This window comes from Nelusetta ayraudi, unplaced genomic scaffold (genome assembly GCF_046127955.1).
Source record: "Nelusetta ayraudi isolate G7.1 ecotype Tasmania unplaced genomic scaffold, CSIRO-AGI_Nayr_v1 ptg000040l, whole genome shotgun sequence".
NCBI lineage: Eukaryota > Metazoa > Chordata > Actinopteri > Tetraodontiformes > Monacanthidae > Nelusetta > Nelusetta ayraudi.
In genome coordinates this window covers 1-60,000 of record NW_027466090.1, presented here as the reverse complement: position 1 = coordinate 60,000, position 60,000 = coordinate 1, and the positions used below count along the sequence as shown (strand labels likewise).

The following is a 60,000-nucleotide window of genomic DNA, read 5'->3' as shown; positions in this document are numbered from 1 at the left end:
ACATTGTAAGCAAAAGATTTCAAGTGAACGTTTGAAAAAACAGGAGATAATTTGTCTATTGGGAGCATTTCTATCAGCTGGTGCAGAGCCAGTGAGCTGGGTTGGGAAGCCGTCGGCAGATAGATGTAAGGTGAGGTGACGAGGTGACACCAAAACAGAGACCACTGTTTATTTGTCAGATCCTCATGAATTATGGTGTTCTTCAGTTTCTTGAGTTATTACACAACAGTGATCTTTCCCTCTTGCTCAACACATTCCTGAGTGCCAGATATGCTTTTTATTATTGTATTTTTTTTGGGGGTGGGGAGGTAAAAGAGCACATTCTTCTTGCACTTCTCCATTTGGGGGCAGATGCAACTGATAAGAGTTCAGCCCCTCAGAGATTAAGCCTCTTAATATTTCTCAACTACAGCAAATAGTCACAGAGGGTCAAAGATGTTCTGTTGTGAAATCGCAGGCTCTTGCTGGCCAGTTTTCTCATCCATCCATCCACACTTCTACTCTGTATCAAGGCATATGTAAAAGTCAGGGTTGTCCGACCCTCAACAGATCACCAGTTTATCGCATACTTAACACAGTGAGAGGCGGACATTCAGACGGAAAACATTCAAACTCCTCAACTGGAATGGAACCCACAACCTTCCCTCTGTTAGGTGACAGTGTTGTCCTAGTATCTGTATGGCCTTTAAAGCTCTTGCTAAGAGCTAATGGTTTGGATTGAGCCCTCCAAAGACATACAAGGTCGAAGACATTCAACTGCCAACAGACCACCATCCCCTCAACCACCTTCTCACTTCAGAAGACTCCCACCCTCATCCTGGCTTTCTCCCCGTTCTATAAGCTGCAAAGAGGTGCGAGGAGACCCCGACTCTCCGCCAAACAATGTCACCTCCATAATCCAAAGGTCCAGGCCTGATGGGGGAGGGGATTACTGGGCCGGACCGTCTGCAGTGCGGTCTGCTGTCTGTCTGCAACCTCCGGAGTTGAGCCGAGCGGAGAGTCAAGGCCCCAGTGGCCGCTGCTAATCTGGAAAGGAGCCGTCTGAGCCGGGCCTTGAGGGCCAGACGGCCCCGTGTGCGCCTGTGTCGGAGATATGTTTTACATTTCTGAGGGCGGCACGGCTCCTTCTGGACACAGCAGATAGGAGCCGGAATGTATTAATGCATTACGGCTGATAAATTAATGTTGCGGAGGCCATTTCATTCTGTCGGCGGACAGAGAAGAGGAGGTGGGGAGGTGGGGGGGGCCTTAATGACTTGTTGGCTTTTAACAGAGACTTTACAATTAGGAAATTAACGGGGGACAACATGGGCCTTGGGCGCTGGCGCAACACTCTGCGCAGAGATCATCTCCCGGCTTTGAGGGATTTAATCTGATACTTCAATTAATTGGTTTGTTAGACTTCTGCTCCTGGCTTTGAAGGGAAATTAAAGCAATGCCAGAGCGGAGCTGGAAACTTGCCCAGCGTGGCTCAGAGCGCAACCGACTCCCGTTATCGCCCATCCCATTTATCCCATTGGCTTCACATTTTCTACTCGATGTTTCCTGCTTTTTTGTTCAAATGCATTTTATATTTTATGATATTTCCATTGATTCGTGTCAGACTCAGCCACCCACAGTATACAATGGGTAGCAAAGCTCGGCCTAGTTGCGTGTGTAGTTGTTACTTCACAGAAAGCTCAAAATCCTGTGTGCGCAAGGAGGAAGAACACGTTCAATCGATTCATCAGCCGCGACAATGGGCAGCCGCGACAATGGGCAGCCGCCAACGTTATTTCTCCCACTGTGATTGAAATTGAATTTTGAATGCAGGAAAATCAGGCTGCATAGCAACACCAGTGCCGTGCGACAGCCGCACATGCTACACACAGTGAACGCTGTGTCACTGGCTCGAAGAATATAGATGCAATATGTCTCTCTCTTGCTCTCTTATTTATATATATGTATGTGTGTGTGTGTGTGTGTGTGTGTGTGTGTGTGTGTGTGTGTGGTCTCTGCACTACTACTAACAGCTTGTGGTAATAGTTTATGATGGCAGCCCCTTTAAAATTGATTCTCGCTACCAATAATCAGCTCTGGAAGAAGTTTAATTTTTTTTCACAAGAAGCGTGCGAACGAGGGCCTCATCTGAATGAACTCGTCCTTGATAACCCCCCCGCCCCTCTCCCTCACACACACACACACACACACACACACACACACACACACACACACACACACACACACACACACACACACACACACACACACACACACACACACACACACACACCCTCCACCTCTCCTGTTGCCTCTTGGAAAGCATCAAGGTCCTGATTTGTCATGGGCCCTATTGAGGAGAATTCCTTCTGTTGCCATGGTATCTGGGGGAGCGCTGTCACTCATTGTCACCAGGATGATGGCTTGCTCGACTTTTTTTTTTTTTTTTTCTGTCGCGACGACTGTATTTGCTCAACTCAGGGGGAAAAGTTGGCGCACTGACTCCTCCAGATGAAAATATGTCAGGCTGGTAAACAAGAGTGTTAATTCATTAATTTGGACGAATAATTTGCCCCGGATCTGTCTCATCGCCAAACTGTGATTTTATTCATTTTAACCACGCTGTCCGTTGCCTCTCTATCCAAGCCGACTGTGAGGCAACTTCTTCGTTCTCTCTATGTCGTGAACACCAGCTGGTTGCGGCGCCGCAGAGCCGCGCAACTCTTCACTCTCGCAGCTACGCTGCACCTCGGCAGAGCTCAGCTGTCGGCACATGACACATATAGAAACTCTCTATTACACCAACCATGCCAGCTTCTGGAACACATGCCAGGTAACGAGGTGCACGATCAAGATGCTCCCGCTGTCCCGAGGGTTCCAACTGCAGGATTGTTCCAGGGAATTTCACTGTATCCGTCGTCTCCGGAGAGACAGACAGAGAGAAGGTGGGAAGAGATCTGCATATGTGGGTTAGCGGTTTTAAATCTGCAGGGCTGACGCTGTCACGTAATTCTGGGCTAAACACTTATATTTTAAGCGTGCGAGTCTGTTCACACCGCAGAGTGTGACAGGGTGGCGTGCACGTTGCCGCTGCACTCGTTTGAAATGGTTGAGCAGAGGAAGCTTCACCCAGCCCGGTCTCTTCCAATTGTTTAAGCAGCCTTTTATACAGAGTCCTTAAATAGTTTGAAAATAGCTACTTTTTTGAAGAGCGTTAATTATCTCTCATCCATCAACCGATATTGAGTTGTTTTCATGCCTCGAGGAGGTAATGAGAATTCTAAAAACCCTGGTTTAATGAACTCTAACCTGCAATTCATATTTTGTTTTTAAATAATGCAACTAGGTTGGTGCTTCAGTGGACATAAATGGTGGAGCAACCTTGTGCAGCTGTAAAAAAAAAAAAAAAAAAAAATTAGAAAGAAAAGAAAAAAGACTGAAGCTATTTTGACTGAGGGTGTATTCACACCAGTCCAAAAGGTCCGCAAAATGGACTTTTTTGGTTTAGTTTGAACCAAACAGGGCAGGTGTGAATACGCCCTAAAACAACCTTTTCAAATGTTATCTTCCTGTTTTATTAATCACCACTCTGTTCTCTATCCTTGCAGAGTGCTTAACCTTGGAGGCCCCGTTGCAGTAGGGGCCTGTCGCTGCTGTACATCAGCGCTGCATGGCGCTACTATAAGTGGCTTCTCAGTGTGGCAACAAGTGCAGCGCCGGATATTCCAGGCTAAACGTTCAAAACATACGTTCCAATGCAAAACAGTTTACCAAAAATGTTTATAACGTAATAATATATATTACATAATAAATCCTAAAGGCCCCATATGCTGTTATTTTTATCCCGACTCCAGTTGAACAGCTTTGCTTGATAAATAATAATAATAAAAAAAAAATCCCTGGTTTACAGCCTCCTGCAGAAACACTTGGATTCTTAGTTTAAGTTTCTTAATGTAATACACACACACACACACACACACACACACGCGCGCACACACACTCGCACGCTTTCGCTAATGTATGTCAGCCAACATTTAGAGCGAGAGGACATTATCGCTCCTCCAGCCACTTATTACCTCCATGCAGTGAAACAACTTTGCGCTCCTCCGCGGTTACCGATCAGTGACCCGTGCCTCAGAGGACTCGCCAAGGATCTCTATATCAGGAGAGACAAGGCGGGCTAATCCAATTATTTCTGCAGCCGGAGAGTCACTGTTATCATTGTGATGACCCGATTGTGTTCGTGGAAAAGTCAGCATGTGGCCACTTTGGTTGGGACTCTTGATATCTTGACTCTGCAACACTTTTGTCCGATTTTCTTACTTTACCAGGGTCTTCGTTTGATGTTTGGGCAACATTAGCAGTCTGATTCGTGTCAATTAAGTTCGTTTCAGACTTGCGTAATACGGCCACTAACATACAGGAATTTGCCAAGAATAAAATTATTAAGATAAACAATGCAGCGGACTTAACAAAAATCATTTGTCTGTCCGTCCCTTTGCACAAGGCTTTAAACTGCAGGTGATTGGCTGAATGATGAAGGGGCGTCAACATTCTGCAGGCAGAGATGGCAGGAAGTCAGCAGCGACTCTGTGACTGGCAGCCGCGGAGGGAAACATCAAGCCTCGGCACGCAGGAGGGCCAACTTTCTATGCATTGGCTCCATTGGCGATACAAAGAGGGCGCAGAGTTCCAGAAGACGGAGGTGCCGCTGACGTCTTTAATCTCCTGCCGGCACCGGCAGCGCGCGTGTTTTCTTTCTCTTTTGGAAAGCAAAATGCAAGATAATGGCCCCTTATTAAAGACAAAACATCTTCTCTTCGCCGAGTCCCGCTGCACGGCAGCGAAAACCATTTTCCAGGAGTAGCGGTTTACTTACTTATCTGCCATTTCGCAAATTCTTTCCCCCGTGTTTTCCTATTCTCTTACATTTCCCTCGGGGCAACATATTTTTCTCCGCTTGTTCTCCGACCGCAGGGTAAACAGGCCGTTCCCTGCAGCGCCGGGATGCGATCCTTTGGCGGGTGCCCCCCCCCCCCCCCCCCTCCCCCTTCTCAGTGCGGTGTGTTGAACTGAATCAGGGCTGCGTGCCCAAGTGTGTGTGTGTTTATGTGTGAAACGTCCACATGGACGAGAAGAGAAAATTCCACATTAATCAGAAACAAATCAGGGGGAAACCGCAGGTGTCAGCTTTTAAAGGTGGCGCAGAAGAGCGCCAAAGAATCCAACATTCAAGAGGAACTTCCCTCCACAAGCTCTCTTCTTCTTCTTCTAATAAAATTGTGGTTGTAAAAATCAGGAAATCTTTTTCGTCTTCTCCTCCTCCTCCTCTTCCTCCTGCTGCCGCCGCTGCACATAATGAAGAGGCTGACATGGAGCTCAATATCTGGCCTACATTGTGAGAGGCTGGTCTGAAGCAATTAATCTTGGCCAAAGCCTCTTAAGACAAGAGGCGAGAAGAGCTACACAACCACCACCACCAATTTTCCTCATTTAAATTGAAGACGGTTTAACGGCTGACACGACTGGTCCGCCGCCCTCCCACTGACTCCTCGCGCTCCCCGCCAATTTATGCCAGTGTCCCGCAAACAGGGGTTTCTTGCACGTGCACGGTCATCGGAAGGTGCAGAACGTCGTGCGCGAATTCTAGATTTCCTCAATTCAACTAATAATCAGAATTGAAAAATTATCTGCATTCTCACATGTGAAACACATTTTTCTTTAAAAGGTTTCAAAAAATTAAAGTGCATCTTAATTTGCTAGTTTGTCACTATGCCTCTGCTTGGAAACTGCAAATTGCAGAAAATTCTGCAAGTTAATTATCAAATTCCAATTCCTGATTGTAGATATTTGAAGACAGACACATTTGCCAAACCAAATCAAAAAGTGTCAGCAATGGCCACCTTCTCATCTCCCTGCAAACATCATGCTTTGATTGTGAGACCCCTAGAGGCTACAAGGTGAATGACATGACATGACAACTTCTGCAAGTGTGCATCCCCGCTACATGAATTGACTTCAACTTTGCAGCAGGATCGGACTTTCCCACAGCTTCCGCACCCATGCGCTCCTGAGTGGATCTGAGAGCGAGACACAACGTGCAAGTTTATGGTTCGGCAAACGAGCTCACTCTTGTTTTAAACGGCCGAGGACGCGGCGACAAACATTTACGCGAGGGCCTCGCGCTTCCACTCCCAAGCTCCGTCGGCAAAGCGGCTGCCTGATGAATGTGGGTTTTTTTTAATCGGCGGCTTGCACAGGGGAGTTCGCCGGGCGATCCAATAAGCGTTGACTTTTACAACCAGGCGGGATTTACGAGGCTTGCCGTGCGGTGGGAAATGGCGAGCGGCGGTGACTTACGGCTCCGTCCTTGGCGCTGCTCTCCCGCCGCTCGCTGAGAAATCGATGCACCTTTTTCCGTTTGGTTGTTTTGTTTTTTTTCCCCCTCCGAGTTTGATTTAGGTGACGCAGGCGGGAGAGAAACGAGGTTCCCGCAGTGGCGCCACGTCGTTCTTTATGAGCGCCAGCTCATTTACTGTTGCTGCGGCGGCATATTTCAAAAACCGCCTCCGACGCGGTGAAGACGGCGTCTTTTCCTGTTGACAAATCTGTCGCCGTTGATGATGGTGATATGCCGCCTTCGGAGGCCGATCTGAGTCGGCGGCTGGCCCGGGCCGACCCGGAGCTTCCTCTGTGATGCAACCTCAGTTTGCTGATGTTTTGAGGTACGACTGGTCGCTTGTGGGGCGGTGTGGAGCTGTCGAAAAGGCTTCCTGACAACCCTGGCAGCTGCAGACGGTGGAGGCTCGTCACCCTGTCGGAGGTGCCAAAGGTGCCGCGAACCCTCTCATCTGCGGGTTTTACACCCGTCACACAGGAAGATTTCAGCAACAACGTCGCCGTCGGGACGCTAGTGTGTCATTTTTCATTCAGCGAAATAAGGAGAGGAGGCGTCACGGGCGCACGACGGCCGACTTGTTTTTCACAACAGATGAAACAGTAGGGGGGTGGAAGGGGGAGGGGTGAGGAGGTCACTCACTTTTATAAAGAATCAAGGCACTGCTTGAGAGAGGAAGTCAGGTTTGTCTCCGGCCGAGCGTGCAGCCGTGTGAAAAGCCCTGCTGAGAGGAAGGACGTGCGTCAGTGTGTAAAGCCTCAGAACGCACTAAAAGAGACCTCCTGACATGAGGGTGGGAGGGCTGGGGCCAGGAGGAAACGGGGGGGGCACAGAGGGGTCAAAATTCAGCTTCCGTGGCCAATCATCAAAAGGCGCGCATTTGCAGGTTGATGAGGTAAACCGGCTCTTTTTGCAACAGCGCGAGGCCTCGCACAGTATCTACGGAATGCACCTTTAGAAGAACGAGCAGCAGATTTTCTCCATTTTAGGATTTTTTTTATCTGCTCGACTCAGTCAGTTTGCTTCTGACTTGACAGTTTCTAGTTCGTGTCACCCTGACGCAGAGATGAAGCAACGTTCCACTCACGGAAAAAAACACATCAGTGGGATGCGCTGGTTTCGTGACTGCTGAGAGACGTTTTGGATTTGAGGCGGTCTCGGCCATCTGTTCTTCTGCATACAGATCAGGTGATCATCAGGTGACTCTATTTTCTTTCTTTGTTGTTCATGTTTTCTTTCTTTGTTGTGACGCATCTTGAGCTGCTTTTTGTATGAAAAGTGCCATACAAAAATAAAGTTGAAGTTGATGTGAAAATGTCTTTTTTTCAAACCCCCCTCCACCGCCCCGCTCCCACCCACCCCTCTCTCCTCCCGCCCTGCGGAAGCAAGTTGTTTCCTCCCTTACACAAGCAAACAGACTCTCTTGGGCAACGGCAGGTGATTTGACCCTTCGACACTCTGCTGCTCTTCCTCCTCGTAAAACACATCACAGCCTCCCGCTAATGAATGCAAACACAGGTCGGCCCTCGCTGTTTGCACTCGGCTCCTCTGACGAGGTAATCATTGGCGGGCACCGGGGCCTCGGCACACCTGCGACTGGTCCGCATTTTGCGAGCGGAGGATTTGTTTGGACTCATTATTCCGTGTGATGAGAGGTGGAGCGGGGTGTTGCCGTCGCAGCGTCAAATATTTGCACTGCGCAGATGTTTAGAGGAACCTATTAACCTCATCCGAGCGGACCGCGTCGAGTGATGCTTCCCCCGCCCTTGACTGGTTCTGTTTATCGCTTCACAATATTTAGACTGACTGAGCACAAGTTCATTCCCTTTGACATCACAAGTTCTGGTGCTGTGGCCTTGACCATCCATAAAGCCTCAGGTGGAACATCTGATTCCTGCTGTGAAACAAAGTAAAGTCTCTCTGCTTTACAGTTATGATGTAGGCTAAAGTCAAGGGAAAGATGTCAATCTTCCTAATAATCTCATGTGAAATATGTGTAGTAGTTTTCAGGGTTCGTACTTGCACCAATTTTACTCATTGTGTGGCCAATGATGACCTTTGCACAAATATCTGTGAGTGCAGACCATTTTTTTTTGTTTCCTTCACTTACAAAAAAAGAATGGGATTGAAGTGGTGTTAACTCTGTCTGACCTGTGGTGCTCCGGAGATAAAGAGGAAGTTAGAAGGAAAAGGCTGCTCCACCCAAACTGAAGACACGACTGATCCTAGCAGTATTGTCAGCAGCATTTTTGAAAGTCACTTCACTGATGTTTTGGTAAAAAAACAAAACGCTACAAGCCTGTCAATGAACTGCAAAAAAAAACACACTCCAAAACTCCAAAATTCTTGAAATCAGCCCCCTGTGATGTCATGGGTTAGGCATAGCTTCGCTTCTGTCCCCTTGCTTTTGGATCCACTTCCAAAAATGTGGAAGTTACAACAAAGCATCAGTTTTAGCAGGCAGCTAAAACATGCAGTTTTTCATGTCAGGCTGTAAACAGAAGGCTAAACCTGCCATTCCCTCCAGAGGCGGTCTCACTACATTTGGGTATAATAACTGGACATTTTAAAGAACTCGCAATTCATGGACAACTGTGTCTTTTCCTCAACCTGTGTGAGTGTTTGCTAAAGGTGTAACTCTAGCCGCACTTCCTGTGGACCCCGGTGGCCACCAGAACCCCAAACCATCAGTCACTGCAGCGACCAGGAAGGCAAACAAAGGCACCCACTCTAAACACCTCCAGATCAGTGGGTCTCTGCTCCCTTATCCTCCCTGAGATCCACGGCAGGGGCCACTGGCTGGGGTCACCGGGGTTGGACTAACACGGCTACTTCAGTTTGACACACATGCACATACACACACACACATACAGGCAACTGCCAGGCAGAAGTCACCTCCCCCTTTCGGGAAACAAGGACGAGTTTCTGATATTAGCCTACAAGCATTAACTGCAGCTCAGGATTCGACTCGACTGAAATCGAGCTCGTCCATCGACAGCGTTTAAATCCGTCTTAAAATCCCCCTTCATGTTTCGTAACCACTCAACTTCCATCACATATTAAAAAAAAAGTGTGAGGCACTGGAAAAGCTGTGTGATGAAAGTGTGAGACACACTCGCTCCAAGCTACACTGTAACGCCACAGAAGAAGACCAGGAAAAAGGAGCTATGCAATGAGGTGCGAACAGCGGTTGCTGCTGAGATGATTAGCAATTAGCAAAACAGAACAGAACAAAAAAGAGACAAACAGCATGAAGGTGATTGGCCACCGCCAATTGGAGATCGTCACCAGACGATCTCATCTTCACCTGCCTGATTGCGCAAGATCTCCGTCAGATTATCCATAACTTTTTTTTTAACCTCATTATGCAAGTGCGAGAATCATGCCTCTTCACTGTTGAAAACGACATATGTTCGAATGAAGCGATAATAATCAGCAGACTCATGGTGTCATTGGAGCTGTTCCCCCGTCCATATTTATGGCAACTGTTTTAATATGCATATAATTAGCAATGAATAATTGATTTATCTTTTCTCCTTCCTTATTTTTAGGGGGAATGAGGGATCTGTGCAGCCACCTCACTTCCTGCTGAAAGAATGCAATATGTACAATTTTTTTAAATGCAGCATGCTAACGAAGGCTCAGGTTTCAAGCTCCGCATCTTGAGTTGAAAATTATTCAAAGTACTTCAGGATTTGCAATCACAGATTGAGATACGTCATCATTTCGGAAACAAATTGATGGATGTTTTAGTGTTTTATCAAGTTTCCTTCAGTCAGAATGTCTGCAGGATTCAAGCCTTACTTTGAAAGCCTTAGTTTAAAAAGTATTGTAGGTGCCTGTAGAAAAACACAGACACATGTCTTGTCATCCTCATGGTGAGTTTTGAGGCTTTTTTTCGGGGGGGAGGAGGTGGGGTGTCAGGAAACGGCAATGCCTGATTCCTCTGCATGGCAGGGGGTCCGGGGCCCGAGCGCCAGCGGCCAGATTTAACAGCGGGGGTCACGGGTCAGAGGTGTCTCCAGGTTCCACATTTGCAACTCCTGCCCAGATCGTGTCCGGGTTGCCGTCAAAGCGGCCAACCAGCCGCACGCTAATGTGTATTAGCAAGACAAAGGCCGGCGGAGAGGGGCGGGCTTTGATTTCTCTCAGATTTATGGCCGTGATGAAATCAGGCCTGAATAAAGTGGGATCGGCCCGTTTTCTCCATCGTTTGGCCACATCTAAAGGGTCCCGGCTTTTGTTTCCGGACACCCGAGATGAAAAGGCAACAAATCTAAAAGAGAATGAAGAGAGGAGGGACAGCAGCCTCGTCTGAAGTCCCTCACGTCTCCCTTTCAGAGAGCCATCAGCTGGCCGGGGCCCATTGTGTCGTCTCCTTCACGACTATTACCGGGCCCGGCCGGAGGAATTCCCAAAACCGGGGACTTATGGAAATGATCTCAACGTGCTCCTGGGATACTGCGAAAGCACGCGGCCTTCCCGGGCCGTCGCTGAGCTGCAGCGCAGCTCCACATGCCAGCGAAACATCCTGGACTTCATCAAGTTGTAGAAACACTCCTGATGAGTGTGTGTGTGTGAGTGTGTGTGTGTGTGTGTGTGCATGCGTGTGTGTGTGTCTTCAGCCGGCCGTAAGCTCAGCAGCCGCCGGATTGGTCACCTCCTCCTCACCCCCACCCGTCCTGCGTGTCCCGCAGTAAATACTAAGTGCCCCCCGGTGACCCGGCCGGTGATAAATAACCCTTAAGGTTAACCACGTTTGAAATGGAGCCGCGAGGCCATTACTGGCCTCCGGAGTTTTCTTGACATGCCCAATATGTTATCTGTGCGAGTGGGAGCAGAGCGGCATTAAGTGGTGTGTCTCCCTTTTGTGTCGTGTGCTGATGAAGTCGGAAGGAACTCCGTCAGCCGCCACAGCCGAGGCTCAAGCTCTTTATGTGTCGCGTCTTTAAAGTAAGACGCGTTAGATTCTAATAAAGCTTGCCATGGTCTCCTAGTTTTCACGTTTTTATTTTACAGTGTTACACACAAAGTCATAATGCAAAAAAATAAGTTTTAAGATGTCTAGAAAACTAATTTCGCCCTGTTTGCATCATCTCACAACGATGATTAGCTTTAGTTTCTGCTTATAAATAAAATATATCATCATTATTATCATTATTATTATTATTATTATGTCTTTGGAGTTTTTCGCACACATTGTTAGACATGTTAGCACGTATTAACATTGGCAAAGCGACATTTGTGTAACATGTAAGCTGAAGCAGAGCGAGTGTGACGAATGAAAAGGCCCGCTGCTTCTTCCTCGGCTAAACCTTGCATTTTCCGAGGAAACGTCGCAAAACTCGCTGCAGCCGAGTTGAAAGTCACGCCTTCCGCGCCGCACGCCCAAAGATTCGGGATCTCAAAGCCACAAACTTTGTCTGTGATGTGGAGTCTCGGGAGACATCTATGAACTGTGTTTGATCAAAGGCAGAATCCTCTTCCAATAATCCACTGTGGTGCCAGCTTCAGAGGGGGGTGGTGGGGGGATTAGCGTCATGTCGGCCCTGTATTGTCAGCTTCAAGTGGCAAACAGACGGGATGAGGTGTTGGATCCCTCGGTCGTGGACCGAACACCAGCAGGGTGACTGGAGTCTGATGAATTCCATTTATGTCAAGGGAAATGAATCGCGAGAAGTAGAGAGACGACGTCTCCCTCTAGTGGACGTGTAACTAATTAACCAAGTAGTAACCCAACAGTTGTTGAATTAAACTGAACAATTGCATGTAAGAAGGATTTTTATTTTAAAACGCTGGACGTAAAGAACCAATTTAAAAACACAAGGCGTTTCGGTGTTCATCCAAACACCTTCATCAGTTGTTGTAGCTCTGGCAGTTACGGACACATAAGGGTCACTTGTCACATGTTGTTCTTTACGTCCAGTGTTTTAAAATAAAATCCCTTCAAGAGCAACTTTCTACATGGATACATGAATCTCCACAGACACTGAACAATCGCATCTGAGGGGGGTTGCTTGCTCACATTAAACCAAAGTCACTACATTTAGATTTATTTGAAGCGTTTCCATCAGTTCATATGCACGCATGTGTTGCTAGGCGGGTTTTTTTTTGTTTGTTTGTTTGTTTGTTTTTAAGTTTGAAGCTTTGCTTTATTTAACATTAAACCCTTCGTTGGTTGTCAATATGAAAACCATACAACTTGAGAGGTTATATCTTTCTTTTTAGACATATAGTTAACTGCAGCCCAGTCACCCACATTCCCTTGTTGTTGTTTTTTTTTGAGCCAGAATTCTCCAAAAGTATTTCCGGCATTAAACAGGTTCGTCATCAAACATTGAAACATTCACGAACACACGCCTTACCTGCCTCAAACTCGACACATACCTTCACTTATTCATGAAGATGTCAATGAATCGTCGTGCTCGCACTATTTCTTCAGCAAGCAGGCGCGGGTAGTGGAGTTCAAAAATGCCAAAACAAACAGGACATCACCCCCGGAAGTAGTACGCGACCCTCAAGTGGACGTTGTTTGGACGACACTCCATGGACCTTCAGGCAACTCCGGACTCTTAGCTCCCTCGTGTGGTCAAATTAAGCTACTACAACGTGTGGCTGTGTGGCGTACACTGGCATTAGTATTTTCCCCCTCTTAGTAAACTATTTAAAAGTGTTTATTTAGAAGAATACTGGCAACAAAAAAACATGAAGTCAAACATATGTTTATACAAAGAAAAGTCATAGTCACAGGATAGGGCACACTTGCAACACAAAGTAAATTGAAACATAGGGTATAATTGAAAAGCACCATTTTTTTTTTCAAGACTAGATTACAAATTGCAAATCCTTTTATTTAGCATATAAAGTACAATGATTTTTTTTGTAAAAACTTCATGGTTATTTTTTTTAAATTGTTTTTCAAGAACACGTTTCTGATATTCTGATATTCTCATTATTTTTCCTTCCACGACACAGAAATTTTAAACTAAGGCACATGTGTGGTTTCAAACACACAAATCAAGACGACGCTTAAGAGAAGTAAAGAAAAAGGAGCTTGAAACTCTGGCAGTTGAAGCAACACATCTTTGGCACAGCTGCATGATTTGTGAGAGACAAAAACTAAAACAGAAAAAAAAAAAAAAAAAAAAAAAAACAAGACAATGTTAACTTGACAACACTATGTACAGAAATGTAATGTAAAAATGTTATAAATATGTCTAAAAACCACAGACACTATGTACATCTTTGTACTGTAGTGAGGCAGGATTTATCTCGTCTTGGCTGTGGCACACAATCGGGTTTGTGGGAGTCGGGTGGCGGCGTGCAACAAAAGCCAACGTGCCGCCGGCTGATTTTTCGTGGGAAAACCCGGCGAGGTAATGAGGTGACACCGCGGCCGGGCCGGGGTGGGTGAAAAAGAAAATCAGCACGTGATGGTTGGATTCCACTGAGAACAAAGTGGCGAGCTCGTCTTCGTTTGGCATTTCAAGGAAAGTGGAAGGAGGGGAGGAGGGGTGGGGGGGGGGGAATCGCTGGTGACACGTGCGGTTTTTGTTGCAGCTGCTGGGATGTCAGTCTACGGTCTGTGGGCAGTAGGCACAGTGCGACGCTCTCCTCCAGGGGTCTCTCCTCCACGACCCTCTCCTCGCACCTCCACCACTCATTCCTTCTTCCTCAGGACGATGTAAATGAGGCCGCTGATGAGGCATAGGGGGAACGCCACCCAGGCCACCACGTAGGCGTAGCCGAAATCCGTGCCGTCGTCCGGATTCATCACCGTGTAGATGATGGCGGCGCACATCACGAACACGCCTACGAGGAAAGACGGAAGGAAAGAAAGAGAGAAGGATGGAAGAAAGGCAAGAGATGAGGCAATGATGATTTTGGTGATGTTGTGGTGAGGGGCGTGACCCATCCCTGAAAAACAAATGTGCTGATTGATCAGGTCATACTCACTGGCCAAGACCTGGAAGATGGCGGTGAAGAAGAAGCGGCCGCCCTTGACCAGCCGGAAGAGCTGATAGAGGAAGGCGATGAGGGAGAAGACGCAGAAGAGGATGGAGAGGATCATGAGGGCCTGAACCGCCTGGATCCAGTCTGGATGGAGCAGAGGGACAGGAAGAGTCAGAGTCAGCACACACACACACACACACACACACACACACACACACACACACACACACACAAAGATCCAGAACTTTGGTTCAGGTTAAAGTTTATTCGACTGGTGCAAACCTTCATCGCTGGCCGGCTTGCAGTGATACCCCGCAACGGTTGTCCTGCAGTCGTACCACAGATCTTTGCTTCTTTCCCCACCTACAGACCAGGTCTGGTAACAGCAACAACACACAGCATTTAAAACAATATATATATGAAGAAAAAGTGTATCACTATTGTATTTTCAGCCGTTATTACATATAATCTTCCACATATAATCAGAGAGAAGCTCTAATGAACATTTTTTTCTTTCATTTTTTTTTTTAATCTAAAGAATTGAGGTGAGGCACTCACACTGGCTGCCGTGGCCACGGTGAGCAGGATGAGGATGATGAGGTGCAGGACGAGCACTCCGAGCAGAATGAGCAGCATTTTGTCAAGTAGATCTGCAAAAGACAAGAAGTACAGTTTTGTGTTGTGTTTTTTAAAAATTACCCCCCCCCCTTTTCCCCCCCACCCCCCAAAAAAACTTCCCATCCTCCCGACAAACGCCCAGCCACGTGGCCGCAAGAGGGCGCCACTCTCCCGCTGCGCCGCCAGACCGCAATGTTTACCTCAAAAGTGTAAGTGTCCTGTTACAACCGTTAAGAATGAAGGAACTTCGAACATTCTCTGTCCGCTGCAGGGTTTCAACCGACGACGATGTTGCGCAAATCAAACCTTCTTTCAAACACATTTGACACGCTCGAATGATTGGATAACAAACCGGTTCTGACGCAGGCGCATTAAAAAAAAAAAAAACAATAATAATTAAAAAAAAAAAAAAAAAAAGTTTGCGAAAGAGCCCGAGGTTAAAGAAGGAAAGAGGAAGGATGTTCTTTCTTTCTTTTTCTTTCTTTCTTTCTTCTTTTTTTTAAGTGAAGTGTGTGGCGCAAAAGCAGCCCCAAAAAAGGCTGCCTGGTTCCTGTCTAAAGGGCGCGTGCTGCTGCTGGTGCGCAAACTCAAGTCATCTGCGTCAAAGAAATAACATTCCAGCGTAGCGTCGCCATGCGTGCGCCTCCACCTCCACCCACTGTCTGCACCCTTCCGTTGTCCCCATACAAAGTCGAACTGCTGTGAAACCTTCAAAAACCTGCAACACAGGACGCCTGAAAAGTTATTTATCTCTCTCTCTGTCTCTCTGTCTCTCTGTCTCTCTCTCTGTCTCTCTCTCGCTCTCTCTCGTTTAAAGGAGGAATTAATGAACTCATGCGCTTTAAGGGGGTAAATCCAAGGGAGCCGATTTAAAGTCCAGGATGTAAAGTCCTTGCCGCGCGTCTCGGGGACCACAAAAAAAAAAAAAGAAGAAGAAGAGAGAAATCATTCGAAGCCGCTCAAGCGAAACAAAACAATATCCAACTTACAGGTTGGGGAACGGAGCAGAGTGAAGTGTGTTTCCGTCAGAATGCGGCGCTCGAGTGAAGAGTTGAAGGGGGCAAAAAAAACTTCTCGACTCCGCGTCTCGACTCCTTCCCTGCAGCTCGCCTACTATTCCAGATGTGGCTCTCACACACGCACACACCCCAGTCTGAGTCTTTTTTCCCCGCCCGAGAACACCGCCCTTGCACGCCGTTGCACGTCACCAGGGGCCCGCTCCAAAACTTTTTTCTTTTCCTTTTTTTTCTGTTTTAAACTTAACCCCCGCTTCTCCTTCGTTCTTCCTCTTGTCTTGATTTGATCATCTGGATTCCATGGAGTCTTCAACATTGTTTTAGTCCGACAAAAACAACATTGTTTGAACGAGCACAACACTAATTAAAAAAATAAATAAATAAATAATAATAAAAAAAAAATACATCAGCATGATGTATTATGTACATATTTAAACAAGCTCGTGATGATCATGATTCTAATTTGCTGCTGATATTTACAGCTGGTGGTCATGTGGCCTCTATTAAAGTCCTCACGCCTGCATTCTTTGGTGCGCAAACATTTTGCTCCACATCTCACTTTCTCATTTCTCCTGTTTACTTGGCTGCGTCTGATACTTTGCCTCTGATCTCAAGGTTGAAGGCCCAGAGTGATACAAATGTTGATGCAAACTCCTCAGAAATAGGAAAACTCCTGCCGTCACTTTGAAGGCATGCCGTCGGGCTTTTCATTGCAGATCTAAGCTCTCAGTGATGTCACCAAGGGCACGGATACGTCACAACCCAGGCGCTATTCAAAGTTCAAGTAACAGTATGAGTAAGACTATTTTTTCTGCAGGTTCCACTTTTCTTTCCAAGTTTAGAAATAGACTGTAGGTGATGTCACAAAGGGCTCTTATCCCTCATCCCTGTGTTGTGCAAAATACCAAGGAAATTATACGTCTCTGGCCGCCCTGCATGTCTTTCGTTGCTCCAAAGCAGCTGGCGAGTTCCTAAACAAGTTAGAAATCATCCCCTTGTGATGTCACAAAGGGCACCGTTTCTTCACGTGACACAAGGTCTTTAAAATAACTAGACTTTGAGGACCCAAAGACAAGCGGGGAGGATAAACTGGTGTGACTCCGCTGGTACAAGCAGCATCTTTTCAGCTAGCTAGAAATAAAGTGTCTCCTCTGGCTGGGTGTGTGTGTGTGTGTGTGTGTGTGTGTGTGTGTGTGTGTGTGTGTGTGCGTGCGTGCGCATGCATATGAGCGGTGCCCCTGCAGGGCCCCACAGCTATGCCCAGAATGCGTGCGCGAGGAGCGGGCCCTCCTGGTTTAAGCCACACAGCTGGCAAATTGGCCCAGCAGCTTGGACGTTCACGCTCCCAGACGTGACCGTCTCCGCTCGCCGGTGCCTCCGCGGTCGCAGCGGTGAGGCCAAACACAAACACGAGATCACAGCACAACAGGCACAACATGGCCGCGTTGAGGAAGCCTCCCGGGGCACCAGACGCGACCGGAATCTGCCGGCTGCGTGCAGCCTCCTCAGGGTGGAACTCTGAGCATCACACGTGTGCTGCACAGGAAGCGGCGGCCGCTGAAGCGCTGATGAGGCCGGAGATGTTGGTGACCTGGGGCGATTGGGGGGTTATTATGGAGATGTCATGGCTCTGGTGGTCACAAGGTGGAGGACAACGCCGGGGGGGAGGGGAGAAGTCAAATGCGGTCGGCCGAGCGGCTGGAGCAGGTGTGTGCTGGCAGAAAGAAATGAATATCACAGTGGGAGCAGCGCTGCTCAGTGGCCCAGTGGGGGTCACACTCAGTGGTGTGCGGCGCACACACACACACACACACACAGTCAACAGTGAAAAACAACATAATGTCAGTTATGCATTCTGTTGCCAGCGGCAAAAACCAAGAAATCCTTGTTCTGAGTATTTCATTCCAAGGACCTGACATTGTACACAGTTTCCAATTTCTATTATTCATCTCGGACTCCAGTGGAGAAGCTTTGCAAAAATGTGTCCAAAAAAAACAAAAAAACCCCAAAATCTCATATTTAGCCCTCTGTTTACAACCTCCTTCAAAAACTTTTAACATCCCAAAAAAGCTAAAAGTGATGCGTTTTTAGACCACATGCATGTTTGGCGTGGTGCTGAGTGAGCGAGTGAACAGCGGAAGGAATGTGAAATCCAAATGCACCCAAAGGCATGAATGGGGTAGCAACACCCTTGGTGACATCATAAAGGGCTAATTTCCAGAATCGCTTCAGCACACTCTCTGAAAGAGAGAGGGGAGCAAGGAAAGAAGGTGAAGGATGTTTTCTCACGTCTCAGTTATTATCTGAAATTCGTTAGCCAGGTCACGCCGCTTACTTCTTTTGGCCAACATATGCATATTTCTGCAGCTATTTTTTTATTTTTTTTTCATGGTTTTGCAATAATTGCTCCAGTATGCCACCACGCCCACTTTGTGTGATGACGCCCTGAAAAAGATGTTGCGGGGCGTCTCGCTCTCGGCGCAGCCTGCGCTCGGTGTTGATGATCTGGAAACCATCCCAAACCGTTTTTAACCCTCCAAAAAAAGAAAAAGAAAACGAGCGACACACACAGCTCTTCTTGTTCTTACTTCGTCCGAGGACGTTGAGCGATTGCAAAGCAAACAGGGCCGGAGCTGCTCCCCACACCGGTAACTATAGCCACGGCTATTGTGGCGAGGCCGCGGCCGGCCTGCAATTCAAAACCGTCACGCCCTGTGTAACAGAGAAAGGGAGTGACCTATTTACACCTATTGCCAGGACACAGGCGACACACCGCTGCTATCAGACAGACAGTTAGTTTGCTTCCCCTTCACTTTCCTTCAGTCAACCCTTTTATTTGCTCAAGACTCTGCTTTCCCCCTTTTTTTTTTTTAGTGAAACTAAACTGCAGCCCAACTGCATTTAATTCATCTGTGGTTTCCCGGGCGATCCATCTGTCAAAACACAACCTCAAGTGTGAATAGTCTTAATTATCGGTGCAGTTTCTCCTCCACAGCTGCTCAAGGCTCCACATTCAGGCCTGCCTTCCTGCATTTACCCTGTTGAGCAACACCAGGTGAGACCTGTAGCTTTCGTTTCTCTCTTGTCCTCGCCCCGCCCCCCATTCCCCCCCGCTTTGGCGTCGGTACAAAATGATGTCAGGTTGGCTGCCCAATCGCAATAAAGGTGATGTCAGGGCTCGCATTACAGGAATCGCTCTGCGGTTTGCGACAAACATGAGTCAGAGCCAGCTGAGGCCCAGCCCTGTTGTGCGGCGCTGGGGCTCCACCTGCAGGAGCAGCCAAACGTCTCAGCCACTCGTCCAGCTCCGATAGCGAAACAGGCCTGTCGGGGCAGACAGAGCCAGACAATCGGGGATTTAGATGGATCGGATTCTGGAACGTGACCTCGGCCGGCCTGCCTGAAGCCTCAATCCGAGTGGGAACGTGGAGGAATGGCGGAACGCCTCGGCGCTCCTTCACCTATGGAAGCTTCTGCCAAAACAAGAGGAAACACCAGAGGTGTGAAGTCATCTTGGTCAGATGTCATCAGGAGTGGCTGAGAACGCCTGTCTGCACGGAACAAACACGCGGGTCGCCTCATCGAACTCCGGCCGCTCAAAATCTTTCAGAACCTCAGATTGCAGATGCATCAGTTGTCGTTTGCTGTGTTTGTTTTTCAGGATGTGCAAGGCTTCTTCCTGTGTGCTGCCTGGCCTCCAGACCTTCCCCTGCTGCTTTTTCACCACTTTGTAGCTATCAGATAACACACACACACACACACACACACAGACACACACACACACACACACACACACACACACACACACACACCCCAGGCCCTCCAGACAAAGCTATGCATTTTAAAGGCAGCACACTCTGCAGGCCTGTGTCACCCTGTTTGCCCACACAACTCTTGAAACTCTTCAAATAGAAAAACGGGCCTCAAGAGTTTTGAATATGCAGCGCCTGCAGCTCATCCTTGAGAGGTGGCTGCATCAGAAATTCCCCCCCCCCCCCTGCTGTGTGTGCAAGCAGCTTAATCCGCAGGCCTGTGTTCAAGTGCGCGATCGCATTAGAGAATCTGCAGCATCCTTGCATGCACGTCCCGGTCTCGTCTCTCCTGCTTTCACCCCCTCGAAAAGCTCAAAAATGGACCACGACCCAGATAAAGATCTCAGCTGACGGGGTCGAGATCAGATAAAAAAAAGAGGCTTTAAGGGAGGAGAAGGGAAGATCTCTCGCTTTCCCTTCCTCCGCTGCTGCGATTCGATGAATCAGAGACAGGATGAGCTCCAGATTGCGGCACCCAAGTGATTCTGGAGCATGTGCTAATCATTAGCCGCCGCCTCTCCACGCAGGAGTGGGTGTCATCGGGGCGCACGTCCCAGCAGGGCCGGGAGCTTCGCACATAGGCCGCTGCTCCACCTCGGAGCGGAGGGGTGCTTGTGGAGGGGCGCTTGGAGTGGAGCTGGAAAAGCTCTGAAGGAATTTGGTTCGAATCGGCCCCGCGCGCGCCTCCACACTCACCCTGCAGCTGTCAGCTTTATCTGCCGATGAATATATCAGTCGCATCAGGCACGCTCGGCACGGGTTATTTTTAATTACGACACAATGAGTAAACACTCGTGGTGGTGTGATTCACTCGCTTTCAGATCCCCCCCCCACCACTCCACTCCAAACCTCACTTAAACTCCTGGAGTAGAATTATTATTTTTTGCCGACTCGCTATCAGCGCTATTGCCTCATTCCTCTTGATGTGCTATCTCTTTTCCAAGCGGGGTATCGGCTCTTGCTTTGACAGCGACCGGTGCGGCGCTCTCTTTTCGCACACTGCCAATTTGGATTTTATGCAAAGAGAGGCACGCTGCCAGCGAATACTTTCTTTCCTGACGCCGTGCCAGCACTTGGCAGAATTTGGTAATCTGCTCTGCCGGGAGAACGAGGAGTCAATTCCAGGAAGTTATTAATGCATAATCTAAGGCGTTGATGTGCGCTTGGCTTGCCGGGGGAAGACGTTTCCGGGCGGGGGGGTTAGGGATGGGAAGTTTTTTTCGGGGCGGGGGGGGGATCACGTGTGAACACTTTAGCATCAAGCTTATTTTTTTTGTTCAGAGATTAAATGTGTTTGCACGCTAGCGAAGCGCAACTGCAGTTTTCTGGCCACGGATTCTCGGGTTTGCGTATCAAACAGCTGTGTAGCCGAAGGGGGGGCCAGCGGGCTGCTGCTGTTAGCACGAGATCTTGAAGTATGTTGCCCGGCAAGATGCCCGAGCCAAGTCGTGGCTCACTTCTCCCCAATCCTGTCACGATTCGCACGGCTGCAACCAAGCCTGATAATGGAATCCACAGCGTTCGCGGGTCCTCGCTTCCTTTTTGCTCCAGCAGTGGATTAACTGCTGGTCAGAATCTCGGTTTTCCTTTGGGGTAATGCGGTGATTCGCACACGCACACACACGCACACACACACGTGCCACGGGCCAGCTGAGCCACTGTGCCAGAGCCTCGGCCAGAGGAAGCTGCGGCCGTGCCGTCAAGCCCAGCAGCCCAGCGATTTTGTTGTGTGTGTGTGTGTGTGTGTGTGTGCTTGTCTGTCAGCGCTGCATTGGTTTGCAGCCCAGAGCCGAACCCACTGACAGCTTCTCTCAGCGATGGAGCGGCAGAAGACCCAAAGATGAACCAGTGAGTCCTGGCAGGAGCCGAGATGCACCAGCATCTGGCACAAAATCTGCATGATGTGCATTTGAAAAAAAAGTTAAAAAAATAAAAAAATAAAATAACAACAACAACAAATATTTAAGAGGTTTTGGTCCGGAGCATTTCCTTGAACCTGAAAATCAAACCAAATACAGGCCAGTAATTGTTAGTCCACGTCTTCTGATGACAGATTCTGTTGGTCAGACAGTCGGAAAGTTATGCGAAAGTGAAATATTAATTTCATCGACTCTCCCTAAGACCTCGGCTGATGTTTCCTCAGGCCGCCCAGCTGATGTCGGACCCTCAACTCGAAGGCCTCGCACACAGGAAGTGAGTTAGTAAGTGTTAGATTCTGTTCGAACCGCACAGGACCTCTGGCGCGCTCGCATGCACATTCCTGAGAGTTTGTGTGAGGTCCTGGGCGATATTACTACCCACAATTCAGTGCGACGCAAAGAGCGGAAACCGACTTCAAGGGAGGGCGAAAAAACCAGAGGCCCGATTAAAATGTAGCCGAGTGTGAGGGGCGGACATTGTGATGTGGTCGACGCACAGCGAGACCAACCAACCCACGGAGGGGGGAGGGGCAGCGGGAGAGGGTTAGGGGGGGGGCGGTGGCACAGGAGCAACTTCTCAGAGGCTGAAGTTCCGAGACGTCATTGTGGAAAACAAGGGAGACACGGCGGAAAACTGTGACTTGACAACTGAACAAGACAACAATGTCGTCACTTACCTGGGTGGAGCAGTAGCTTGAAGGTGTTGGCGGATGAATGAATGAACGAACGGGTGAGTGAAGCTCTGGTATCAAAATATGCAGAGCGGCTCAGGGCCTTCATTAAAGTATTGAAGAAAGCAAACAAGCAAACAAGAATAACTTGCAAATGACTTAAAAGCTACTTCTCCTCGCGGTCCTTCAAGTCCCAGCCCTCACCTGCACCTACTTCCCCTAATGACAGGTGCAGCAATGACATCATCAACTCAGAAACCTGACAAAAAGAATAAAATGCCACCTACAGCAGACGTCTGGCAGTGCAGCTTTGATGGAACTTGAGGTTCAGCTTCAGGAACTTCAACAGCGGAAAGAGGCTGAGTAGACCTGAAGGTCTCAGGAGACTGAGAAGTGCAGCTTTCAGTTCCGGCTGAAGAAAAATGAGGGCTCTCCCGTCACCGATGCACCGCTGGGAGATGTTTACGCCGCGGATGGGTGGAACCGGGGCGGCGGAACCGGCAGTTAGCCACCCTGAGGGCACCGCAGGAGGTTAATCAGACGGCAGCGCCGCAGCAGGCTTGCTGCCGTAAACAGTGTTTGGAGTCAAGTGTCGGATTCAAGACTGCTCAGACAACTTGTGATGTGACAGCGTTTGGCATGAAATTGAGAAAGACATTTTCTGTGTGTTTCCTGAGAGTCCCTGTTGCAAAATTGAAATGTGAATCAGAAACACCGGGTATGTGCTTGGTTACAACAAAAAGTTTCAGTCACAAAAAAATGCGATAACCTTCGATTCCGAGCACGCGAGGATCCGAGAGAGAGAGAGAGAGAGAGAGAGAACATGTATCAGAGCGCGGTGACGTTCTTTTGATTGCCAGATCCTATCGCTGAAAGGTGGGAGGTAAACAAAAGCGTCATCTTCGCTTATCGCGAGCCCCCCCCTCGGAAAAAAATGCAGAGATCTGGCAGATTAAGGGAGACAAATTCCAAAGAGCTCCTCCTCCCCCAAGAGCGGAGTGTGAAAATTCTGGAGAGCAGAGCAGGAAGCGGGGATTCATGCGAGCAGACGCCGACTCCCGTCCCCGCCCACACCTCCCCATCCCGGAGCGATGAGTGATGGTGGGATGCATTGTTGTGCTTTATGCATTCCAGATGAGACCCTCGCCTGTCCCCCACCCTTATGAGTTGTTTCAGAAACATGTGTTCTGCTCAGTTCCTCTCCGTAATGAGTTCCACCCTGGCGTGGGTGTGGCAATGTAAAAAAAAAAAAAAAAACTCAGAAAGAGAGAGGGCGGAAAAACACGATACTCTATACGTCTTTAGCACGTCGGCGCTCTCACTGCATTTCCTCTTATTCTTTCCTCTGAGACACAGAGAAATGGCAGAAAACCTCAGACATCCTTTAGGAAAAAAAATCAGCACAAAAGAGGGGGGGGGGTGTCGCATTGAGCAAACGGAAAAATTTTATTAAATCCCATTATTAGCTGCACGGAGCAGGCAGAGTGGTGAGGCCGGCGCAAAAAGGAAAGCGTGGCAGCTTAAATGGGTCTTTATTTTTTTAGCGTGTGTGTGTGTGTGTGTGGGTGTGTGTGTGTGTGAAGTGGGGGCTGGCGGTGAGACGGGCCCTAATTGAAAACAGAGGTTGTTTTTATATTTTTCCATTATAAAAGCTCCCCTTTCAAAACAGTTACCTGGGCTCTGGTTACACCTCGGCGGCGCTGAAAGCGTCTCTCCTGCAGGACTCTGCGTCAATCTTCCGCACTTAATAACTCCCCTTTTAATGGACGCATTGCATTACATGGCACCGCTGGTGGATTCGCGTACAGAAAAAAAGCCAAAGCCAAAGCCCGGGCTCTGGCTCTGGCTCTGGCTCTGGCGATGGAGAGATGCACGCTCATGGAAAAAAAAACAAGAAAAACAAAACACAGTCGCGTATTTGCAAACCGCACGCAAAATCCCTCTCTCGCTCTCTCTCTTTCCCTCTCTCGCTCTCTAAACTACACATGCAATCACGTCGCAGCTGACAAGCTAAACTACCACCTCGGGAGATGTGGGGGTTTTTCCGTCGAGAATATTTAATTCTCTGAGGTCATGGTTGGGTTTGTAGATCTCGCAGAAAGAAAAAACTACACACGTGGTGGTGGGAGGGGAGGAGGGGCCGTGCCGCGCCGAGCAGAGCCGAGCCGAGCTGAGAATCTCCAGACTACAGTGTAATTGATGCACAATGGGCGTCTGGAAACTTCAAGGAAAAGCTGGAAACTCTGCGCTGACAGTGAGACTCTCGATGGCGCATCTAAATACCAGAAAAGTATGCGTCGGCGCGCCGGGTTACGTCCACAAGTTTGACTCCTTGTAGCTTCATTTTTAATGGTGATATAAAGCGGTCAGGGATTGGTTGTTGGTTCACATATCCGCCTGTCAAAGAGCCAGTGAAAAACATTTGGAAAGAGGCAAAAGGTGGAGGGTGACTGGGCAAATATCCCGCCAGTCAATTCATCATTTGTTATACTGTTAGCTTAGCCACATCATTACTGTTAGCAGTTGTCCTATTGGTTCGCGTCAATGTTCTTTTGCCAAATACTGAGCTAAACTCTTACCAAAGACAGAGTCCAGGAAACATGGAAACAACTGGTAGATAGATAGATAGATAGATAGATGGATCTATCGATAGATAGATAGATAGATAGATAGATCTATCGATAGATAGATAGATAGATAGATAGATAGATAGATAGATAGATAGCAGTTTGCCACTTCCTATTGTTTGGTGTGACAACTCAAAGGAGGCGTTTTTTGATAAGGACCAATAAAAAAAATCTTTGTAATGGAGTTTGGCAATGGAGATTGTCTCCTGGATATAAAAAAAAAATGACCTTTGCTCAGTTTTCCCCACGCAATAAAAGCTGCAGCCGACCAGGAAATTCCAAATTCTATCTGCTGTTTTTTCCACTTGGTATCCTTTCCCTTCCATGTGTGTCTGCTTGAGTCACTCTCTGGCTTGGCAGCCGTCCTTTCAGCGAAAAGTGACGGGACAGCTCGCAGACGACAAGCAGCGCTGGCCGGGACCGACCCAAAACACACACGCACACCCATGCACAGAAACAGAAAGAGGCACACTGCAGGCCACCCTGGTCACACCCAAGGCATCCCAGGCACGCAGAGCCAGGCACTCTCTCACACACAGTGGTCTCTAAATATGCCTGTGGCTCTTTTTTTGGGTGACTCACTCCCACTGTGGGAGCGGCTGTGAAAATGGCAGGCGGCGTCCTTGATGTATGCGACTTATACCATAAATTAGCGCTGGAAGGCTGCGTTTTTCTTATTCGAGATTCTTGGGGGGAGAGCGGAGGCAGCCGGGACAGTGTGCCAAAGTGTCCTTTCCCGACTCATCCTCCTCCCATCCCGGGGTCCAGCCAGCGCTATGACCTCACCCCCCCTTCCCCTTCCCCTTCCCCTCCCCCTCTCGCTCCCGTCTCCACCCAGCCCAATCCCACCCCCGCCCGCCAAAATGTTTGCTGGCTGCCTCCCCCCCCCCCTCACTCCCTCCATTCCCCCGAATGTGTTTTTGGCAGTGCACAGCTGGAGTGTGCAGGAGGAAGGATAGTGGAATGAAGACCGGAGGAGAAAAAAACAAAAAACACACACACACTGGGATGACTGGGATGATTACTTAACCATTCGTCCGCCTGTTTGTTCCATCCCTGAGTCTGTGATTCAGTCTTTATCTGAACATTCACACACACACACACACACACACACACACACACACACACACACACACACACACCAAGTCGGTCAAGGACCAACGTCAGCGGACACAAATTCCTCAGCACACGCACACAAACACGGGCAGGTTTTCACTGCCAACATGACTTTTTTTATTATTTTTTTCTTCCGGTAGGTTGGTGAAGGTTGGTAGCAAAGGAGGATATGAGGGGACGTTTTTTTTTGTTTTTTTTTATGTCACGACACAAATCTGACACAACTTTTCTATGGTTGTTTTAGAGCATCTCCTCACCCCTCCCCCCTCCACATCTGAGCTGTCAATCACAGTAAGCAGCAACAGATGGACCGGGGTGGAGGGAGCTTCAGCCGGGCTTTACCCCGGATAGGTGCGCCGCCCGGGGCCAATTGTCTGGCACAACAAAGTCCAGGGGACGACGGGCGGCGTGCTCAGAGGCGGGACACGCCCCCACATCAGACGCCTTTAAATTTCCAGCTTTCGAAATTGTAGCCATGCAGGAAAGTTGCTGGTGGCAGATCTTTGCGGTCGGCGGGTAGATTACGCACTCTGGTCACAGGCTGGATGAGTCTCTTTCTCCAACATTTAGTCACGGCGGGAAAAAATACGGGCCCAACGTGGCTCCGGCGTGAGGCGGCGAGGATATTTTGGGAACGCGCGGCCGCGCTTGAACTCCCACAAGTAAGTTGGTGATCGTTTCGAATCGCCGAGTAACGAGATAAAGTGAAATAAACACGACTCAACGGGCAAAACGCAAAACATCTGTCGGCCCATCCGCCACCGCCTCTGATTGGCTGGCTGAGTCTCGCGGGAGGAGGGGGAGGGCCCAAGGCTGGCTGCTGGGACGGTGACGGGAGCCAGCGGCGGCCGGACTTTTCCCTCTCTGCTCTCCAGCCCGGCCCCCCGAGGGATCCCGGCCGGAGGAGGGGAGCAGGAACGGGGGGATGACGGAGGCGTTCAGAGGACGACCAACACCCCTGCACAACGCGTTTTAAAGCTGCACGAACTCCGGGGACGCTCTTCTCCCTCTCCCCATCCGGAGACACGCCCTGATTTATCGCGCTCGTGAGAGATCGGAGCGCCGCCTCTCGAGCCGCTCGCAACGCTTCCCACCGACTCAGCGCACGGTTCTGGGAAAACAGGAAAGGTGCTGGGCGGCATAGTGGAAAGTGATATTCGCAAGGTGCTCGGCGAACTCACCGCGTTTTGGCCGGTGCGAACAGTGGAAACTGTGCTTTAAAACGGAGGAATGCACCAGAGTCGGAGCAAGAAAGAGAGACCTTCATCAAACTTAATGGTCTTCTTATCTTCTCCAAAATCTTCTTATCCTAGCAAAATTCACTCCAAAATTACCATTGTTTTCTTCTTTGACTTGATCCTATTTTTAGAAGATGTATACTCCTCCAGGTGGTGGTTTACATGGAAGGAATATGTGATTTTATTTTGCTGGAGGTTGTAAACAGAGGGCTAAATATGCTCTTTTCTGGGGTCCTATAGAATGTATTACATAATGAAATGTATGAGACAGCTGCACTGGAAACCAGGTTGAAAATTAAAGATGTGAAGATTAGGAGCCATATCTGATGTGACGTGATACGGGTCCTTTAAACTGAAAGTGGAGAAAACTCGAGATAGCGGGCGCGGACACGGCGACATATAATGGTGACATATGGTGCGCGACTGGAGTCACTGGAATTCGATCATGATGTCAGGGAGAGGAGACAGAGTTGAATAGAGGAGTGTAGGAGGGACGGGGTCAAAGTTTAACACCGGCCTTTGGGAAGTGACCCTCTGTGATCCCTCACTTCCTGGTCAGCCTCGGAGAGGTTCCCCGCACAGTGGGCACACAGTGTCTCCGCCAAACAAGGGGGCTCATTGTGCGGAAGGTACGGGGCCGCAGCTGGGACGGCGCCAAGTCTGCGTTGGCAGGGGGTGTAATCCTCCCGCTGCGCCATCAACATCTGAGGGTCTCTGTTATCAGCGCTAACCCACTTAGAGACGATCGCTGCCAGCGACCACAAACGAAGCGCTCGTCGGCGATGTGAAAACCCACTAATCTGTTTTCGTTTGTCGTTTTTCTCAAAAGGCGAGTATGTGAGAGGGAAGTGGACTTGAGCTGCAACTCCGCAGCAAACCAAACTGTGATTTTTGGACGCTATTAATGGGGATTTTTTTTTTTTTTCCTTTCAAAAAAGCATCTGTTTTGGCTCTTTGAGCTGCACAAGTGAAGTTCCATCAAACTCCGTCATAATAAAGAGAGGGCGGATGTGTAATCAAACTGTTGCTGCAATGAAACCGCCCTTTAAATAATCCAGAGGAACACCCAACGATGATGCAAGTCAGGACTTTGAGTCCAACAACAGCCGGATTTGGTTTAGTAAAAAAAAATATAAAAAAATACAACAGCCCTGGGAGTCGCTCCAAGCTGGGGGCTTGAGAGAGATCCTCTTAGGATGGACTCGAACGACTCTTCACCTCCACGTAAAAAAGTGGGCGGGGTTCAGAGGAGCAGAGAGTCTCGGTGAGCCCCTCCCCCCTTCCTCCTCCTCTAACGTCAATCAGCCGCGGACGGGCCCAAAGACAGGAAGTAGCCGTTGACAGAAGGAGAAGAAGAAGGAGGGAGGAAGAGGGGGTTGGGAACAGCACTGTTAGCCCACCCCCACCCGTCCCATCCTCTGTGGTCATGGCTGAGTGCAGGGCAGGCCAGGCCAGGCAGGGCCAGGCAGGGCCAGACCTCCTGGGGACGCTGTTGGCTGCAGGAGTTCCACCCCCCCCACCACCACCGCCGCCCCCCATCCCCCGCCTCCCCCCAGCAAACACATGGGAGCAGCTCGCAGACAGAGGAGGGAGAGAATGGAAACGTTTGGGGTGGATGAATCATTGTTCCTGCGCTGATGGCAGGAACGAGTCCCTCGTGTTCCGGCTGCAAAAAAAAAGGTGAAAAAAAAAAACTGGGCGGAACATCTGGGGGTTGGGAGGGGGAGGGGGCGTTGCTGCGGAAGCTGGGGGAAACAAAAAAAGTTGAGAAATGTTCAGGCTGTGCAGCCGCAGACTAACTGTTGACAATTCTATGGCGACTGTTCCTCATTTGATAGAGGGTTTAGTTCATTGTGTTAGCAATTTGGGTCTACTATCAAGAAGCTAAAGCTATTTTTACTCTGTTTTTTAGGGGCAGTGAACGTCTCATTCCGAGGTCTCTGGCTTCCATCCATCACCACCTGCGTGTTCTCCTCACTGCTCCTGCAGGTTCCTGATGCACTCTGAAGCACCTGAAAATGTTCATATAAATGTTCTGCTGTGCAAAAAAAAAAAAAAAAAACAGAAGAAAAAAAAATAAACTAGAAAAAAAAACATACATGGATGCCATTTAGAATACCAAACAGCACAAACCAGCTCTGGAATTTATTTTCCAACAGGTTGTGTCGGTTCAAAATCTTGCAGCTGAGGCGTCGGCGTGATGCATTTCTTGCTCTCTTCAGGCTTCCGCTGTGCACACTTGCGATGCCGACGGCACTGCTGTTTTTTTTTTTTTTTTTTTAAATAAATAAAAATAAAACCAGAACACGGGCACGCACGTGAAGCCGTCATGCGTAAAGCAGTTGGATTACATAAAAACCCGCCGTTATCAGCAGTCAGGCTTCAACACCGTGGGCACCTAAGCGCGCCTCTCTGGGAAAACTCCTTCCAAGAAAGGCTTTACCCACGTTTTGACGAATGCGTAAAGGAAAAAAAAGCTGAAATGTAGGAGTTGACGGAGCGCTGGGAGCGTTGGGAGGGACAGCCCTGGGATTTCAACGAAGGCATCTGAAGCTCTTCAAGTCGAGGACACCGGAGAAGCCTCGCCATCCTCCCTCCCCCTCCCACCGCGCGTGTGTGAGTGTGTGTGTGTGGTCTCCTGCGGCTGGCGGGGTTCAGGGGTCACCGGGTCACCGGCGGGTACTGGAATGTTTACGTTTGCCGCTCCTGCTAACGCCAATATCCGCAGCTTCACCTCCGCCGCCTCTCCTGCAGCAACCCAGCCCGATGCAGAGGAGACTTTAAGGGAAAGGAATTCCTAATGATAACAAGTGTCCGTTGAGCTGTCATCCTCTGCGTTTGATTGGTCCGAGTGAAGGCAGATGTTGGGGCGGGGAGGGAAAATAAATGGAGTCGGGGAGGACGCGGAGGCTGCAGCGGGATGACTGATGCTGTTTCTTAGCAGCGAGCTGCGCTTCGCTCTGCTTCGCCTCACACTCGTAACCTGGCACCAAGAATGTTTCCTTTCAATCCTCCGGCTTTATCTCACGCGTGCATCTGGTGAGGAGCCAAAAGGATAGTTTTGAAAAAAGTTGTTTGCAAGGTGATAAATGGGGTGAACCAATCATGTTGGGGATGGGCCAATCAGATTTGAGCGGCTACCCGGGATGCTGAGACTTACTAAACGGGTGGGTGATTAGCTGCCAGTCTCGCTCCAGTACACCCGGACCTCTTTATCCTTACAGGGAGCTGATTGGTCAACCGAACCCCCCCACTGACAGATTAGGACCGGCTGAAGAAACGCGAGGCCGTCAAGACGGACGAGATGCGTCGGCGCTGAAATCTGAGAGACGCAGCTGCTCTGCAAGGTTATCCAGCAGCTCTCGGGGCGGCTGCCTCGTGTCCCATACATCTTCCTGATGGGCGGGGCCACGCCCACCAGCGCTACACCCCCCCCCTCCACCCTCCCCCACCCCTCCGTCCAGATGCTGCACATACATTTGGCCTGATATGTGTCTCCCGCCATGGGAAAAGATGTCTGGACGCCGTCCAGTTTGTCTCGCTTCGGCAAAGCACAAAACGGCACATTTGGGGCTTTCTGGACCATCGGGCTCCCAAACATCTCCACACACACAACACACACACACCACCCCCTCCAGCCCCACCCCTTCTACCCAGAGTTACACAGCAGAACCGGCTGTTTGTTTACGACCCATAAAAAAAGGGGGCGGCGGGTGGGTTGGTGTGGGGGGGTTTGCCCCCCCCAAAAAAGAGAAAAGAAGTACCCCTGCAAACATGAAAGAAAAAATGCTGTATGTGCATGGGGCGTGGTCAGAAGGGGAGTGGTCTCTGGAGTGGAGGCGGCTCCGTCGTGACTGTGGGTGGAGACAAGCAGTCTGTGCACGAAGCGTTTCGCATTCTGCTTCTTTTCTCCCCCACCCCCAACTTTTTTTCAAACTTCCCTCCTTCTCCCTGCACACACACACACACACACACACACACACACACACACACACACACACACACACACACTTCCCCCTCCCCTCCAACCGGCAGGTTGTTTAATAGCTTCCAGATTGCGGCTGGAGGAGCTGCACAGCCTGCTGATGGAATTTGGTCGAAAAAGGCGCCGTGTCGGTTGCAGGAGCCCAGGATCCTGACATAATAAAAATCAAGAAGAAGAATAAGAAAAAACAAAAACAAAAACAACAAAAACCTGAGGGCGGTGAGCGCCTCCCATTGGCGGATCGTGTAACGGAATAAGATTTTTCAAAGTCGAGTTGGGCAGCAAAGGGGAAATGACATGCGACAGCCTTTCAGAGGCGTGTGAGAAAGTATGTTGGAGACAGAGCAACAGCTGCAGGGCAGACTCGGATTACAATGAGTGAGTGTGTGTGTGTGTGTGTGTGTGTGTGTGTGTGTGAAGCCTCCTGAACAAATCTGCCGTCCTCTAGTATCAGGTTTAGGGGTTGGGGGGGGGGGGGGGGCAGGACTATTTAAACAGTTGTGTTCGCAACCTGCCCCCTTAAATCACCCTGATGATTTCAAATGACATCACCATGAGGATTTTTTTTTTTTCACTCTCTCACGCTCTCAATAAAATAAAAAAAAAGCTACTTAGAAAAGTTGTGAATTATGGACAAAATAAAATGGCTCATCAATTAATCAATTACTCTTGGATTTATTGGGCCGCAAGTCAAGTCATCCAATCTAGGGGGAAGGAGACACGCCCATTCGCCAGGGTAGTTCCTCCAACCACCACTAGATGGCAGTGTGTAACAAGATTTTTTTTTTTTGGACCCCTGCTGGTGTGGCTGAGCCGCAGGAGAGGAAGCGCAGTGAGCGGCTCAGTTTGAAAAGAAAGGGATTTAAGGGGAAATAAGAAAGTGGGGGAAAACAAGGAAGGGCTGGCGAGGATTTGTTCCTTCCATCTACACGAGACAGAAACAAGATAAAAAAAGAAAAGAAAAGAAAGAGCCAAACAATTCCTTTAAAAAAAAAAAAGAAAGAGTAATGACTTCATACAGCGTCGAAATCAATACCCCCATGGTTTGTATTGACCATGACAATCAATATAAGTGGCCTGGCTTCTTTTTTTTTTTCTTTTTTTTGCAAGAATAATGACTTCGCTCCAGTCCTGCGGCGGCCGAGCAGCCCGAAGTGGAAGGAGATTTAACATCTCGGGACGTCAGAGGTGAGAAATTGGATTGAGGGAGTCGGAACAGGGGCTGTTCCTGTTGATTTTTTTTTTTTTTTTTTTTTTTTTTTTTTTGGTTTTGTTTGGTATTTTGCGTCGAACTCGGACGTGAACCGCCCAAACGCCCCTAGAGGGCAGCAGAGAGCCTGGAGGAGCCGAAGTGCGGTCGACACAATGACGAGCGGACTGGGCTGCAGAGTCACCACCTCCCTGCATCGCCCTCTCACACACACACACACACACACACACACACACACACACACACACACACACACACACACACACACACACACACACACACACACACACACACACACGAGTCATCAGTTCATTCACAGCGAACACTCCAGTTCAACTCGGCCTCGATTGCTTCCTCCCTTCCTTCCTCCCTTCCTCCCTGCGCTGGGAGATCTAACAGGCGGCAACAGGAAACGGAGGAGGTGCTTGAGGAATTCCTCCGCTAATGCTGCTGATTGAGAACCATCTCGTCAGCCCCCCCACCAAGCACCACTGCCACCACCCCGGGCAACAAAAAAGTGCCACTGAGAGAGTATTCTTTATTTATTATTATTTTTTTTACAAAAAAGAGAGGAAAAAAAAGGAAATGTTCAAGTTTCTTTTATTGAAAAATAGAGGTTATTCTGGAAAATACAAGGAGCAGTGAAGTAGACACCAGTAAGGCAGAACGGACAGTGTGACACATTTAAGGGCACAAGGACACCCGACACCCCCCCCAATTCACAGAGAATTATTAGAAATCACCTGAATATATTATGTAGTGTTTGAATTATTGAAAAGACTTATAAATCTAGTTAATGCAGTTCTATTCTCTCATCTCCTTCCAAGCCTTCCCTCTGTATCATTTTTCTAACCTATAGGAGCCGAGAGTGAAGTCGGCCCCCTGATCAGATCTGACAAACCCTCCCTGAAGTGAACATCACCAACGGCAGCAATGGGTTTTTTTTTTTAACCCTCTCCTTCTTCTTCTCCTTCTTCTCCTCTTTCTTTTTTTTGGCTCTGAAATTATGATTTGGCACGCATGTCAGCTTCAGTTAAGGCAGGGGAATCAATCGGCGCAACTGTGCCTCGGTGCATCGCGGGGCCGCGGCTCTTAATGATGCAAGAGATACAGTGGAGCTGCAACCGCCACGCAACTTGCATTAAAAACAGCTCCCCGCTTCCTTTCTTTAAAGCGAGGCAGAGGCGGCGGTGGCGGCGACGGCAGCGCTGGTGGTGGTGGCGACGGCAGCGCTGGTGGTGGTGGCGACGCCGCCCCGTCGCTGCGGCAGCCTGGCCCACTTTCACCCACAGAGGGAGAAAAAAAAAAAGACACGGCAAATATTTCTCTTAAGATGCCAAGAACAAAAATACAAGAATAAACAGCAATTAGCCGTAGTGTCTGCTCTAATTATGCCTGTCGGTGCGCTGATTTTATTTTCCTCTTCTTTTTTTTTTCCCTTTCCAACGCTACAACATCTCAGTTGGCCTGCAGCGCTGCTCCGTGAGCGCTGGTGCTAATTGTCTTCACGTTACGTACATTAAGGCGGGACTAACGAGAGTCAATACGGTTCAGGCTGCAGCCGCTCACGTCTGCAGAGGAAAACAATGAAGGAAGGAAGGAAGGAAGGAAGAGAGGGAGGGAGGGAGGAAGTGTTTGTTTTTTTTTAAAACGCCTTGCGGCTTCAACGCAGGCGCAGGGACCTAACGGACGCTGTGTGGTGTGCAGCCACTTCCTGCAGCAGCGCAGGGATCCGCTTGAAACAACGAAATAAGACCAGACCAAAAAAAACCACCTGCTGCTGCTGCTGCTGCTGCTGCTGCTGCTGCTGCTCTCGAAAGCTCACGCCGAGAAAATTTAGAAACACAAGAGAGTTTTTGGTTGGAGTTTGGGGGGCGGGGGGTGCATCAGAAGGACCCTGAGTTGCGTAAGGGTGAAAAAATCTACAGCACGGCGGCTGAATGAGGGGAGGTTCAGTCTGAAGCCAAACACAAACTGTGAGAAGAAGCCACAGCAGTGACCCCGGGTTGGGGGAGGGGGTGAGGGAGGGGGGGTGTCGGGGGGCTTATGTCTGCAGTTCAGTCCAACTAGAAAAAAAAAAAAAGAAAAGAAAAGAGGCCAATCAGACGAGAAGAAAAGAGCTCATGTGACACATCAGGCGAGAGAAAGCGTGAAGCAGGATTTTAGTGATGGAAAGTGTTTTTTTTTTTTCTTTTTCGTCCCCCCCCTGCCCCATCACCCCCCCCCCCCATCACCACCACCAACTTCTGGAATGTCCCATGTCTCTTTTTTCGCCCCCTCAAAAACAATAAAAAAAGCGGCCGCCTGTCCGTGTCGGCGTCGCTTCAAACCGGACGAGACTGGATTTGACGGCTGGAGTGGCAGCGAGGCAGCGGGAGGACAAGGCTCCGCCGACAACACGGAGGTTCGGGCCGCCGTCGCCGCCGCCTTCCATTGTCAGAGTCAAAGTCGCTCACACTTCAAGTGCACATCCGTCCGGGGACTCACTCCTCTCACTCCTTTCTTCCCACCCGCCAACCCTCCCTCATCCATCCCTCACTCCCTCCCTCCAACTTTAGCACTTATTTATTCACTTATTAATTCTCATCTCATCAAATCTCACACGCGGATCTCGTCGTCTTCGTCCTCCAGGAAGGAGGAGAAGTGGCTCTCCTCCTCCTCCTCCTCCTGCTGCTGCTGCTCCTCCTCCCTCTCCTCCTCCTCCTCCTCCGGCGGCGGTGCGCTGAAGGTGGCGCTGTCCGTGTCGCCGACGTATGTCTGGCCGCCCGCCAGCTTGTCATCCGGCGGCGGCGGTGCCGAGCCGCAGCTGGAGACGGAGCAGCTGTCGTCCAGGAGCTGCGGGCGCCGGGCGGGCCCGAGCTCCTCTTCCTCTTCCTCCTCTTCCTCCTCGCGGCCCGGCTGGGCGGGGGTGGCGGGGGGACGGGCCGAGCCGCCCCGCAACTGCAGCTCAGCCATTTTCGCAGCCCCTTCCTCTTCTTCTTCTTCCTCCTTCTCCTCTTCCTCCTCCTCGGCGTGGCCCTCGCTGCTCTTGCCCTCCTCGTAGCCCAGGTCGTCGTCCTCCTTCTCCATCACCCCCAGGATGTCGCCCAGCATGGACGGGCCCAGGTCCACGTGGAAGGACATGACCGACTCGGCGTGCTTCATTCCGCCGCCGTGGTGGTGGACGTGGTTGGAGCTCTCGGGCAGCTCTGTCAGCTCGCCGAAGCTCCTCTCCTGCAGCTCCAGGAAGCGGGCGCCGCCACCGCCGCCGTCCAGCTCGTCCAGCTCGTGCGTCTTACAGGGGCTGGAGGTCAGGCTGGCGGTTAGCGAGGCAGCGGCAGCGTCCCCGTCGCCCAGGAAGGGCAGCGACATGGCGTTCTTCACGTAGGGGGCGGAGCCGGAGGGCGTCAGCAGCTGCTGGTCCACCCGGGTCACCGACTGCGAGCGCTTGCTGCTCCGGAAGGTGCGCGACAGCAGGCTGGGCCGTGGCGAGCTGGGGTAGGAGGCGCTCTCGGGCGGCTCCCCCGAGCGCGTGGCCAGGAAGGAGGTGTCGCCGAAGGCGTCGCCGCTGCGGCCCACGTGCATGGTGTGGCGGAAGTCGCCCAGCGGGGCGCTGATCATCTCCCGGGTCAGGTCCATGCGGGAGCGGCGCTTGGCGTTAGCGCCGGACACCAGCTGCTTGAGGATGGGCATGGCGGCCGAGCGAGTGACTGACTGGGCTGGGGTTTGTTTTTTTTTTTTTGAACGCACAAAGACGGAGTTCAAAGTAGAAGGAGGCTATAAGGGAAAAAAGGAGCCTCCAGATCTGGGCTGTCTCGGAGTGGAAGGCTGGCGCTCCTCAAAGGCACTCAGTCAGCCTGGGAACCTGGAAAAAAAAGCAAGAAGAAGATGGTTTTAAATGGCAGGAACGTTTGAACTCGACTTGGATTTCTTTTTTTCAAATGCGGTCTTTTAATTAAATACGGCATTTTAAGTCAACAAATCTGCCCCGAGATGATGAACAGCAAAATAAAACTGACTTGAAACTACATATGAACCCCCGAACATGCCCTCTGTGGCCCCTCTTCGCCAATTAGCCGCGTTAAAAACAGACAAATCCAATAAGAGCGGCCCGTAGCCATCCGACTGCCTTCCAGCAGGCTGCGCTCACGTTCGGCTTTGTTAATCCCCCCTCAAATAACAACACTGTGGAACTTCAGACGTTGCGCTAATTGCCCGAGCTATCAATTATGCAGCACCATAACGAGCACCGGCACTTCAGCCGCATCTCAGCCGGGGAAGTCGGAGCGGCGCGGACGGACGGATGGACGGCTGGCGTCAACACTGCACTGTAATTAAACTGAAAACATTGTGTTGTTGATGCGTTTGTGGCGACTGGACCTTTTCAAAGGACCCAAAAACAGCCGAACAGAATCATCGGCGTAACACTCCAGTCGGACCACATGAGAAAACTTCCTCCTTTACTTCAGTTGCTCAGCGCCCCTTTCGAGAATGTGCATGCTCAAACACTCTGTTCTGTCAATCAGCCCTTTGTGATGTCACATACACCACTGGAGCCTGACCCGCTTCAGTGACAACACTTCCAGCCACGTGTGTTTGTCTCCTACTTTTTTGTTGGCCGTCTACCAAACATGTGGAAGGTCCAACACGGCATCGGTTTGAAAAGGAAGCCACAATTGGGTGTTTTTGTTTGGTGGCTGTAAACACGGGGCTAAATACGTTCTGCAGCGCTTCAGCTTCTTTGGGATCGTGAAGCATGCAAGACTGGAGTCCAAGATGAATAAATTAATTAATTCATTAATTAATAAACCACAATTGAGTGTTTTTGCTGGGCAGCTATAAACACAGGGTTAAATATACTATTCTCTGTAGCTCTTCAGCTTCTTTGGTATCGTGAAGCATGCTCAGCTGGAGTCCATATTGAATGCATAAATAAACAAACAAACAAATAAATAAATAAATGGTATTTTTATTCATTTGAAATTCATTTCAAATGAGTGCTGAGCAGATTTTTTTTTTTCCCACAGCTCTTTTTTTTTCTCCTTCTCCTTAGAAGTCAGAGCTGCTCCTGTAACGGCGGTTTGAAACGGTGAGTGGCAGCTGACAGCAAATATGCAGAACTGAAACGCAGCGTCTCGACAGAGGAAACCTCACTGCTGGCTGCCAGCTGGTCCCTGCTGCTGCTGCTGCCGCCGCCGCCGCCACCTCAGGTCCTCTCATTAGTGGCAGATCTCTCCGTATGAACACACGCACGCACGCACGCACACATGAAAAAAAAAAGGGGGGGAGTGGGGGTTTGGTTGAGGGCGAACAGTCGGGGTGGTCTGCGGAATGAAGTGTGGGCGCTTTTCTGCAACACGTGCACCTCCGTGACTCCAAGGCGGGAAAATCCTGCGGTGGGGTGTTTACACACACACACACACACACACACACACACACACACACACACACACACACACACACACACACACACACACACACACACACACACACACACACACGCACACACGGGACTCTGTGACACCAGGTGCCTCGCCGCCCTGTTTAAACTCTGCAGACTTCCGAGTGCAGTGACCTTGTTCTTTGCGCCGTCTTCAACCAGCTGAGTCTCTTCCGCTCCTTCCTGTCGTGCCCTCACCTGCTTCCGTTGCCGTGGAAACGGGCGCCGCCACGACGTCGAAGCAACAGCGCTTCTCCGTCTGGGGCCTGCGGGGAGGCTCGGCGGTCTCACACCAACACCAGCACCAGCACCAGCACCAGCACAGCCTCCCAAGGAACGCTGCTCTATCGGAGCCTCCTTCTTAGTTTACGCCGACTCCGGCTTACGTTAACAGAGGAGGAGAACAACAGAATGTGTGTAGCAGCGGAGCAGCTCTGGCTGAAGTTCTGACACGGCGTGAAAACTTTCCTTGAACTCCACATTTTTCTTTTGTATTTTTCTTTTTTTCGGTTCCTAAATAAACCAGAAGGCGAAAGTTCTTCTTTTGCAGAAACATGTATTATTGATTCGCCGCGCATTTTTTTGTTTTGTTTTCTGGGAAATAACGATGGAAAAATAACTGGCGCCCGGGCAGAAAAACAACGTTTTGTGTGAGTTTTGCTTTGTTTTTTTGTCCGAGCGCTCGCTTCTGGGTGGCGCAGAGAAAACAGGCGAGGGAGGAGGGAGGAGGGGGGAAAAAACAACTAGCGGAAGAAACAAAAGGGAGTGGGGGGTGGGGGGGGGGGATGGGGTGTAACGGTGGAGGGTCTCTGCCACCCTCAGGCCAGGATCAATGTGAAGGAGCTCCACGGCCGGCCGGTGCCAGGACACATCAGCTGCATCTAAATTGGCCCTAGAAGTTTTGTGCCTTCAGGAGGAGGAGGAGGAGGAGGAGGAGGAGCACAAAACCAGGCCTCCACATCTTCAGCCTTCCGCCCATCTTTGCACGGGTGGGCGTACACGTGATGCTGAGAGGAGGTGGGAGGGGGGTGACAGTGCAGGGGGCGGGTGATGGGGGCCTGAGAAGGACACAGTAAGCGTGGGAACGACGGGGTCACGGCGCTGGGATTGACTTTATAAACAGACTTTCACAACACTTGGGGTCTGGCTGCGGCCGTAGAGAGAGAGAGAGAGAGAGAGAGAGAGAGAGAGAGAGAGAGAGTGAGAGAGAGAGGAGAAATCCCGGTGGAGATGCAGAATTTGGGACGGACGCAGACTGGAATGGGGGGTCACATGTGCGGCGTTTCAGTTTGACGGAGGAGGAAGAAAAAAAGAGAAAAGAAAGCAGCCCGAACTCGACTGGAGCGAAGTGAAGTGGACACGCCGGCGACCTACAGGCCCGATGACTCGGCCCAGCGTGGAATTTCTCAGCTGACAGCAGCCTTGAACCCGAGCGCACTGGGAAGTCTTCCAAAGCTGCGTCTTCCTGACACACCGGATCATTCCAGTCATGGGAACGCCGCTCCGCTCCGCGACGCACCGGCAAACTACTCAGTACCTTCACTCAGCCATTCACAGCCTAAAACACTTGAAGGAGGTTCCTCAATCAGAGCCGTGACTTTGGAGGCGGGCTGATAAACACGACCTTCATCTTCTACTACTTCTTCCTCCTCAGCAGGAAAAGTTTCGATGCAATGCGGTAGAAAACAAAACACACAAAGCAAAACAAAAAAAAAAAAATGGCTGCACTAAATCAGGTGCAACCCGGGAGTAAACACACCCAGGAGTGTTTTCCAGTTCCTCAGTCATTTCTCAGCGCTGCGGTGGAGGAAAATGAGCTGGAGCGACCTGTTAAATCACTGCAGTTTTACAGCAAAAGAGAAAAAAAAACTAGAGGGGGAGGGGCCAAACATCAGAGGGGTGAATTTACACACTCGTATAAGCCATCGTTAAACATTAGACGGAAATGAAATGTTTGCCTCACCTCCCTCCAGTCTGTGTGTGTGTGTGTGTGTGTGTGTGTGTGTGTGTGTGTGTGTGTGTGTGTGTGTGCGTCTGTGTGTGTTCAGGGCTGCAGTAAATTCTCGCTTCCTGTCGATTCTCTGGCGCAAACGTCACCAGGCGCATTTCTCAGGCATGAGTGATGAGCCGTTCCCCTAATTGAGTATTGATGCGTCTTATTTGTGCCCAATTTGTCCAGCTTGCCTGCGTGTGTGTGTGTGGGGGGGGAGGGAGAATGGTGCAGTCAGTGGCGGCGGTGTCGGGGAAGGTTTTGTGTCCGCCTCATTAGAAGCCACTGACCTGGATGGGGGATCACATGACCCCGGGGTGGGAAGACACGAACCAAAAAAAAAAAATCTGTGCGCAGAAATAAAACTCAGGGTCGCGAGTCTTTTGAGAAAACCGATGGTTTGACCGTTTGGAGAAGAGTTAAAAACCATTCCCGCCACTCTTTTTTTTCCCCCCAGGGGTGCAGGGGCGGACCCACTTCATGCGTGCATGTTGCAGTAATTAAGCAGACAAATGGACCCCCGCCGACGATAACTATCTGCCGCGCTTTACCAGGGACTGAATATGTCATTTGGAAGAGGAAGGAGGAAAAAAAGCAGCAGCCCAAGGACAGACAGCGGAAATCACATTAGCTCTCAATCACGCAGCCAGAGAGCAGCAAGGGAGCAGCCAGAGAGCAGCCGGAGAGCAGGCGGGGAGCTGAATGCTGTCCTCCGAGATAATACAGAGAACACGGCGGCACCACATAAAAAACTAAACAAATGAAAAGGCAAAACATTAAAAGCAAATAGATTCCTCTCGGGGTCGTTAGTGTAACCTTTGTGGCTGTTTAGGCCTCGGCATGCAGTTTGCTGTTGTTGACCTGCGGGGAGTGAGAGGGGAAACTTCCCCACCCTCCTATTTTCCAGCAGCGCAGCTCCCGACACAGCGGAGGGGGAAAAAAGCCCAGGGCCCATTTTGATCAAAGTGTAAATCCTCTGTGGTCTGAAAATAAAAAAGCAGAGCAAATCCAGAATGTGTTGGTAAAATTGCAAAGCATCAGAAAGGGGCCAACCTTGGACTGCGAGTGAGTGTGTGTGTGTGTGTGTCTGTGTGTGTGTGTAGGCGCCTGAATAGAGATGAAATGACAGATTTTTTAAAGCTGATAAGTCGGCGATTTAATGGAAGCTTTGTGTCTTTATTTTCTTTTAATAAAAACGATAGATGATAATCCTCACATTTAGCCCCTTTCATATCATCAGATAGACGCCAGAGCTGAAAGTATTGATTTTTGAATAAGGCCACACACCAAACACACGACTGGAAGACGGCCCTGGGAGGAAAAAAAAAAATATTTGTCTTTTAAAAACTAGTTGAGGCGACAACATGTTTGGCCACGCGCTCGATGCTGTGAGGCTCCGCCCAAATTTTGCAGTTTGACGTCAAAGACGCATCGAAACGGTTCTGCTCCTCTTCCTCCTCCTCCCAATTTCAGGTCCTGCAGACTCTAAAGACCTTTGAGCAGAAACAGATCATGTGAGTGACAGAGGCACGATGGGATGTGACACTACTGCGCATGGTCTATGGGCCAATTAATGCAGAAGTCAAAAACGTTTTCGGCATATGCACTGGGTGAGTAACTTCATTGAAATGAATGGGCCGCCATCTTGGACTCTGGCAGGCGTCCATGTATCCGAATGAGCTGAGTGGCCGTCAGGCCCTTTTTACCGTTTAGTCACTTGTGTGAACAAGTGTGTTCACAAGTGATGCGTCAGTGTGGTTACGGAGCAAATGGTCTGTTGCAAGAGCACCGTTAGGCATCGCTAGTGGAGGAAGTCGCTCTATTTTCGCTACCCACGTTGTCATTTCCTGCCAAAAGCTGTACATTCGTTTTCCTATATACTTTTGAAAGGCATCCAAAATTTTTTTTTAAAAAAAGGGCAAATTTTTGTACATCTATCTGTCACGAAAAGCCATTAAGAAGGTTCACTGCATGTCACCAGTGACTGTAGCAGAGTCTGAAGATGCCTCCATCAGACAAAAGGAAACAGTGAATGGAAAAAAACTGACTGACTATTTTTGTTGCTATCAAAATGTTGAAGGCGAAGCTGCTCCGTGTTAATAGGAATCAATCGCAATCCAGGAGCGGCGCTTCTTGGTGCAGGAACGAGGAGGTAAAAAAAGGCTGAAATCTCTGCGTCTCTCAAACCCTGACAGCCAAAGTGAAGGAAAAAACTCCCGCACGGGTGTTTTTTCTTTCTTTCTTTCTTTCTTTCTTTCTCTCTCTCTCTGTTTGGCTTTCTGCTGCTCCCTCTCATACCTGGCAAGCTGCTGCGAGGCGCTCTGTTGTGCTAATGTCGCACCTCAGCCAGCAGGACCCCTCTGCCTGCTGGAGATCAAAGCGCGACAGATTGTTTGAGCTTCGCCGCTAATAAAAAATGCCTGTAGGTCTTTTGAATTGGCACTCGTATCAGTGCGAGTGCTAAATCTGATGCTATCCTCAGATCAGCGTGAGGTACAAGGTGGGGGGGGTGGTATCTGAACGAGGAAAAAGAAGCGGCTCAGACTGGAAGAACAAAAACCCGCGGGAGCTCGACGCTTGGCGTTTTTAAAAATAACACTGACCGAAGTGGCAAATGAAACAGACAGTAAATTCTACAAAAATCAGTGCAACTCGATGCAACGGAGAGACTAGAGAGCTGGAGATGAGAGGGAGGTAGAGGAGGAGGAGGACTGATGGGGAGACAGCGAGCGGGATGAGTGCAGGGGACGGTCGCTTTCAGAAAAAAAAGAAGAGCCGTGACGGCCGATGAAAAGGATGTGGGTGAGAGGCCGGAGCCCCGCGGCGAGCCGGCTCCACGCTCACCGGCCTGACCTCCGATACCCGAGCGGCGATGACTCGTCTCTTTCACAAGTACAGCCAGTCAACGCTGCCCCCCGGACACTCGGCTCTTTACTCCCGCCCTCTTTGAAGGGAACCGAAGGCTTTTATGGTCGCCCCACAAACGGCGGAACCCGACGCCGCGCTCGGTGCATTCAGGGAAGAAGAAAGAAGCGGGGGGACTGGGGGGGGCAGTCTCCCGTGGGGCTGGACGGGCCGGATAAACATCATCTTTGTGCATTTGAAACGCCCTCTTTTAAATCGTCCGTCCACACTGCTGCCGGGTGCAAACACGTCTGGTGTAGTTAAAGGGAAAGTTTGCAGTGCTTCCCATACAGTAGCCAGACTATGGCGCCCACAGAGAGAGAACTGAATCATTAACAAGCTGAGCATTGTGCTTTTGTTTTCATCTTTTCAAAAAAATGTTTCATATAACAACATCTTGCATGACTCTTCTGTTGTGGCATCAACTTCAATATCGTTAAGGTTTCCTATGAACTGAAATGTCATATTTTGGTGCTCAAAGTTCACCAGGTTGACACACTTGAATTAAATATATACAAAATAGTCTCCAGAAACCATGTGGGAAACACTGACTACGTTTACAAGCACGGCTTTTGAGCAATGCTCAAAATTCGGTTTCCTCGTCTAATCAGTTGCATGCAGCTGAGAAAATCAGATTATTGACAAGAACGTGTCCTCCTCCCCAACACTAGGGGGTGATATGAGTCTTTTCAGCGTGTTAATTACCGGTTCACCTCCGTCGTCGCACAATAACAAAAAAACAGAAGCGCGGTACAACACCGGTGTAATGTCCGTACCGGTCAAAACGTCTGAAAAACCACCTCATGAGAGCATAAAAAGCCTTATTTGAGAGGTTTTTCCAAGTTTACGTGTTTCCATGACAAGTTTTTTATTGCAATGTTTAGGTTTCGCGCAGTTTTCGGGGTAATGGAAACACAGCTATAATCGGACTAAGGCAATAATTTGGTTTTCTCGAGTGTGAGTTAGCGTTAAAAAAAAAACTCCGCTCAGTTTAACAGGGTGAACTAGAGTGCCAGACGGGCTGGGAGGGGCCACGGCCAGGTTAACGCCCCTCAAAAAAAACAACCACTCGTTAATCTGAATGGTTTTCCCATAATGGGAAACACCCCTCCTCCCACCACTCCTCAATATCCTCATCCAGCTGAGGCCTGGTGGGAGGAGACGCACTCTGTATCAGCTCCATCTGAGGACAATTAACAGGCCGCAGCACCACCTCAGCAATTAGCCGGCAGGAAGCCGCACGTGGCGGCAGCCACTCACGTGTCCGAGTCGGCCGGAAGGGCAGAGGAGAGAGAGACCACGACGGCGACTGCCATCGCTCCGGAAACCCGCTTGGCCCTCCTGCCCTTCCTGCCCCCCTCCCCCCCCACCGAGCGGACTGGGCCGCCTGCCACCAGCGAGGGTGAGCAAACAAACAAGCCGCATCTCCATCAGCGCTTCCAGCTTTAATAAGCGGCGGCGAGGCCCCCGGACCCAGCGGAGCACCGGGACACGGAGTGCCTCGGGCTCGCTGGATTCTTAATTATAGCTGTAACCAAACACACACACACATACACACACACACACACACTCTCAAGTCACTTCTCCTGGCAGCATTCGCAGCCTGGGGCTCAGGTATCCGTGTCACAGCCACTGGTTCAAACCCAAGCAGGTATATTTTAAGAGCTGCAGGGTGGATGTGTGAAGTTACTTTTTCTTTTTCTTCTTTCAAAACTCTCGAGTGGAAAGAACCCAGGGAAAATTACGGGATTTCAAGAATGCGGCTTCAAAGTGCGAGAATGAGCATAATTACAGGGTCGCGACGGCAACGAAAGGCGAAGGAGCGAAGGCGGAAGGGCGGCCATCAGGTGGTGAAAGATTTCAATGTTTTCCACTGTGCAACTGCAAATTATTTCCTGATTACGGCCCGTGTGCCACGTAGGTTTCAAAAACAAATAACGGCCTTGTTACGAGTGTCACAGCCTGCTTGGTCATCAGCTCCGCTCAGACCAGGTACACAAGCACAACCAGCTGGTGGTGATAAAAAAACAATCCCTCCACCCGCCGACGGCATTTGAAATTCGTCTCATCCACACGTGGCGTCAAGTGCACCTCCAGCCAAAAGGTGGCGATGTTGCCTCTGATGGTCAGGACAAGTTGGCCAATCGGAAAGCCTGAAGAACGTCGGCGCTGATGTTGCGGAGCGACGTCGAGCCACTTCCTAATGCAGGTACGGAAAAGGTCAGAAACTGAAAGAAGAAAATGCTGCCGAGCAGCATGGCGGGAGTGGACGCACATTTATCTGAAAATGTGGAGCGACTGCAGCTACAAAAGAGGCAAAACCTGGAAACCAGCACTAGTTTGCTCACGCCTGACATTTATTGTGTATTGTTTTTTAGAGATAAGGTCAAATCGACAAACGTCACACACGCAAGATGGTGTAAAACAAATGGCGATAAGAAAAAGAAAATGCAATTTCCTGTCTACAAGGTACAAGAAAAGTGAAGTTTTCTGATTCTACCAGTTTCCCAGGACTTCCATTAAAATAAAAACCCAACAAGGCCCAACCACACAGAAACGGCTAAAAAAAAAAAAAAATCCACCCACCCGGGCACTGATGAGGAAACAAGGTCGTTTAGAAAATAGCAAACAAACAAGAAAACAGAACAAACATTTCCCGCGACTTGGTGGGCCGGGTCATTGTACGCCGGACAAAAGGCGCAGGAACAAACATTGACATTTGAGACGACCTCAGAATGTCGGGATTTGACAAAGCGGTCATAAAGGGAGGAGAAAAAAAACAAAAAACGAGTGGTGACAGAAAACGTCGCCGCGGCTAAAAACACCGAAAAAACTCATTTGGTTTCACGGAGAGGCGGCGGCGGCGGCTTTCTCTGGTGGAGCCGACGGGGATTTACGGCCCGGCGTTTGCATGCCTGCGGCCGGGAGCCGAGCGCAATGGCAACAAAACCAACATGTTACTTGTTCTAAAAAGATGCGACGCAGTTTCTCTGTAATAATACGAGTCGGCGGCCGACTCTCACCATCCTGGGAGGCGCTGCAGGGGGAAAAAATAACAGTTTATATTGGTATTTCCTGGAATGCAAAGGGGGCCGAGCAACCAAACCGACACACACACACACACACACACACATACACACACAGAGTCTCCAACAAGTGAACAAACTGCAGACATGTTCAAACAAGGATGCACAACTTCCCACTGACTGGCTACAAAGAAGAAAAACCATCCAGGTTTTATTATTTTTTTTAACAATGAAAAAAAAAAAAATGAAATAAAATAAAGTAAAAACTTTGGGTAGCAACACTTTGAAAATGCCAGGCTGCGGTGCCAACACTTGCTAATTTGCTCCCGAGCACGAGACGACTTTGGCACCTCGCCGGGAAAACAGCCGACATAACTTTCACCTCCGGGCGCTAAACACACGTCTCCTGCAGCCAATTAGATGCGTCGTAATTGGCGAGTGGTGGCAAAGTAGAGGGCAGAGCCGGCGCGCCGAGAGGAGCTGAGCAAACAGGCCGTGACGCAAGTCGCTGAGGTTTTCAACCCGGGGCCGAGTCGTGGAGGCCTCGGAGCGCGACGTGTTGACAGCCACACAGTTTGTGTGTGTTTGTGTGTGTTGGAGAAGAAGAGAGGGTCGAATGTCACGTTGCAAAAAAATATAGAATAAAAGAGCAAACAAACCAACGAGCAAGGAAGCCACCCAGGTTTTGCCTCGAAAGCGGAGACACCTGATGGCGTTATCTCCTCACAATGGTCTTATCAGGGTGCCAGTGATTGGCTCCCGTGGACACAAGGCTCAACACACAGACACAGGCAACCCCCCCCCCCCCCACCACCACCACCTTACTATCATCCCAGCAGTCAGTGAACTCAGCCCCAATAGCAAAGCAAACTTATCAGGAGTCCAAACAGGAAGAGGCCTGGCATCACATGCAACGCAGGCCACAAAGTTAATATTCGACAATGCAATCTGCCACCACCCACAAACACACACACATACACACACACACACACACACACACAAAAAAAAAAATGAAGCTAATGCAACAAAAACTCAAGACAGAGCGAAACCTGAGGGGGTGTTTCACGGCGGTGCCTGCAAACCACAGTCATCCGGGGCACATGATCGACCTACTTAATTTTATTTTGGTAATGGTTTAGAGCTGATACTGTTACTGAGCCACTCAGTGGGGAAGCAGAGCACAAAGACGTGGAGGGGAATCATCCATGAGAAGCTCCACGTTCAACTAATGCAGACCTACTGATGAGGGCTGAGGCCTGCACACCAATGGCTTAACAGAGAGACTCCTCCACACTAGCAAAGCAGGACTGGGGGAGGTTTAAAGTAGAACGAGGACATGGACATGGACATGGACAAGAACAAGAACTACGTCAGGGACTATAATGAATATTTCTGCTGCGCACTTGACAGCTCTCCTCCTCTCCCAGCGGCCCCCAACAATGGAGCAGTGATTCGGGGCGGGTCGCTGGCAGGAGAACAATGAGTGGCAGCAGGCAGCAGCAGCAGCAGCAGCAGCAGCCCACCACTGAGTCAGCTGCTCTGCTCTGCTCTGCTTCATATGAACATAAAAACACGTGCATGCGTTACCTGCGTCTACTCGCGTGCAAGTTTCACGCGCAAAGCCGCAGACAAACAGAGCGCCTCGCTACTCACCGAGCATCCCCATTCATGAAAGCCGAGGTTTCACTTTTCCTTTTTTTTTTTTTTTTAGGGCCCCCCTGCAGCCCTCCAGCCCTCCGAGCCCCCCGGCAGCAGGTTGACAATGAGGGCCGCGTTCATCAGGCGGAAGGAGCCGCTAGATCCCAGTTTCCGCGCCGAGCCGACCGGATTTCTTCCTCCCCCCCTTTTTTTGTGTCTTCTTCGTCTTCTTCTTCTCCTCCTGTTTTCAGCCCGTGAATGGCTGCTGGCGTGAGCGCATCCTCCGCAGCGGTGCCGCCGATCTGGAGCGCAACAACTCCGCACGGCGCCTCCTGCCTCGGTTGTAAGCTTTGGCCACGCCCACTTCACGCTGCTCCTTAAAGACACAGGCCGCACACATCCTGGCTTCTCGGCCGCCGTAGACGGCCTCGCGAAACAAGGAAGTGGGATTTGATGTGTAGACGTCAAACATTGCTGGTGCCACGTTGTGTTTTATGACAGCACGTCACACTTATGGCCTCAACAACAGAAAAGTCCATCATACGTCTGTTTGTTCTATATTTTACAGTGTGGCTGCTATGCACACCTGGGATCCCACAGTGATGTCACACAAGATGCTGGTAACTCACTGTTTCCTGATGACTGATGATTGACGATGATGATGATGATTGATGGTGATGATGATGATAATGATGATGATGATGATGATGATGATGATGGCTGCCTTGTTTCCTCGCCTTCCCATCATGTGCAACCACAAGGCCTGACTTTGTCCAGGAAGCTAAATCCAGCAGTTGCTCTTTTTCATTTTTATTTGATGTAAGAGGCTGTTGTTGTTCCATTGCAGAAACAAAGAGGAAAAACAGAGAGGGGGGGAACAGGAAGTGACTGCAAACATAGCTCACACGAAATGCTAAAGTTAATACAATTTCTACCAACTCTAAAATGCCTTTTGTGCTTACACAAATACACTTTCACAGATGGATACAGAAAATACTGCCAAATGGATTTTGGGAAAAACTAGCGTCCTTTCTCTGGTTTTTAATGCAGTAAGAGGAAGAACTATCACTGTGTTGCCAAAGGCAGTGGTAAAAAATTTTTATCTTAAAACGGCCATGTTGCTTAGAGTGGCAGACAAGTCGAGTTTTAGGTGTAAGATGAAATGAAATAATAATGTGTTCTAAAACGACAGAAGGTGTTGGAGCTGAAGGGAGCCGAACAGAACATAGCAGCAGCCTGCTCATTTGGATGATAACATTCAGTTTTTCACACTTTCACAGTTACAAGATACTCGTTTTGTGCGTGCGTCCCTGTGTGTTTGTGTGTGTGTGTGTGTGTGTGTGTGTGTGTGTGTGTGTGTGTGTGTGTGTGTGTGTGTGCGCTAATATACTGGAGCTTCGTGCCTCTCATTCCCTCCGATCACGCTCCTCTGAGCCAGGCGCCGTCCTCCGTCTTTGACCTTGTGTATTCCAGGTTGATTAACTGGCCTTTTGTTGTTGGCTGCCCGTCAGTCAGCGCAGAGCCTTTGAAATGGAAATGGGCTGCAGGCAGCTACAGTAGCGCCCCGCGTCCCAGACAGGGAGGGGATTCTGTGTGAACGATTGCTAATTATCAAAGGGCAAAAAGCCACTTTTCCGCCGCTACCTGGATAAAATGTCTCTCCCTCTTTGTTCCCTCCCCGGGTCTTGTCATTTATGAGCCGAGCGCGGCGGAGAGAGAGAGCGTCCGTCACACCGAGCCAGAGTTATTTCCTGCCTCTGGCTCTTCTCCCAGCACTGGCTCCCTGTCTGTCTGTCTGTCTGTCCCAGCAGTCGAGCAGGATCCTTCACGATGAGGGAGTGACTGCGGTGGCCTTTTGTGCCGGAACGAGCTTTTTATTTTTTTTTTACCCCCTTAAAATTCCATATGTTTGACCCATTTGTGGCCTGAAAGCCGACTCCATCACTTTGCTTTCCATTCTCACACAAACTGGTTGTTGCTGTTCATCGCGCTTTTGAGCAAAGCAAGAAAAAGAAAAGGAATTTAAAGGTCCAGCGTGTAGAATTGGGCTTAATTTATGATTGTAATATTGGTAAAAGCTTAACATATTGCCAATGAATTCTATACTAAAAGGGTATACTCGCGATTAAAAAAAAAAAAAAAGAATTCCCCATCAACTCAAATTTTACTCACTGGGCCTGTAAATCCTCTAAAAATCAGTATTTGTCTTCCATCCATCGCTCAGGTAAAAAAAAGAAATGGTTTAAGTGAAAGTAAGAAAAAAGTCTATTGCCCACCACTGAAAAAGAGAAGCTTTTCTCATCCAGTGAATCGTATCATTGCACCATCTGCCCCTTTCCTCCGGCCGTGATTTTAACTTCTGCTCTGCAGAAAGTCTCCAGGGACGAGCGGCCGAGGTTTCTTCAGGGACCCTACACAAGGGTCGTCCAGAACCTCCCACAACCGCCGTGCGTCTTCTCAAGCCATGAGCTAATCTACTCGCAATTTGCATGGAGAAGCAGTAGTTGCATAAAGACATGGTTTCCAAAGTGTGTGGGGCGAATCCAGTGATTTAGAGAGGCGAAAGGATGGAGAGGGAGAGAGAGGATGTTGCACCAGCAGCAGCCTGCGAGGACCCACTTTCATCTCCAGATCTGGTTTTAGTGCTCAGGCTTGCCTCAGATCGACACCAATCGTGTGATTAGCCAATCTTATGTTTAATTTTACATCATGTCTTCAAAGCGCATAAAAAATAAGAGAGGCCTGTGCACTTTTGCTCTGATTAATTGCAAATTTGCATCGAGTCTGTCAGCGGCGCTGGTTGATGGTTACTCTGTTTGAGATTAATGCCTCCAAACGCTAAACACAGAAATCGTCTCATCTCAATCATCACGTCGTCCTCAAACCATCAGCTGTCACCATTCCGTCCTTAATCTGAAGTCGCCGGGCAGACACACAACACAAAAGCGCCTCTGATGGGTTTTTTTTCTCCAGCAGACAGTCAGAATTACGATGCATGTATTCCATGCAAGTCAATCCCGTGGGCCAATCCTGAACTAGGACACGTTAAATCATGAGAGAATTAAATAACTCATTTGTTAATGTGAGGCCGGGTCCGTGTGTCTCAGGGTTACAAAACACAGTTTAAAGTTCTGCAAAGTGCTATGTTCTGTGTTATGTTTAGTTTTTTCCCCAAAAGTGAATCCCAATTGCACGGAAAAAAACAACAACATACATATATATATACATATATATACATATATGTACTGTATATGAAAGTGGGGCCATAAAATACATGGGATTTTAAATAAGTGATCTCCCCTCTGCAGACTTCAGTGCTTTATTGTTTTTCAAGAAAAATGGGCTGATTTGCATAATGGACAATTAAGCATGGTGTCATCCATCCTCTTCTGCAAAACCAAACCGTGTGGCGACGCCGTTGTTCCGGTGGGACGTTCTTTAAAGAAAGGTGCAATACGCACCCTCACCAACCCTCCACCACCACCACCACCACCACCACCAGCCGCCCTTAAAACCTTTCAAAGCCAATCCCTCGGCAGCAGGAGATCAATGTTTTTCCAGCCTGAAATAAGGAGATTAGACACACACACACTCTCTCTCCTCTCCTCTCCCCGGGCTTTTCAGCATGCTTGCACCGGATCAGGTTCTTCTTCAAATTCTCCCCCCCTCATGCTCTTGTGCATCCCAATTATACCTTCTACCACTCTGGGATCAAGTGTCACCGAAAACCACTTTGCCTGCACCAGCGTGTCAGGAGGGCCTGGCGGTGTCTGGGTGAAACCTTCGTCTCGTGCTCTTGAAGCACCACCTGTGTGTGTGTGTGTGTGTGTGTGTGTGTGTGTAGCCATTTTATTCCAACCTGAAATCAAGTGTTTAATGTGTGATGTTCCAACAATCCATCGATGTCCAACACCGAGGGGCTGTTTACACGAATACGGGTTTCTCTGAAAATGCACAAATATTTATGCGGTTCGGCCTTGGGTTCACACAAATCCGGCGTTTTCACCGAAACCACACTTTTTTGAAAACGCTCCACAGGGTGAACGCAAACCGATCTTTTTTTGAAATGCACCTAAATGACAAAACTGTTAGCAAACTTTTTTTTTTTACCGGAACGACTCCCAGTCAATTTTATAACATGGACCTTTTAAGGCCTCGTGTTCTAAAGTAACTCGAAGCAGAAGTTCAACTTTGTTGTTTATCTACACCGCCTTTTCACCAGCGACCTTTCTTCCTGTGATGGGTGGTACTAATGTTGTTAACTACGGTGCCACACCAGGCCCGGCATAGGTACTACATCGTTCTCAGTCGTCTCCAGCGTAACAGCGCAAACAAGTTTTTTTTTTGGGAGTGCGGTTTTGAAAATGTGCGGTTCCAAAAAAATTTGTCTCCGTGTAAACGGCCCCTAAATTACACCAGTGGTTGCTGGGAGTGCAACTCTGTTGCGTCATTACAAAGCGTTCAAAGAACAACGACAGGCCATTACAAAATAGAATAATTTATTTCAGAGAGCTACCATGAATAGATCCATAATGTTTACTCAATGATGTATTACAGTGCACATTGGGAAATTCGACAGATGATATTCTGGACCAGCAGTCTATGTTTGTACACTAATAGTTCAACCTCCAGCACAGCAACTGAGAAAAAAAGAAGTTTCGATCCAGCAGATTCAAAAAGTCCGGTAGAAAAGAAAAACCCAACAAAAACAAAAAACAGCTCGTCGTCACGTGCAATGTGTGGCCGTGTGCGGCGTGTGCGGGCATTAAGATCACGGGTGCAGTCATCACACATGGACACGTTGAGTGCGCACACGAGAAAGAAAAGAAAAAAAAATCTCACATCCATGTACAGTGTCGTGGCTGTCGGCTGAAAACTGTTTTTCTCTTTTTAGCGTTGCTCACAGTTCCCGTTCAGGTGCAACTGATTAGTTTTTACCCCCCCCCCCCCAAAAAGAAAAAAAAAATCAGAAAGATTTCATCTTGATCACTGTTGTACAAATGACATTAGATGTCTTGCAGTAGTTTACACAGCCCACAAAAAAAAAAAATGATGCTTTTCATCTCCACAATTTGGTGATTGGTGAATTTTGTCGCGATCTGCTTGCTCAGATTTCTGAACCAATGCTTTGTGCTTTAAGTCCTCAGTAGCATCCGCAGAGTAAAAGAAAAGCAAAGTCGTAGCTCGTACACATCCACGGACACGAGCCAGCGCCACACAACCCCCAGACGACCCCCAGACGACTAGAAAGGTGCCACGATGCTTTTTTCTTTTTTTTTTTTTTCTTCTTGTTTGTTCGATGTGATTCATACCACTGTCACAAGCGTTGTTGTTGTTTTTTTTTTTAATATATATATATATATCTTTTTGGAAATGTGGATATAAATACTTTCCGGTAAACAAGAGGAGACGAGTAACGTACAGTAAACACAGAATGTAGTTCCGGCAGGGGCGAGAAACTCAAAGGCAGCTGAGGGACACGGAGTTCCTCTCTTCAAGTCCGAGTCCTCGCCGTCGCTTTTGTTCTTTGTCCCGAAAATAAAACAGAAAAAAAAAAGTCACGTGACTTCCATCAGAGTTGTTTTGTTTCCCTCCCGTCGTACAGTCTAAGCACGCCAAGCCGTCCTCACTCTACTGCGGCAGTTGCTCCCCCCCCCCCCCCCATAAAGCTCTCATAATAAACAATAATAATACAGTGTTTTTTTTCCTTTATGTACTTTTTTTCTTCTTGAAAACAAGTTTTTTTTTTTTCTTTTCGTCGAGACCTCGGGTCCCGTTCCTCCTTGTTTACACGGCTGCGCCTTTCGGGATAAATGTACTTAAAGCAACTTAGTAGCAGAAACTCCCAAATGATTGTCTTTTCATTAGAACGCACGTCACAGAGACGGAGCGAGCGCACGCTCTGCACACAGCCGCATGCACGCACTTGCGCACGTACGCACGCGCTCTTCGCCGAGGAGAAAAGGATGACTTAGCGACGCTGCGGTAGCGAGTGACAAGTATGTCAGGGAGGGAGGAGGGGGGGAAAAAGCAGTCAAGAAAGGGAGAAAAAAAATATCAAAAAACAAGTAAATCAACAACAAAACAAAAAAGGGAGAAGAGGAAAATAAAGACTCATCCTCGGGGTGCTGCTGTGATGGGAGGGTCAAACAAAAGAGGAGAAGCCAGCGGTGGGGGCCTGCTGCTGCGCCGCGCAGCCCAGGCTGCTGGGGGGCCGGTACAGGGTGCTGTGCTGGCTGGGGGGCTCCGAGGACAGCAGCGAAGGGGTGGGAGTCCGGCTCCCCTTCGACCTGAACAGGGTGCCCTGGCCCGGCTGCTGGCCCGGCTGCTGGCCCGGCTGGCCCTGGAGCTGCGGGGAGGGGGCGCTCTGGGGCAGCAGCGGGGGCAGCGGGGGGATGGGCGGCGGGTGCGGGCGGGACTCCTGCTCCACCAGCGGCTCGGCCTGCGAGTAGCCGTAGGCCGGCGGGCGGGACACGCCCTTCTGCTGCCGCCGCCACGAGTTGTAGTAGGTGGGGTCGCTGATGTAGTGGTTGACGAAGGAGTGCGTCTTCTGCCGGCTCTGGTCCATCTCGTACTCGCTGTCGCTGCCCTGCAGGAGAGGAGGAGGAGGGAGCAGGAGGAGGGGGGAGCAGGAGCCGGGGGGGAGCAGGAGGAGGAGGGGAGAGAGTCAGAGGAGGGGGGAAAATAACAGCAACTGCACAGACGCAGGGTAATTACTCTAATTATGGGTTGACGTGTAATTAGCCGGGTTTTAATATTGTTTGTGTGAACTGTTGTCTATGTTGCTTTTTCTATTGTTATGGGCTGAATAGTGCACAGGTGTGCTGGAAAGCCTGACCAGGGGAGAGAGTAATCAACCGATGAATGTCAGCAATAGATTGATAAACAGATAGATAAAATGATGAGACAGACAGATAGATAGACATATGATAGATAGATATATATACAGATAGATATATGATAGGTAGATGGAAAAAGACATGGTAGATAGACAGCTAGATATACAGTATGATAGGTAGATAGCTAGATAGATAAATAGATAGCTAGATAGATAAATAGATAGCTAGATAGATAGATAGATAGATAGACACATAGATATATGATAGATAGATGATAGACAGATATATGATAGATAGATAGACACATAGATTTATAGATAGCAGACATATGATAGATAGATAGATAGATAGATAGACAGATATCTAGATATATGATAGCTAGCTAGATAGACAAATAGATATATGACAGATAAATAGATAGATATATGATAGATAGATAGATAGACATATGATAGATAGAAAGACTGACAGGCCAATGTGGAACCTGCACAGTGCTGAGTCGTCTGAATGTGTTGAGTCTATTGAGACTTTGAGAGACAGGTTCACAAGTGTGTTGCATGCGAGACCGGACACAGAAACACTGTTTTCAGGATTGATTTGCTTTTCAGTGTCCCACCAGTCGTAAAATGTGATTGTGTGTTTGAGTGAATCCTGCCACTGGATCCGGCCGAGGAACTCTTAAAGGGAAAAAAAGGGAATAAATAAAATAAATAGAATAACACCCTCGGCATCACAAGCAGCAGTGGGAGCGCCAGCATGGACAGAATGAACAAACTAAAAGAAAAGAGGGGGGGGGGGGGGGGGGGTTGGGGAGCGCCGACAGGCTCCCACTAGCACGTCTCTATCGAGATGCGGCGGCGGCTCGGCAGACTGGCTGTTTGGACAAGTGGCAGGTAAACAGAGGTTGGGTGTTGGTGCTGGGGGAGAACAACATGGGTTGTGCCTCCCACGGGAGCCGTGTTTGCTCAGACCGGGTTGAACAATGTTTTGACTGTGCAGGTAGCAGATAAATTGGCCGGCGGGGACCCAGCGCCGCTCGCTGTGGGAAGACAGATGTTCACAATCTGGCTGCGAGCTGCTCCTCCGCCGTTCCTCACTCCTAGCCTACGCCGTCTAATCACCGGATGTCCCCCCCCTTCTACAAACACACACGCACACACACACACACACACACACACGCACAGTGGAGCAGCTCCAGCGGCAATATGACAAGCTCAGATTAACGCAACATTTCCTTCCTCTCGGGGGGGAGAATTAATAAAGAGACATGAGAACGTGTCCGGCGCTTCCTTCCCATGAGCTTCCTGGATGTCAGTCACCACTTAATTCCATTCAGAGCTCGTCCTCGTCGCCGTCCGTGTTTAAAGGGGCCACGTGTGACATTTAAAGGGCAGCGGTTGCCGTGAACTAAAGCTGCAAACGCATGTGTGTGTGTGTGTGTGTGTGTGTGTGGATGTGTTGTTTTTTTCAAGTGAGAAAAAGTGGTGTTGGACTGGTTGGAATTATAGCGCTAACGTCTTTGTTGAGTGGGGGAACGCTGTCGCGCTACGCTACGCTACGTGTCGGCAAAGTTACGTGGCGGGGGGGGGTGTTATGACTGCCTTCACGCGGGCCGGGCAGAGACACGCAGCGGGCCGGATGTGGCCCGCGGGCCGTAGTTTGGGGACCCCTGCACTAGGTCTTTAAACCTCGGAGGTTGTATCTAAAATGAAAAACATATCGAGTTTTGGATCTGCGCTGAATGAAGGCAGCAAAGACGAAGGAGGTTATCAGGTGGGCAGCGGTGGGGGAAAAAAAAAAAACAAAGGAAGAAAGTTGGAAGAAAGAGTTTGGAGAGATTCTGACTTTCCGCCCCCGGAGGATTTGTCTCCCCCGTGTGAAATTCACACAGTTGAGTTTCTTTCTTGTTTAACTTTTCTTTTTTACGTTTTAATTGAAGTTCATCGTCAAATCCCGAGTGGGAGAGGACGAGGATTAGCGCTCACCTGCGAGTCGGATATCTCGGAGGGCTTCTCGGTCAGGCTGCTGCTCTCCGCCGGGATCAGGTCGTTGTACTTGGTGCTCACGTCCTCGTCTGAGTAGTGGAGGCTCCCTGGGCTGGGCCGCGGCGGCGACCTGGCGGGACGGATGGGGGGGGAAGGGGAGACGTGACTGTGAGACGCTGGAGGCCAAAGAGGAAGAAGCTGAAAGGGGGGGGGGAGGGATCAGAGGAATTTCATAGGAGTGTTTTTCTGCTTCCTGACACCGCGGTCTCTGTTAACACTGACAGAGAAGTCGGTAGTTTGCGGCCGACGATGCTCGCATGACTAATTAAAGGCCCGCAAAACACTTTGTGGCGCTCTGCAGAGCCGCAGCCTCATCGATTATGAAAATGAAAATTACAGCTTGACGCAGGGCGGGTAATTATTGCGCGTTTCTGGGGGGAAGAAATGAAAAGAAAAGACAAAAAAGAAGCGGCTCTGCGAGCGGAGCTGGAGAGGGGTTGATAATTGGTCAAATTCTGATCGCCGTCTGATCTCTGCAGAGCGCCCAGCTTTGCCTGGGTTCGGCTCCATGACCTCGGCTGTCATGAGGTGACCAGACAGGACGGAGACGCAGCAGCGGCGGCGGCGTAGCGAAAAAGGTTCTTTGTGGTGATTAGCGCTGAGCGACCGTGCACTCCGAGCCCCGGAGTCGGACTCGGAGTCGTAGTTGGAGTCGTAGTTGGAGTTGGAGGGCCTCCTGCAGTATGCTTCAGCTCACAGGGAGACTCTCCAGCTCTTTGATTAGCGGGGGTCAAGGAAAAAAGAAAAAAAGGACTTCCTTTCCGACGCGGCCATTAGGTCGGTAAAGTGGAGAGGAGAAAAAACATCTGCCCAGGCAATTATTTATATATATATATATCTTCTTTTCAAACTCCTGCTTCTGCTGCGGTAATGACTGCCGCAGCATTCCAGGTCTGCTGAGAGCCAATCCAGACGGTCACAGGGACCGCGACCTCTGCATCGGCCTGCTGATCAGCTCAGGGGAGCGCGCGGCGCGTCTCAAGGACAACCGGCTCCATTTAAAGATACCGGAGGCCGTTAAAGTGGCCGAGTCGTGGAGTCCTGAAGGTCTCACGTCATGTGAAGTTCACGCGAGCAACGTTTTCAATCAATGACATCAACCTGTCACTCAACAAATACATTCCAGTATCACAGGTCCAATATATTTATGTACAATCCGGCATGCGGTGTGCTTCCAGAAAAATGAACTTTACGTGTACTTAATAGCAATCATGTGCAGATCAGAATCAGGAACAGAATCAGAAGCCTTTGCTGTCATTGTCAAGAGAGCATCCATCCATCCAATACGTCTTAATGGATATAGCTCCAGAGATGAATCCCCTTTGTGAAGTCACAAAGAGCGCCAACACCTCTCCCTCTACCTCTACCAGGCCAACTCCTCTAGGCAGGTGACACCGCTCTGCGGCCACCTGGCTGGGGATAACATTGTGTTTTGGCAGGAGGCTGTAAACACAGGGCTAAACATGTCCATTTCCAAAGACCTGAAGAGTCAAGCAGGATCGTCATTCATGTAGGGCGGCTTAGCCGGAGGGGACAAAGGATGGAGATATAACAAAAAAAGGTGGGAAAAAAAATCACTGCAAATGGGGTCTTTTAAATGGAGAACTAAAGTTGCAGGGGAGACGGCACAGCGGCGGCAGGTGCACATAGTAGATAAGCATGATGTGCCCTGAAATAAGAATTAATGAGGTGCGCGTGGGGGCTAAACCTCTGGAGATAAAAAAATAAGACGAGATGACATGGTGAGCGGCGGTGCGACTTTTTTTTTCAGGTTTTCAGGAAGTTAAAGCGAGAGAAGGGAAAACAACAACAACAACAAAAAACAATGAAACAGACACCTCGTCCCATCTCGGACAAGGTCGAGGGAGACGCTGAGAGGAAGAAGGGGCCGCGGGTCCTGCGGCCGATCGCATCGCTGTCGGGGAGCGGTGAATTATTTAGGAGCACTGTATTTCTTCGCCCGGCTCTTATCAGTCTCATTCATCCCTCTTCTCCCCTCGCCCTTTAAAATATCCCACAGGGAGCCCTCCCACTCGTCCTCCTCAGTCCACAGATCATTAGCAAAGAGCACGCTAGCAGATTGGAGCTCTTCAAAGTCGGGGGGGGGGAGAGAGAGCCACTCAGGGCCCTTTGATCCCCCCCGCTGCCCAACTCCTCTCGGCCTCCTTGGTCAAGGAGAAAACAGCCGATTCTCAGCTGCCTTTAACACATCCGCTTTTGCTTCTTTTTTTTCTTCTTGCACATTCCACCCGGCACTGTGCAAAAACTGACAAAAACAGGCTGAACTTTCAAACCCCCGCCTCGCGCAAGCATGTGACCATCCATTGGGTCTGTAGACGTGCAACAACTTCCCCTGAAATATCGACTTTCTCATGTTTATCTCACCGTTAGAGAAAGGAGCTGTCAAGATATAGAGTTAATATAAACAAACAGCACATTACAAAGAGCATGTAGTATCATAGTGTTAGCAAAGAGCTGATAGTGTTAAGTAGCATACTGGTCGTCTAAGGAGCAGAGCACGTAGCTTGGTAGGAAAACTTTTTAAAGAGACTCAAAATAAACATGTAGCATATTAGCGCCAGCATATTACTCTTAGCAAAGACCATGTAGCATCATAGTGTTAGCAAAGAGCTGATAGTATGAAGTAGTATACTGGTAGTCTAAAGAGCAGAGCATCAAGCTTGTAACATTATCAAGGAAGTAGGGAAACTTATAGAGCTAATATTAGACCCAAAATAAACATGTAGCATATTAGCGTCAGCAAAGAGCGAATATAACCCTTCTGCCCTTGCATTCCTTTCGTTTTATGTTCTTTTTTGGGCAGACTTCCAACCCCAACCCAACGCCGACTGTACATGGGACCATCTGTCCGGCCTCTAAATGTGTAACCAGCCTCTCTGCACAAAATATTCACGCTTATCTAATGTTTACACTAGCCTTAGCGCTGAGCCAACCGCTGACGGCCAGGCGGACACGTCCTCTCGGTATTTGCACTTTGTGATCATCTCGCTGGGATGTGCACAGTCAGGAGAAAAAAAAACACTCTTGGCTCAGGTCCAGGTGAAAATGGCTGGCTTTGACCCACGAGCACCGGCTCCTTTTTCCTGCTGAAAAGTGGTGATGGACAGACAAAAGAGAGCAGCCAGAAGGCTCATGAATGCTAACGAGCCGGTATTGTTGCTGGTCCATTCTGTAAATTGTTGCCGCGCCACCAACGCCGCATACAAACAGCAGAGGTGGGAGTGGAAGGGGAGTTGGGAGGGTTTGGAGCTGGGGGGTGAGGGTCTAATCAGACGGCCGCTCTTTCTCCAAGCACGGCGTCTCATCTCAAGGCTGACAGACTGTTGAGTCGGAGGGAAGGAGGCGGAAGCGCGCGACGCGGCGGCATTAATAATTCCTGTCAGGATCACAAGCGGCGGACGGAATAGTGAGTGGGAACTGGAGACGGGACCGAGCGAGCAACACTTCTCAAGAGGTGGAAAACCCTTCCTGCAAACAGCAGATAAAGGCAACACAATCAGCCGGGTACACACAATAAAGCTGCGGCGGCGGCGGCGGCGACTGACCGTGTGTAGATGCCGTTCTTGCGGCAGAAGGA

The 60,000-nt window shown here is 49.4% G+C and overlaps 3 protein-coding genes and 1 long non-coding RNA gene across 4 annotated transcripts in view; all 4 read right to left on the bottom strand.

Annotated features, from left to right (window-relative positions):
* LOC142892931 (uncharacterized) overlaps nucleotides 1-12,856 on the bottom strand; it is a 26,757-nt gene extending 13,901 nt beyond the window's left edge. The window contains exon 1 of the long non-coding RNA XR_012927623.1: nucleotides 12,764-12,856. This is a non-coding gene — a long non-coding RNA (uncharacterized LOC142892931). The remainder of the gene's footprint in view (nucleotides 1-12,763) is intronic.
* A 178-nt stretch (nucleotides 12,857-13,034) lies between these two features.
* Nucleotides 13,035-16,086, bottom strand: pmp22a (peripheral myelin protein 22a). Its single transcript, XM_076033073.1, has 5 exons — nucleotides 15,937-16,086; nucleotides 14,888-14,979; nucleotides 14,612-14,705; nucleotides 14,333-14,473; nucleotides 13,035-14,188 (listed from the first exon to the last, which is right to left on the bottom strand). The coding sequence occupies exons 2-5, from the start codon at nucleotides 14,963-14,965 to the stop codon at nucleotides 14,037-14,039; spliced, it is 465 nt and encodes a 154-aa protein (XP_075889188.1). The 5' UTR covers nucleotides 14,966-14,979; nucleotides 15,937-16,086; the 3' UTR covers nucleotides 13,035-14,036.
* Nucleotides 16,087-33,124: 17,038 nt separating this feature from the next.
* Nucleotides 33,125-47,855, bottom strand: cdc42ep4a (CDC42 effector protein (Rho GTPase binding) 4a). Its single transcript, XM_076033072.1, has 2 exons — nucleotides 47,534-47,855; nucleotides 33,125-36,385 (listed from the first exon to the last, which is right to left on the bottom strand). The coding sequence occupies exon 2, from the start codon at nucleotides 36,211-36,213 to the stop codon at nucleotides 35,140-35,142; it is 1,074 nt and encodes a 357-aa protein (XP_075889187.1). The 5' UTR covers nucleotides 36,214-36,385; nucleotides 47,534-47,855; the 3' UTR covers nucleotides 33,125-35,139.
* Nucleotides 47,856-52,869: 5,014 nt separating this feature from the next.
* On the bottom strand, nucleotides 52,870-59,994 carry LOC142892976 (protein sidekick-2-like). The gene is made up of 3 exons (XM_076033154.1): nucleotides 59,969-59,994; nucleotides 56,343-56,472; nucleotides 52,870-54,107 (listed from the first exon to the last, which is right to left on the bottom strand). Exon 3 carries the CDS (start codon nucleotides 54,084-54,086, stop codon nucleotides 53,664-53,666), a length of 423 nt encoding a protein of 140 aa, XP_075889269.1. The 5' UTR covers nucleotides 54,087-54,107; nucleotides 56,343-56,472; nucleotides 59,969-59,994; the 3' UTR covers nucleotides 52,870-53,663.
* Between the last annotated feature and the right edge of the window lie 6 nt (nucleotides 59,995-60,000).

Coding starts and splice junctions, on each gene's coding strand:
- cdc42ep4a (XM_076033072.1), bottom strand. CDS start 36,213: ATGCCCATCCTCAAGCAGCTGGTGTCCGGCGCTAACGCCAAGCGCCGC.
- pmp22a (XM_076033073.1), bottom strand. CDS start 14,965: ATGCTGCTCATTCTGCTCGGAGTGCTCGTCCTGCACCTCATCATCCTC. Junction 14,706..14,887: donor CCGTGGCCACGGCAGCCAGT/GTGAGTGCCTCA, acceptor TGCTGTTACCAG/ACCTGGTCTGTAGGTGGGGA. Junction 14,474..14,611: donor CAAGCCGGCCAGCGATGAAG/GTTTGCACCAGT, acceptor TGCTCCATCCAG/ACTGGATCCAGGCGGTTCAG.
- LOC142892976 (XM_076033154.1), bottom strand. CDS start 54,086: ATGGACCAGAGCCGGCAGAAGACGCACTCCTTCGTCAACCACTACATC.